Genomic DNA, 72,089 nt, shown 5'->3' on the forward strand with positions numbered 1-72,089 from the left:
TTATGTGTATGAGATAGGGAAACCCATCTTGAATAAATTTCATCCTAGAGAAGATGAAATATAAGAACTCCTATATGAAGGCACCCTTTAGACCTTATATAACTCTTGGGACATAGTGGCATATTGTGTCAAAAGCATTAGGAATGACATTGGCCCTGGGAAACTGGAAGTTCTGCAATATCATTTGTTTAGACTTGCCAACTGAATGGTTCAAGAGTTAGCATACGTATCACTTTCTCCCAGTCATCTGAAATATGAGTCATGCAAACTGAAAGCGGAAGGTGTATACGTGTGAACAAAGCAGAGGTGGATGTTTGTGGGGATCTGTTGTCAGATTTACTTCACTCTTGTTTTTTTGTCATGCCATATCTAGAACAAGTAAGTTTAATTCTTTAGAAAACCCATGTAGCTGCTACCTCAGTGACAACCCAGGCCTGGGACACAGCTGCCACTGAATGATAAAATTCCAGAGTGGTAACTGTTTGGAAGTCTCCTATGACTCAAACTTCCACCTTCAGTTTTGTTTAACTGAACAGGAGCAAAAAAACCTCAGCAGCTGTTTGTTTACCACAATAAATACGTAAAAATGGTGCTCAGGCTCAAGAAGCCTGGTTGTACAAGGGTTGCTTGCAGGATGCCCTACCATGGACAGGATAGTCAACAGCTAAAAGCACATGCTGAAATACACATAGCTTCCAAACCCAGAAAGCAATCCTGAAATTGGATCCACACAGCCAGGCTCCTGGAGCTCAAATGGCAAGCCTCCTCCTTCGGATCTGATTGCAAGCGCAGGGCCGCAGCCTGTAGTCAGATAACGTTTTACCACAGCCTCAACCAAATCTGAAACGTGGTCACAGTGAAGGAAAATCTAGGTTAAAAAAAACCCACAACTTATGTATACGCACATATATATATATAAATCCGTCCTGCTGTGAGCGTGACAGAATCAACAGTAACTCACACAGAATAACTTTGGGCCTCTAGAACTGGGGCTCTGTAATCGCTGAAGCACAGGAACAAACAGCGAAGGAGAGACGCAGCCAAGCTGCCTCCATTAACTGGGTACGCCACTTGCGCAGATTTCCCTTCCCCCTTAGGCTCTCACGAGCCACGCGGCGTAACCGCTTTCTTGAATACGGGTGCTGCACTGCGGCGGTGGTACTGTTCAACCAAACTTACTCCGTCCTCCTCCCACTTCTACGTTAAGGCCACCCCTTTCCTCGGTCGCGATTGGCGAGGCGGGCGGGGCCCTCGGCAGCGATTGGCGGTTGTTAGGCGGAGGTGGGGTAGGTTGCGTGAAGGGTAATAAAGTTAGTGGAGCGGCCTCACTGCGCGTTAGACGCGGCGGCGAGTCGGCTCTCTATGGAGGTGGCGGAGGGAAGCGTTGGGAGGTTGCTGCTCCTGCTGTGGTGACTCGGAGACTCGCCCTGTCTCGCGCGCTCCCCCCTTCCCCTCCCCAGCCCCGGTCCCCGGCTCCCTTCCCCCTTCCCCCCCCTTCTCTTGCCTTTTCCCTTGCCCTTGGTAGCCGCCGGGACCCGGGGAAGCTGACAAGGCCTTAGGGAAGGTGAGGAAACCGCGGCTGGTGGAGAGCGCTCTGGGGCTGCCGGGGGGCGGGTGGGGGTGGGGGGATTGGTACTGCTACAGCTGCTGCTTAAAATGGCGGCTCCCCGAAATGGCCGCCATTTTCTCGTCGGCTTCTTCTCGCTTCCGCACAAAATGGCGGCTCGGGTCGATGGCAGCCTCTGCCGCCTGGGCCCGGATGAGCGTGGCCGCTGAGCAAAGCGGGTAGACGGGATTGCTGGCCCCCGCCAGGCGGGGAATGGAAGCTGAGCAGCAGCGTTTGAGACTAGAGTCGCTTATGGGCGGGGAGGAAAGCCCGGTCGTTAGTGCCGGTTCGCAGCTGTGCCTCTCAGGACAGTGGATCAGCCGTGGGTCTCCAGCTACGAGCTGCAAGGGCGCGGGGGCCCCGGGGGCCCGAGAGGCTTGTCCTTGGGAGAGTCTGCTCGGGGCACGCGGCCGGCTGCGGTCCCTTCTTTGGGATCCGCATTGCCGGGGAGGGGGAACTGCTCGCCCTCCTAGGGCGGGTGGCGGGGTTTACTGTCTCTCCCCCCCCCCCCCCCCCCATATCTTTCTTTCTCCGTGCCTCGTGGAAGGGAGAGAGGACTGCAGAGAAGCTTTTTCTGTCGGCAGGAGCCTTGCCTCGCCCTTATTTCCTGTTGCGCCGTGGGCGGCGAGAGCAGCGAGGGCGCTGCGGCGGGGGAGCGGAGCCCGCTCGCCGCCGTCCGAGAGAACAAAGAGCCGGCTGGGCCCCTGGCGGCGGCTGAGCCTGGAAACGGGCGGCGCCCGGCGCGGAGGGAAGGGGGGGCCGCCGGGAGCCGGCGGCTCCATGCGGCGGGGGAGCGGCTGCGTCCGGCGGGGGGCGCCGCTGCGCTCCTCCCGCTCCTGCAGCCCTTTTGTTCGGCGGCGGCCATGTTGGGTGCCGCTCCTCGTGCCCGCGGCGCTGCTGCCGCCTCGGCGTGGGCTGGCGGCGGCGTGCGGGGAGCCGCCGGGGCGCCACCGAAATGGCGGCGGCCGCCGCTTAACGAGCAGCGCCGCGCCCGGCAGAGCGCGTCTCGGGCTGCCGCCGCCTTCCCGCAGCGCCATAATGTCTCGGAGCTCATCTGCGGAGCCTGAAGCGCCGGAGGCCTCCCCCCGTACCTCAGGCGTCTTTATCACTGTGGCTAGCTTTCTGCGATATTACTGCAACGAAATTTTTCTTTACTGTCGCTCAGGATAAAAGCGGTGGGGGAGGTTGTTCCCCCTCCCACCTTAATTTAGTACTGTAATCGTTTGTTTTTCATGCGCAGTACATCCTTTCTACTGTATTAAGCAGACACTTTGATTTGGTGCTCCTCACTTTAAAATGGGTGTTGCACTTAGTGTTGCCACAACTAAAGTAATTAGGCATATCAGTAAGGGGCCCATTTAGTTAGGTTGTGTAAGCATAAAAATACTCAGCCGTTAAAAAATGATGATGGAGCTGTTGCTGAATGCAACATTATACATGAATTCTTGGGGTGACATAGGAGAAAACTTGTTACGGCATGTCTTGGTCTTAGTCCATACATTTCTGCCCCCCTCCAGCTTTGTAGAACATGGCAGTGATGGTTAACTTGGCCTTCCTGTTGGTATCCTGAGTAATAATAAACAAATAAGAGTTTTCTTCTCTTCTACTGAGTTCAATGTTTGGCATATTCTCTTCTCCCACCCCCCCCAAGTATTTGGTTGTACTGGTGTATTTTTACTGATGGGAAATGCTTTAAGTTAAATACTATGGTTGCTAGTAAAACAACTGTAATATGAACGCTTGATTTGTCTTTCTAGGTTTTGTTTTTCCCCACCCCGTCAATTTAATTTTATTCTTTTGAAGATTCTTCGTTGTCAAGCCGCCAAAGTGGAGAGTGCGATTGCAGAAGGGGGTGCTTCTCGTTTCAGGTACTAGTGCTTTTGTGGTTTGACTAACATTTGGCAGCGGCAACTCTCTGAAGAAGCTTAAGTCTCCTTTTTCATATTGGGTTAAAGAGTAATTAGTCCAATATTGACATGTAATTGAAGATGCTGGGATTTTGAACTTAAGCAAAACTACCTGATTGTTTTAACAGTGCTTCTTCGGGCGGAGGAGGTGGTAGGGGTGCACCTCAGCACTATCCCAAGACTGCCAGCAACAGGTATTTAATCTTGCTCTCTGAACAGGCTTTTAAGGCAGAGAATGTATCATAACGAATGATAAGTTCAAGATAGGGTAGCCTTATTAAATATGTACGAAGAATGCTTACTGGGCTGGTGATAAATCTCGTAAGTTAACTTTGTCATTCAGTCTGTTTGAACCTGTTCGCATCATGTTATCAAGTGGACAGGGTTTTTGTTTCATTTGTTTTGCCTCTAAGGCGTAGAGAAAGGATTTTGATGTTTTGTTTTGTATGTGTGGTCAGCTTCTTTCCTTGAGCTGTTCAGTGAATATTTCACTATGCAGTAGATACTGCAGTGTTGTTAGGACTGATTAGGTGTGTGCTCACATCAAAAGTAGTAACAGAATTACTGTCTGAGTAAGGCAATACTGAAAGGTGAAGAAGGCTAGTTCTTGAAATTGCTTGTTTAAACAAACTGTTCTTCAAAACTTCACAGCGAGTTCCTGGGGAAAACCCCAGGGCAAAACGCTCAGAAATGGATTCCTTCACGAAGCACTAGACGAGATGACGACTCCGCAAATGACAAAGAACGACATGATGCAATCTTCAGGAAAGTAAGAGGGTAAGTTTTCTGAAGATTCACTTCCTTTATGAATATGAAAGGAAAACGTGAAAGTCTGGGAGCTCTTTGGGGATTTTTATCCTGATTTGAAATGAGACAGAAACCAGCGCGCTGGTAGTAGCAGACATTTGCTATGCACCATAAGAAGTCATTCTTTTGAGAGAACTAGTTTTCTGTGTGGTAACACTCTAAAATAAACACACACTCCAGTGTCTGGCTGAATGGAAAACTTGCCCTTTTTTTAATCTTCAGTTTGCTAAAGAAAAATTAGATCTTACCTAAAATTACTTGTGCAATGTTTGCAAGATCTGTAATAGTGTTCTTGTTTTTTTTTTCTTTTCCCCACATAATTTAGCATACTAAATAAGCTTACTCCTGAAAAGTTTGACAAGCTATGCCTTGAGCTCCTCAATGTGGGTGTAGAGTCTAAGCTCATCCTAAAAGGGGTCATACTGCTGGTAAGTTGGCTATGTGTGTGGGTTTTTTCCCCTCCTCTTTAATATAGTTTTCTTACATGGTAAGCATGGAGGTTGGCTGTTCTTGATCAGAGCACAGAAGTCATGTAGCTGATAGTGTTTGATAATCCAAACAAATAGAGGAATATCAATCCCTTTTATTGTGTAAGTGGGGTATATTGTTGGGGGGGGATAGACTGTAACTTATGTTTTAGACTTGGAATTACTAAGCATCATAAGAATTTCATTTTCTTTAACCTTGAGACACTGTGTTCCAGTCTTCCTCTACCCTCCCCATCCACCATTTATTTGCTGATCAAGCCTAATTGTCTTTAAAAAGCAACCACTGTGACCTCTTTGTGCACTGGTTATAATCATATCATTCTCATGTGTGTTTATTTTAATACAAGATCACATTGGTGAGACCTTGGGTGCTATGATGGTTAACTTAAACTGTCCTTTTCATTGGTTAAAGATCATAGAAGCTCTTTAATAGGTTTTTATCTTGCTTTAGCATTAAGAATCTTGTGTTACACATTACCTTTTAAAATCTATTATTTCTGTATTACAGTAATAGAAAAGCAGAAAATTTTTGGATGTTTTGGGTCAGATAGGATGGTGTTGTTTTCACTACATTTCTGGAAACATCTTTATTTAGATCGTAGACAAAGCCCTTGAAGAGCCCAAGTATAGCTCTCTGTATGCTCAACTATGTCTGCGACTGGCAGAAGATGCACCCAACTTTGATGGCCCATCAGCAGAGAGTCATCCAGGACAGAAGCAAAGCACAGTGAGCACTCTTTTTTTTTTTTTTTTTTTTCTCTCAACCTGAAATGATAAATTTTCTTAGCATGGATAGTTGTACTGACTTGCCTGTGTGTTCTTTTGTCTTTGTTCTCTTTTGTTTAGACATTCAGACGCCTCTTAATATCTAAACTTCAAGATGAATTTGAAAACCGAACCAGAAATGTTGATAGTAAGTTCTAAAACCACTTTAATGTAGAACTTGCTTCTCTCCCGTTTTCACAGTCATGTTTAATGGGCTTCTTTGTCTTCCAGTCTATGATAAGCACGATGGTCCCCTCCTCCCTGAGGAGGAGGAACAGAGAGCTATTGCCAAGATCAAGATGCTGGGGAACATCAAATTCATTGGAGAACTTGGCAAGCTTGATCTTATTCATGAATCTATCCTTCATAAGTGCATCAAAACAGTAAGTATTCAGATTGTGCTAAAAGGAAAATTATACTTCTGAAACTAGAAATTTCAAATATTTGAACCACAAAAATCTTCATGAAATGCTTGTCAGTTATACATACCATGCTGCTTCAAAGGAACAGTCTTTTGGTCTGATTAAAAAGTAAATTTTTTTTTTTTTCATTTAAAGCCATGGGAGTTGTCTCCAAGTGAAGGTGTAGTTTGGCCTAGACAAAAGTACTACAGGTACTTCAAAGTACAACAAACTTGCATGATAAACAGTACAATTTGTAGTTCCTCATTTCCAAGTCAGTTATGTTCAGTAAGACTACTGATGTAACATGTTTCTACAGAACTAACTCTTAAGTACAAAAGTCATTATAATAAATTGTAATTTGTATTATGTTAAAACATCTGATTCCCTCTTAATATTCCAGCTTTTGGAAAAGAAGAAGAGAGTCCAGCTCAAAGATATGGGGGAGGATTTGGAGTGCCTCTGTCAGATAATGAGGACAGTGGGACCTAGATTAGACCATGCAAAAGCCAAGGTATGTGTGTATCCGATGCAGTCATTAAACAGGTTTAAAATCGAAGGCTTTAGTTGCCTGAACTTTCTGCATTGTGTTCTGTTCTTAAACTGAAATCTGACTTTTTGAGAGCTAGAAGACTGTGCCAACTATTGTTCCTGCATCAAATCTTTGTAGCAGAAGGGGGGTCAGTCTTGGAAGCATTTTTAAAGCTCTTTCTAAAAATACAGATATGGTTATTACCTGGCACTCATAAAAGCAACATGCGCTGGTTTTCTAAATCCTACTTGAAGGAACATGTTGAAAAACTATTTCTTGTAGAGAATTAGGTGGTGTGATAGACACTTTTTTTTTTTTTTTTTTGCCTTGGCTTGCAAGCTTTGACTCTAAGCATCTGTAACAGTATCATGGTCCAAGTAGTGACAGGGAATAAAATCTGCACTTTTGACTGAGCTAAGGAAAGTGAATTCATCAAGATCTGCTAAGCTGGACTGCCATCAGAGATACGAGATGGCAGGAAAAAGCAGTCTGTTCTATTATGTGATCTCAAATGTTTCAGCTGTGATCACCTTTTCAGGTGCTACTCAAGATGTTAGAACTAGTTCTCATTTGTAGTGTCATTTTTTTTCCTCTCCCAGTCCTTAATGGATCAGTACTTTGCCCGTATGCGCTCCTTGATGTCAAGTAAGGAATTGCCAGCAAGGATTCGTTTCCTGCTGCAGGTATGAAGATAAAATTGTTTAACAGTATGTGTTTGGTTTTTTTTTCTTTGTGAATTTGTCTTAAATCCTTTCCTAATAATTTGTTCTGCTCAAAGGATACTGTGGAGTTGAGAGAACACAACTGGGTTCCTCGCAAAGCTTTTCTTGACAATGGACCAAAGACTATCAATCAAATCCGTCAAGATGCAGTAAAAGTAAGTGTTTCTTGTAAACTTTGTGCTTTGCTTCTGCTTAATCCTTGGAGGGAATCTTTAGTCTAGTGACTCCATGTCACAAGACTTCATTCTCTGTACGCATCATTACTTGTACATGTAATTAGTTCTCTTGCAGCAGTGTGTAGATTAGGCCACAGTAAATAGTTAAGAATTAATATCACTTAAAATTCAGGACAAAAATCTAACTTTTACACTGCAGGGACTATTACTTTGAATTGATCAAAACTAACTCCTGTTTTAAAGGATCTGGGAGTCTTTATTCCTGCTCCTATGTCTCAAGGGATGAGAAGCGACTTCTTTCTGGAGGGACCGTTTATGCCACCCAGGATGAAACTTGACAGGGACCCACTTGGAGGGCTTGCTGATATGTTTGGACAAATGCCAGGTACACTGAAACCATAAGGCTGATATGATGCCCTCAGCTGTACTGTATTGGACACCACAAGAACTAAAACTGGTTTCTGTTGTCTTAATATAGGTAGCGGAATTGGTACTGGTCCAGGGGTTATTCAGGATAGATTTTCACCCACCATGGGACGCCATCGTTCAAATCAACTTTTCAATGGCCATGGGGGTCACCTCATGCCTTCTGCTCAATCCCAGTTTGGAGACCTAGGCAAATCTTTTCTGAAAAGTCAGGTAAGGACAATGTTGTCAACAGAGTGACTCTCAGATATTTAGAAGCTCTTCTACAGATGCGTATGTTATGGATTGTAGTCTACTTGTGTTGGAAAAACTTCCTCAAAATTTGATTCTGATAAGAACTGATGCTCAGCTGATACAAAAATTCTAAACCAATTCTTAAAATGTGCAAGAGATGCAAGGAATTCACTTTGTGGGTTTTTTTTTTGTTTTTTTTTTTTTTTTTTTTTTACTGCAAGAAAAGGTGCATGTGGCTTTGGTGGGTCAGAATGGTGTGGTTTTTTTGTTCCTTTTTTTTTTTTTAATCTAAAAGGTAGCCTTGTCTTTAGGGATAGATGCTACTTTCCCACCACCCCTGCTCCTTCTTTCTCCCTTCTTGGCAAATAGAATCTTTGTTCCTCTGGTCCCTCTGGTACTACCTACCATATGATGTACACCACTCCATCATCTGCACTTCTTTCTCTATATCTCCCTTTCTGAAATAGGGGCAAAGCCAGCTCTACCATAACCAGAATCAGGGACTCTTATCCCAGCAACAAGGACAGTCGAAGGATATGCCACCTCGGTTTTCTAAGAAAGGACAGCTTAATGCAGATGAGGTACATTACATGCCTACATTACTTAAAGCCTATTCTAAATATTGCCCAATGATTATAGCAAGACGCGTTATTATGAGGACTAATGCTGGAACTCTTTCTCCTCCTCCTACTTCTCCTCCTTTGTCCCTTCCTCTTTCACCTTACCTCCTCCTTTTCCTTAGGGTATCCAGCGTCCTATGAGCAAGACTGAGATATGAGGGCAATTTCTTGGGGTGTCCCCTCCTTCCCCCCCACACTTCCCCAAGAACACTACTCTGACATCAGTTCCCATGCATCATATCGATAACAATACATTTAACTGAAGCTTCAGAGATTCCTAAACATTAGAAAGCCTGAAGTGCTGGACCAGGTTCAAAAACTCTTTTTTTTTTTTTTCCTACTGCCTAATAGACGCAGTTTCAAGTGCAGAGTAAACTACATTGTTTTGAGTAGGTGTTAGTAAACTTGTATCCTGATTTCTGAGCAATTGGTACATCTTTACCTTAGCAATAAATTTGTCAGCAAACATGCTAAATATAATCTTGGGTCTCTAACATACTGCATCTAAAATGAGCAATTCTGGATCTTGATACAGATGGAACTAAGAATCAATAACTTGGAGAAGGTTGCAATTCACTGAGTCTGGGGACATTTTGGTACACCTGTGGTTTAGTCTGGGCTTAAGTGTTAACATACTAGAATCTGAAAATACATGGCTTAGTAGCATCAGTTGATGTGAGTCCATGGCTGTGTAGTCTTTGCCAGAGTAATTAAAAACAGTTTGAGGTTTTTCTGACTGTCTGTTTACAGATTAGCCTGAGACCTGCTCAGTCTTTTCTAATGAATAAAAACCAAGTGCCAAAGCTTCAGCCCCAGATAACTATGATTCCTCCCAGTGCACAACCACCACGCACTCAGACACCACCTTTGGGACAGGTAAACATCAAAATTACTATATTATTGACTATACTTATTTTCTTTCATGTGTGCAAAATTTGGTCTGGTTCCTAGCACAGGAAGTGGGAGGGGTTTTTTTGGTGAAGCATACATTCTTTTCATAGATTCTGTGAGTGAATTTAACTGTACAAAGGCAGCTCAGTTCAAGTTTCTTTGAAACCTAATATTTTAGAGATGTATACTTCAAAGAAGAAATTTCTGGAACTATCTCTTTCAGCCTCCTCAACTTGGACTCAAAACCAATCCACCACTTATTCAAGAAAAGCCTGCAAAGACCACCAAAAAACCACCTCCTTCTAAAGAGGAGCTACTTAAGCAAACTGTAAGTTGTTACCATGTGTTCAGAAGCTTTGTATGTTTTTGAAAATGGGTATTTCAGTTGTCTTGGTCTCTTTGTTCCTTTTTCCAGGAAGCTGTTGTGACTGAGTATCTGAACAATGGAAATGCTAATGATGCTGTCAATACTGTGAGAGAAATGAGAGCTCCAAAACACTTCATTCCTGAGATGTTGAGCAAAGTAATCATTCAATCCCTAGATCGATCAGATGAAGACAAAGAAAAAGCTAGTACTCTGATCAGCTTACTCAAACAGGAGGGAATAGCCACAAGTGACAACTTTATGCAGGTACTACAGTCAAGTAGCCTTACAGTCCTTGTTGCTTGGCTGCTCATGATGCTTCCTCTGGATAAAGGCAGCCCTACTTGTAAAGCTTTGAGTTTACATTTTTGAGTGTTCCAAATCTTGTGGCTCTGAGGAGGTGGAAGCAATGTAGTAGGACTGTGAGGAGCACAGTAAGTGATTAGGGAAGAATTGTAAGCATGAGATTTTAGAAACTGTTGACAAATGACTTGGAACAAAAAAAACCTGTCAAATACTGATGGATTTGACAGTATCACTACACACAAGAAAAAAGTACTTCAGTATTCTAATCTGATGCATTTACTGTTTCTCAGGCATTCCTAAATGTGTTGGACCAGTGCCCCAAACTGGAGGTGGACATCCCATTGGTGAAATCCTATTTAGCACAGTTTGCAGCCCGTGCTATTATTTCGGAACTGGTGAGCATTTCCGAACTGGCTCAACCACTGGAAAGTGGCACCCATTTCCCTCTCTTCCTGCTTTGCCTTCAACAGTTAGCTAAGCTACAAGATCGTGAATGGCTAACAGAATTGTTCCAACAAAGCAAAGTGAATATGCAGAAGATGTTACCAGGTAAGAGTTACTGCATGGATTTTTATGGCAGGTCTTTTTTGTTTGTATGTGTATGTGTCAACTTCAGAGTAAAATAACATGTAAGGGCATTTTGATTTTTACAGTCAACCCTTAGTATTCTTTAATGGTGATAGGGTTTAAGTGCTGTTGAAGACATGGGCTGTTGATTGTGGGTTTTAGTTAACACCAACACTTAGGTGTATTTATGGTTTTATTTTTTTATTTATTCTTCAGAAATTGACCAGAACAAGGACCGCATGCTGGAGATCTTAGAAGGGAAGGGACTTAGCTTCTTATTCCCGCTTCTGAAACTGGAGAAGGAACTGCTAAAGCAAATAAAATTGGATCCATCCCCTCAAGCCATCTATAAGTGGATTAAAGACAACATTTCACCCAAACTTCATGTAGATAAAGGATTTGTGAATATATTGATGACCAGGTAGGAAATTTTGGTGTGGTTCAGGCACAAGTTACTTTTGTCAAGCTACCAATAATATTTTATCCTCTTTAAAGGCTGAAGTGTCACTTTGTGCAGAATAAGATTGTGTAAACTAAAACTGGGATGAAAGTTGTTTTAGGTGGTCTTTACCAGTACAGTGGCTGTTAAACTTGGAAAGACTCACTCCTCGCTATTGACTCGGTGGGAAGTCTTGCTTTTGAAACAGGAGGAGAAGTGAACTGAGGGAACATACTCTCCTTTCTAAAACACTTGAGAGCTTTAACAGAACATAGAATATGACTTGGTTTACAAGATGTTTACTCCCTTTTTCCCCCTCTAGTTTCTTGCAGTATATTTCTAGTGAAGTAAACCCACCTAGTGACGAATCAGATTCTTCATCTGCTCCTTCTAAAGAGCAGCTAGAGCAGGAAAAACAACTGCTTCTGTCCTTCAAGCCGGTAATGCAGAAGTTCCTCCATGACCATGTTGATCTGCAAGTGAGTGCTTTATACGCACTCCAGGTGCACTGCTACAACAACAACTTTCCGAAAGGTATGGATATAGTACTTTCAGTGGTGGGGTTTTTTGGCTTCAGTAAAAGGGAATACTCAAAGATAACAAATGTAGTACTTTTTTTTTTTTTTTTTTTGCATGTTAAGGAGATAGATGCTTATAATATGTTATCTAAAGTACATGTGACGAATGTAGTTAGCTGTCCTAACTGGAATGTGTTTAAAGATGGTGTTCTCTTTATTTATATTTTTAGGCAGACACAGGCACACTTACTTTTTTTTTTTTAATATATATGGAACTTGGATGTAGCTTACCTGAATAAATGAAGCTTGCTTGCTTTTAACAGCCTGAAAGCTATACAGACAAAAAGTTTCATACAGTCATGGAAACTGTTCAGAAGGTTGTAAAGCTAATGTGACATTTAAATTGAATACTTCCATAGGCATGTTACTACGCTTCTTTGTCCATTTCTATGACATGGAGATCATTGAAGAAGAAGCCTTTTTGGCATGGAAAGAAGATATTACTCAAGAGTTTCCAGGGAAAGGCAAAGCTTTATTCCAGGTAAATGTGCTTACATTCAAATAGAAATCAAGTCCCTTGTGATCTCTGCTGTGCTGAAGTGTTTGACAGCACTTTAGAATGGTGTTTAAAGACTTGACTTTATTGAGTATTTTGTTAGAAAGGAGCAAGGCAAGTTGGTTTTCTTCTGCATTGGGAGTCATTGCTAGAGACTGCATTAGTACAAAGTATGGCTGAAATACTGCTTTTAAACTAAGCTTGCAGGATAAGGGGGCAAGTATTCTGAAAAATGAGTAGTTTCTTTGCCCTAAACTGGTTTTATGTAATTGCAGGTAAACCAATGGCTAACCTGGCTGGAAACTGCTGAAGAAGAAGAATCTGAAGAAGAAGCTGACTAAAGAACCAGCCAAAGCCTTAAATTGTGCAGACATACTGTTGCTATGATGTAACTGCATTTGACCTAACCACTGCGAAAATTCATTCCGCTGTAATGTTTCACAATATTTAAAGCAGACGTATGTCAGTAGGATATCCTCTGCAAAAGGTTTTTGTAGTATGTCTTAATAGTCTACAATAAAAATATTTTAGAGTATCTTTAATGTTTAGATAACAGTGTATTAGCAGCATGCAATAATTACATCATAAGTTCTTGAGCAGAAGCAGTCTATTGCAAGGATTGTCTTTGCTGCCAGTTATCATAGGCTGTTTTTAAGTTAGAAAACTGAATAGCAACACTGAATACTGTAGAAATGCACTTTGCTCAGTGTAATACTTGAGTTGCAATATTTGATTATCCATTTGGTTGTTACAGAGAATCCTTAACTGTAATCGATGGTTGTTGCCGTAATAGTATATTGCCTGTATTTCTACCTCTAGTAATGGGCTTTATGTGCTAGGTTTTAATATCTTTGAGCCTGGGCAAGTGCACAAGTCTTTTTAAAAGAAACAGTTTACTTGCACAAAAACTGATCAGCTTGGAAAGATGGTTTAATGCCCTTTAGAAGAGGTTTTTGTGGGTGTGAAACATGAAATGGTGAGAAATTTGAATTGGTCCCTCTATTATAGTATTGAAATTAAGTCTACTTAATTTATCAAGACATGTTCATGCCCTGATTTTATATACTTGTATCTTATCAATAAACATTGTGATACTTGACTTGTTTCTGAATGTCTCCCAGTAGAAGTGCTGACAACTAGTATACTTGCTGAAAGAAACATCAGCAGGAGTTGACTTAGACTGGGACCAGTTTAAGATTCTTTTTATATCAAATTTGTCCAGCATGCAAATAAATCCTAAGTAAGGTCACAGACAAGGTTAGGCACTGCAGACTTGCTGCAACAGGAAGAAAAAATTGGTAGAGCAATTCTATTGGAGGAAATAGTAGGAAGGAGGTTGCATGTTCTGGCGTAAATTTTTCTTATTAATTGGTGTGCAGTTGCTTTGTAACTTTCTAAGGCTTTAAACTTTCCCCAGGTCAGATGCATGCTTTTTCTTAATCAACGGGCACTGGTCATTAGCTGCCTGTTTCTCAGATAATCAATTTGGCAAAAGCTGAACAGTATAATGAAGTTACATTGTATAGCCTTGAAATGTATTAAATACTCAAAATACCTTAGTTCCTAGAACCTTGTCCCTAATGAAGTGGTTTTTTGTGTCCCCCCCCCCCCCCCCCCCCCCGTGGTCTTCATGCTTTAACTGTTAAGAGCTGTGGTGTATTTATAACAGTAAAATAGCTTCTTTTATGGAAACTTCTTTGCCAGAACTGGAAATTCTCTCTACTAGGTAGAGTAGGAGAAACCACTTCAAATCAGGGAAGGGCTTCCTTTGAGGAGAGGAGTAGTTTGCATTTATGTGCCTTAAAGTGCTGTGACAGGGGGCCAAGAGCAAGAGTGGGTCTAGCCTCTTCCACTGGTAATTTACAAGGAAAGGAGACTTCCTAAGCTGCAGTTTAAAAGTTGAGGGAGAGCCTAAGGTGAATTTGCTTCAGTGAGTCTCTTCAGATATGTCAGTAGTTGGCTAAGTACAAGGTATTTGTTCTGCAGCTGTACATTGTGTAGCCCCAGCAAATGAAGGTACTGTGCTGCTGTAAACCAAGTAACTTCTGCAGAAGATGTCCACTTCTTAAATTGCTAAGTTATTCTTGAGTACTTACTCCTTGCACAAGAAAAACTAGACTAAGTTGTTATGCACTACTTCATTTCAGTTATCTGGCATATCTAGCAGTAAATAGGACAGTAGAGGGACTTTTTTCTTTCTGATTGTAGCTTTCTTGGGAAGGAAAGGACCAGGTTCAGTAGAGCAGCTCAGGGTATGGATGTGGATGCCAGGATCTAATGCTGCTGAGGTGCTAGCAATCTCTGTCTAACAGTGAAGCTCAGCCTGATGCTGAGAAGCCTCCAAGAACTTTTAGTGGCACATCATTCCCACCCCCCCCTCCAAAAATCCTTGTCAGCTTTCACAAAATGAAGATTGCTCTGTGCTGCCTTTCCTGTCTGTTGAGGAATACAGTTGACACATGTATATCCTAGATCAGCAGAGGCTATGGTAGTTCAGCCTTGCTTTCACCTTCATTCTCAAGATACTTCTCAAGTAGATGACTGCTCTACTTGCTAATGCTCAGCAGACAAATACCAAAGAGTGTAGCTTCTGAAGATTCTCCCTTCTTCCCCCAGTTACTTACAAATTCTGCTGTTCTTTATTTGTGTGTGGAGGGAGGAGTAAGATTTACTGTCACAAGACTTAGCACTGATTTTTTTCTGTAACAGGGTTGCAGTCAACTAAATGAGTTAGTTGTTACTTTGAATCTGTTCAGTGGTGCATGCTATTAAAATGCTGTTACACCTACTTCAGGTGTAGGTTGCTGGATGCACAATGCCCCTTAAGTGCTGCAAAGCTAATCATAGGGAAGAACTCCAATTCATGAAAGTACATTTACTAATATAAACTCCAACTAAGCACAGCAGAGGTGAGAGTAAAAGGCAATAGTAGAATAAGAGGTGCAAGTGGAACAATATTGTAGCCAAAACTATTGGAGAATAGAACGGGAACCTGCTACTGACTTCTACTTGGCCTTTGGAGAAGGCTAAGCTGGCAGCCTGGCTTCTGTATGCTTAGCTGCCATCTGTAGAAGGTCTGAGTAGTGTGATGAAGCTTGTATTCTTGCCCAGTCTTAACTGTAATTACTAGAAGCTTATATAACCAAATGTGTGCATGAAGGCTTTGCTTCTTGGCTTGTTTGTAACTGTCACTGAGTTTAGAGCAGACAAAATACACTTCTGTTAGGAAGAGTGAAATTGTTAAACAAGGAACCATGCATACTAAAATGCTTGTGTGTTTGAATATGTGGAATAGGGAATAGACAGTAGAAAATAACATTAAATTGTGAATCTGCTCTCCATCATGAGAGGTTACTTGTAAAGTTTATATGCAGGTGGTATGAACAGATCTGGTCTCTTGAAACTGGTATAATGGCTCTTTTAGAAACAAAACAAAACACCTGAGGTGTATACTTCAAAATTATACTGCCACAGGAAAAAGAGCTCCTTAATTTGTTCTTTCGTTACTTGTTAAATTTTTAGTACATTCCTTTGCCTAGGTCAGTGCAGCCAATCAGGAAAAGAGCGTAAGGGTTGTTTGCTTTAACTTCTGTGTGGCTTTTAACTATAACTTTCATTATGTTTTAACTGTAAGTAGAACCATTTTAAATGGAGTGAAATTATTGTCCCAATTCAACCAATGCAAATCTGATCAATGATAATGATTTTTTAGTATTAAAAACTTTGTTAAATGTTAGGTATAACGCTACAATCTCATGAGGATTGGAGGAAAAATATATTAAACAGTTTCAAAGATGTTACAGTCATCAAGTTTACTGTATGTAACGTTGAACTGTGGTGTTTCTGCCATTCATTGGAAGTCCATTTCAGCATGTCAGAGTTTCATACTGCATTTTTTAGCAAAGTGGTGAGAAGTCCACTTAAAGCAGTCATTCCATATCATATTTAAAGATTCCCAAAAGAAGAAAAGTTACTTGTTGGTTAGTGAAAGTGCACAGTCACTGTATGTGCAATCTCTACCTTTTCAAGAGCTATTAAGAGTATCATAGCTAGACTACTGTTTACATGAGTGTTTAAAAAAAATGCCTTGGAGTTTATTTCACTGAATGCCATCTCCTTCAGGTTGCAGTCAGTCCCTGGCAATTACTTAAGTTAAACTTAGATATTTGAGGCAGGCAGTCTGATGAAAGCTTTCAAGAGTCAAAACATCTTTATCTACTTTACAACTTTGTATAGGTATTGTTTTTCTTGAAAATTGCAGGAAGAAGCCCTTGTGGGGGGGTGGAGGGTGAATTTATTGGAACAGAATTCCTAAGGGGGAGAATGACTAGCTGACCTGCCTTTGGCAAGTGGAAGCCTCTACCTGAATACGGTTTGGATTCAGAGGTTTTTCCACAAAGCAGCGAATAAATCAGAATGACTATCTAGTTCCTGTAGGTTCTTAGGATACACCTGAAATATGAGTCAGTCATCATAGCTTCTGATAATGGTTGGGTTTGGGAAAGATGGCAGTAGGATAAAGGCTCTGTGCCCTCCTGATTGGGAGGGCTGGGGGAATAGGCATGCGATGTATGCCAGCTTATGTTGAGACATAAAGAAGTTAAAATTGTGTCTCAGGCTCAGATATTTTTGGAGCACTCTCACCCACAACCTGAATAGGCATGCAAATGACGGCTCAGGATGTCCACATTAATTTTGAAGAGTTGCTTAAGGTTGCATTGAATACAAACAAGTGTAGAAACCAGTAACTTTATACAACTACAACTTCAACTAACAGAGGAAGGAAATCAGAATCTGAGATGGTGGTAGTAGAATATGTCAAAATATCAAAGTACATCATGTATTAAGTACTTTTGTAAAACTTTTTTCTCTCCTCACATATTTATATAAACTCCCATATCTTGTACCGCTGCTCCTTTCTCCATTGCTCCAGCAGCATCGGCCAGAAACCAGAAGTGTTAAGCAGTCTCTTGCCTCTGTTGACAGATACTGCCTCCTGTATTTCAGTGGGCAAAGTCTGCTCATAGGCACTTAGCCAGAACTTGAATTTAGTACAGTTATTCTATCCTATATCCTGAAAAACAAAAGACAGACAGCTGCATGCAGCTGGTATTTAAGCTGTTAATTGTAACAGGAAGGAAAGAAAAATTGTATAGCATAGCCATAGTTGCAGATGTTAGGTTTTAATAGAACTAATACTAATAATTTAAAGGAGAATATATCAGTATGGCTTCAAGGTTTCTGAAGTTTTTCTGCATCTGTTTCCAGAACAGCAACAACAAAACAACATCAAAAGAAAGCTTGCCCTTGCTTCAGAATGAGCTGTATGGAAAAACTTCGGCTGTCCAGTACAAGCTGTAGTCTCTCTCCCTAGATTGCCATTCATTATGTTTTATTACTTGTATTATCTCAATATTACAAAACTTTCAAAGGACTAAGAATGTATAATGAAACCAGGCCTTTAGATTTGAGGTTCAGAGATAGAGTGAGCACCATGAGGTAGGAGGAGTTCCTTACAAATAGGAAGGTCTGTCCTGAACAGCTTGGAAGGATTGATTGTAAGAGATGGATGGTGTGGCTTGTACTTTGGAGCAGTTTAAGTGATACAGGCTCATCTGAATTAATTTTACACAGCAAGTGCACATCCATTTTCTTCAACAGATCCCAGGGACAAGTGAAATGTTATTTTTAATTAGTTGACTAAGCAGCCATGACAACAGCATTACACCTGGCATAAATACATGGTTGGAATGAGGAAAGCAACTATTTGACAGTGATTTTATCTTAAAATATTTTGAAGTTTATAACAAGATAAATCTTACTTAACTCTTGTTTATGTTAGCAGTTGTTTATGTCAGCAGTTGTTTATGTTAGCAGTGAAAGTGCTAAAGTATTTGAAGTGTGAAGTATTCTCACAATTTTATTGCTAAGAAGCTATCCAAAGCACTAAATTGGTGAAGGGAAAAGGGATCTTTAACTGTTTGGACTAAGTAGGTGGAAGATGAACGTTATAGAACTTGTTCTGATTTAAAATAGGAATTCATTGCTTTTTGATAGGTCAAAGTGAAACTCAAGAAATAAAGGGAAGACTATCGAGAACATTATAGAGTTAAAATCTGAAATACAGGTGAACATTCGATTTGCATTTCCATTGTGATTTTCCCTAACCTTTTAAGGAATAGTCCCATACTCTTGCATTTAATAGAAATATTTCAAAATTTATCATTTTAGATGGTAATGTTACAGATTTTAACTAGATTTAAATAAATTTTAAAATATAAATTTAAAATAATACTAAATTTTACTAGAAGTTGAGTTCACAGCTGTAAAGGCTGGTGCCCACTGTTAGCCAGGGCTAATTATTTACTAGGTGAAATATGCTTACAACTGTGGACACTAGTTTTTTCTGTTACCAGAATCGAATGGAACACAACTTTTCAACATTTTGACAGATTTTTAACAAAGTACAGGCACGGTATTACATATCCTTGATAGGCAGTTCTGGTGAGAGGAATTCCACTGAAAGGGTAATGAGCAGATTAGTTGTCTCACGTTCCCATCTTCGTCACTTTACTAAGGTCTCTGAAACTTTTTTTTTTTAATTCAGTCACTCATCTTGCCAGATAATACAGTACAAAATCAATTTGACTGGCTACTAAATGATCTCCCTACTCAGTCACTTGACTGATTCCATGGCCACTTATGTTCTTGCTGACTAGCTTAGAGACCTACCTGGCCAGGAAGAGTGCTAGTTTGTGGCAGCAGTTCCCTAACCACAGTTATTCTCACACATAGTATTAGTGGTCAACGCACTTTCTCAATCTGATTCATCTGAAGATTAGGTTATGAAACTAGCATTTTTGTGACTTAAGCCTTTCCTACAATTGCTGAGCTGAGCACTCCTGAAGAACGGTGAGAATCTAGCTTTTAATTCCTTCAGCTCACTACTACTCAATTTCACCTGGGCTCCAAGAACCTGAAACTTGGAATCAAAGATACTCCATGGACTTTGAGCTATGGAGCTGGCAGTGAGGCACAGCTAAAACTTCTGCAGCATTACACATGTTGACTTAAATTCAGTAAGAGAACAGCAACAGAATCAAGGCAGTTGCACCCTACACTCACTTTGTCTTTGAGGCATTTTGTCTACAAGCAGTTCAACACCTTCCATCTGAAGGTTTATACACTAACACTAACCTGTCAGGACTCTCTGCTACTTTCTGCTGCAGAAAAATGAAAAAACACAGGCCTGTTTTCCTTCCCAAAGTACATATAAAATGAAAGTCAAGTCAGCCCTCTGAAAGTGGTTGTTTCTTGGTTTGAAGTTTGGGGTTCTGGAGGGGTGTGTGTTGCAAAATCTATTCTTTAAAATTGTGAATATATATGGAAGGATAATGGTACTTCACTTTACAATACTGTTTCTCAGGTGTTACTGATCTTTACCTGTAACATCCAGTCTCTGCCAATATCCTTGCCCTTCAGATAATGTTCTTTATCTCAGTCAACCATACAACATTATGTCATCTCAGGGACCCACAACAATTGTGCACAGTATGGTCAGATAGTTGGGAACATGTTATTGATCACTTAAAATTGCACTAATGTGTGGGAGAAATGTTAACCCCAAATTCTAATACATCTTTGGCTAGGGAATTTACTTTCCAAGGAAATTATCTTTGCAGATTGCTGTGTGTGCATTGCCCTTATGACTCAGTAATAATCTGACATCCTACAAATACAAGTCTGGAGAACTAATCTGCAGTTGCTTCTTTAGAAAAGAGTTGATCTCCACAGCAAAGAAATAAACAAAGGACCAAGCACGCTCAGCAGGCCACCCTTGCATTCGTTCTAAGGCAGATGCACAAAGCAGGGGAAGGTACTTAGCGGCTGATTTTTTTATTTTATTTACACACACACACACACACACACACACACGTTCCTTCTTATTTTATCTAGCATAACAGGAGCTGTGCTCAGGGGTACAGCTGACATTTTGACCTTCTTAAAACAGGTATGGCAATGAGCCAATCCATTTCATACAAAGAAAACTATTTTAAGGTAGAACACTAACCAGAGTTTTCTGGAGGAAGTGCCAAACATGACAAAAATTGAGCACTATGGTAGATGAACAACACTTTATTTTTCACTTCCAGTTTCTTAAAAGTTAGTAAAAGCTTAATCAGAGGTATGCCTGATTTTAAGAGGACATAGGTATGGTGATTATTCATTAGATCAGTACACAAGAATTTACTTCCCAGCTGCAATGAGAATTTCCAGTGACCTGCCATAGTTTTCCATCTACAGAACATATGTATTGACACTACCACCTCATTTCACTTTCGAGACTATGAATTATTTACATATGATAAAGGACCATAAAATAAAATGGGAGAAAATACTTTAATAGTATAAACCCTATCAAAGTCTGTTTGTTATTCTATCAGAGATCCTTACTAAGTTCTTACCAATGCAAATTTCATAGGAATCATCATGAAGGACTGAAAAAAAAATCAGAATTACTGGAAATAGCTCAGCATGCAAATGATTTAATATTCTACACCTTCTCCCAGAAGACTTCGCATAGTTAATCCTGTTTATAAGAGTAAGCTTCACTGATACAAGCTCTACCTTTCCCCCTCATATTTATAAACAGACTATCTCACATTCAAACGGTCAAACAGCAGTATAAATTCAGGTAAGTCCTGTTATCTCTGATCTCATATGAGCTCACATGAGCTTTGGATTTGATCTTTAGGTATGGAAACATTCAAGATAATAAAAGAGACAGAGTTGAACCCTGGTAATGCACCTATTATCTGTGCAATAGAATACATAACCAGCAGTGGAAACAAATTCATCTTTGAATGCAGACTATTTTATAACGTTGTATGTGCTTTAGAGTGGCTAAATCATATATATATGTCAACCTGACACATCACTGATGTCAGTAAATACACTGATAGTGCAAGAGTCTCCCACTCACTGCAGCACTCTGAATTTGGGGGCAGGAGTTACACTATACTGTCAAGAACTTACCACAAAACTTCTAAGAGTTCCAGCTTGATTTCTCAGAGTGTTCATTTGCTGGTCACTTTCACAGATACACAAGAAGTAATTCTCAAATTTAAGTTGAGGCTCTGAGAAAAGCTTGTGGTTGACATTTGCTGAAATACTGGAGCTAAAAAACAATTTGGGAAAAAAATAAAAAGTTTCATAAAATCCAAAATACAAAAGGAAGTAGGAGATGAGTATCATCTGTATGCAAGCCTATTCTTGGAAATCTTCCTATTCATTTTAGAGAGAGTGTGATCAAGGCTAACATAAGCTTCTTGATCCTACTTGTTATCTGCAGAGGGAGGGAAGGCAGAGAGCACTGAAGCTCATCATTGAAAACTAATTCAAATGAATCACAAAGTTAATGTCTCAAACAGGTTCCTCAGAGGGTGATTCATTCCATGTACCTTAGGTAATTACCGTAGGATAGTGAGACTCTCCTGGAGATGCCTGTCCTTCTCCATGGGTTGTATAAGGCATCTAGACTACTAATGTTTAGATGTCTGAAGATAAATGAAATACATCTAATTCACCTGGGCTATATAACACTGAAATAAAATTTGCCATAACTTTGCATAAGCACATCTGCCATGTCCCCTGCTGTTTGGAAATGGGGGTCTCAGGCCTGACCCAAACCCTTTGTGTGAATTCTCTGAAGTGATTCAAAGCACTACAGGTGCCACTACTAGAGGAACCGGAGCCTTACATGTCCTACTTACCTCTTTAAAGACCAGAAAAGTACCATATTTTTTTCTATGCATTAGAAAAGCTAACTACAGCACAATAATTCACTTAAAGTAAGTTACTGTCAAAGACTTACAAGCTGCTAATTTACACTTACCTAAAAAAAAAAAAAAATCCTGGGATGTTTCCACAAACAAAATAAAAGCATGTGATTATTTGGCATCCTCAGTGATTGTGCAACTAAAACCACAGCCTATGCTGAAGCTTTCCAGAAGATACTGATTAATTGCCTACAGAAGGTATTCTGTAAGAGCAAACCAGCTTTGCAGCAGTTTACTTAGGACAGGAACAAAATTAAATTAATCCTGGCCCAAAACCAGGTCTTCAACCTGGAGATCAATAATTAGATGGAGTATTAGCAGTAAAGGTTTAATTCTGTAATAAGCTGACAATTCTGTCTCTAATTTGTTTGCAAGTGATACCATTGGCCAGGACTTCAACCTTATTAATAGTAAAATTGTGTGTTTATATTATTCTCTTTTTAAATTAAATAACTTAAGAACAGGACTAGAGCGCTTTCGCTAGCCTACCTATTGAAGGAGGAGAAAGTGGCTAGAAAGATATACACCAGCTGTAACGTGTTTGGGACAGTATAAGCTACAATTAAACAAGAATGGTTGTCATTTTATAATCAAGATATAATCCATGCTCCAAGGATCTTGTAGTTCAGACAAAAAAGGTCTATTTAGGCTGAATCACAGGAGACTATAGTCTCCTATAGCGAGTTAACAGTGGAATGGGTAAGGGGCTAAGAATCTGAATGAGGAACACTGATTCAAACTGTATTCTTCTGTTTTTGTTGATCAAGTGAATTCCTTGCCACATCTGTGACTACACATGCTTTCCATCCATCCAATTAAAGAGAAAATGATTACAGCCAATACAATTAAGTTTAGCAAAATAATACTATGCTGTACTGCATTATTATTAGAAACAACAATCATAATAATTATAACAGCAATAATGAATATTTAGTTTTAAGGTAACAGCTAGAGATCCAAATAAGTTTGGGTTCCATTATTTTAGGTACTGTACAACTCCAGTTGTACTCCAGCTATGCTGGCCCAAAGCTGCTTAATGTCTACTCAGGTCACACAAATAGTGAAAGGGGTAAAAAGAGCAAGTGATCGTTCTGCAGCCTGTCAGTGAGAACCTACTAGGTGAACTGGAGGTGTCCTGACTGACAATCTGTAGCCCCCCCACCCATTGTCTGCTGTGTTTTCTCACAAGGGGATGACCGTGTGGACTGGCACTCACAGACAGAAGTACTGCAGCTTTTCAGTACGCTTACTTTGAATTTCTCTCCTCTGTATTCCCGTATTTGGTATTCCCTCAGATACTGTCTCCAATCCAAATCATCTTTCTTCACAACTTCCAATTTCCAAATTCATTTATTGTAAGTTAGGTATTACTATCCACAAAGTAGATCATCGCAGTACTAAATAATAAGGGCAGAGAACCTGCACAAAACAAAGCGCAATTAGTAATTTAAATCTGTGCTGGAGAAAAAGACCTTGATACAACAAACACCTTAAATGCAACTCTGGGTAAAAAAAATAGACAAGGCTATAATAAATGCGGCCCTGTCAAGGAAAACTAAACAATCTCAGTTTAGAGAAATATAACAAACATATTGTACATACAATAAACTTGTATTTTCAAAATGGATTTTTCTTAAGGAAGCACTCTACAGATTCCAGACTCCAAACAACAGCTTCTGAGGTGGGACTGACACCATAGGACAAGCCCATTATACCAAACGTGAAAAGAATGAGAACTTGATCCTCTTGAAGAAAAGCCAGTTTCTCTCCCTCCTTTCCATCCCCAATCTTTCCAGTTAAGCTCAATCTTTAAGTATCAGTCTTCCCTTGCTTTAAACAGCAAAAAAATTAATAAGAAAGCGACTTATTCCCAGAAAGAGACTCTACCTTATGAAAAGAGTTGGTGTAATTTTAGCTGTAGTGCTCCAAGCATAGGTCTTTCCTTGTCCAACGCACTCCGTGGCTGCACGTTCCAATATATGCCTGCACCTTGCTTCTGTGTTGATAGACTGCTGTTATTTTCAGAGTTAAATAGATATTTAGAAAGAGAATGAAGCAATTTATACACAGCAGTGCATAAAGAGCTTGTAATTTAGCAGTGACAGCTACTCCTTCCCATGAGCTGGAAAACAGCTCCAGAAAAACTTCAGAGGGTAGATTAAAAATGTACAAAAGTTCAGCCCCTTTATTTATTTATTTTTAATTACACTTGAAGTGCTTGTTCTGTGAAGGGCCTAGTCTAATCTACCACTTGCTAACAGTAAAGTATACACAGATCCTCTTTCACTGTATCATACAGAAACTACGCTGACACATTTGAGGAGACCAAAATGCAATGTCACAACAGAGCTCAAAAGAAAGCACTCTTCATATGATCATGCAAGTCATTAGTGGAAGCACTACAGAAACTAGGAGAACACTTGCCTTTCTCCTATAGCAATGCAGTATTACACTTCTAATTCCAAGCATTTTATTCTGGAATAAATTACTGCTATAAATAAAGGGAAGTAATAGCTACACACCAACTGCCTGCTTCAGAAGGGCAAGAATGCAGCCAAGAGAGGATGAGAGCAATGTTATTCCCCACTGAACTTTCAAAAACAAGCATTAGAAAATATGAATTAAGCTAAAACACAGCTTGGTCTCCAATTACAGAAAGCATGTGACTTTTTATATAACCTCAGTTCTCCCATTAACCCCCTCTCAAACCAAAGGGAAGTAAGAACAAAAGCTGTCTCTCCTTTTTTTCTTCTTGCTGATTACAGGGGTGGTTTAGGTTTGCAGCTTACATACCACACATTTGAAGCACATTTTCAAGCCATAACCTCTCCTGGCTGTGGAAAAGTGAAAAAACATTCTTCTTCCTCAGATAACATGTAGAGAAACCCCTTTTACTTCACAGTGAGTAAGCACACTTCTCTCCAGCTGGAAGTGAAGACCCTCTCTGTCAAAGACTACTTTTTCTAGAGACCTAACTCCTACCTACAGAAAAATATTTTGCTATATACAGTGCCAAACCAAGACCTGCAGAATTACACTCATACTTTCATAAGGAAGATACCATCTGTAACATGATAGTAAAAGCTACGACAGAAATAAGTTTTTAAGATCCCATATAAGGGCTTGCTGGGTTCTGTAAGTGCTATACATTTTACCTTTCTTTCCTATTGTCAAAAGCTGATAACTCTCACATGCCTGCCAGTGTTACTAATGCTCCATTTGTTGCACCTCGCTGGTGTTAGTTTTCTTTAGCTGCATTCACTTCCTTGCACTTGCTACTTCACAGCTTCAAAAGTGAAGCAGAAGTTTGACATCAAGATTACATACCTAATCTATCCACTGCTGCCTTCGGATTCTAACAGAGACGAGTACCCACCTCATGACACGCTTTCTTGGTAAAAGCATCATTTCCTACAATGGCCATAGATGTTCCTCAAGCACATGTTTTCAAAGCTACTTCAGTTCCGGTCTTACCATGTGGCAGATCTTCTACCTAAATGCCTGTATGCCATCAACAACAGGACAACTGACTATTCAGGTTTGCTTTAATACATACTGCTCTGTTCTTCTACTCTTGATGTTACCAAGCATGCAAGTTTTAGGTAAGACCACATACACGCACTTGATACCAAACTGAGCCAGGAAAAAGATCTCAGCTGTTTTACATTCTACTTTGTCTGCTATGGTTACCAACAACCCATAAACATATGACAAAATGTACACGAGAGCAGCTAAAGCTCACAACAAACCAGAAATAGCAGCATGGGAAACATCTTTCAGTTAGTATCAGAGGCAGTATCTAGACCTTTTAAAAACAAAAGAGCGTGGTTTTGGCTATATAGTCTATTAAACAACAGTAGCAATACGCCAGCCAGGTCTCCATAATCTCTGAGCAAATGCTTAGCTTATATTGGACTTGATCTCTAATGAATGAAGCCAGAAAAATCAAAATTCTTTCGTACTGGTGCAAAAGACTAAAATTGTCTTTTCCTGAAGTTGTGAAAAACTAAAGAGAATTCAGATTCCTGTTAGAGTCTGCAATATAATACAGCAATTGCTTTTGTTCATGAATGCAGAATATGAAAGGACTTAATTCCAACAGATGTGTGCCAAGCTAAAAATCAAGTTAGAATTACTTGCTCAAAACACATCCCTCTGTCAAGTTCAACATTTTCAGGTTTTCTGCTTATATCTTTTAAGGGGTAAAATAAATCACTCAAAGCAAATGAACAGTAATAGTTTATTGCGACACTGGCAGCCTTATCAAGTAATATTGAGTTCTCTACATTTTTCACCTGCCAATTTAAATATTTTATCTACATCTGTATTGTTACTTTACAAATTTCTTTAATATCTGCATCTTCTCACCTGATTTACCACAAGAACAGAGGAAAAAGAACACAGTCTTGAAAACATAAGGAGTTCCATCATGGTAAATCTATTAATAGAAAAAAACCCAAAAAACAAAAAACAACTCCCTACTGATCTTTATTCAGAATCATATAAATACCCAAAGCTCTTTGTACCATTTGGTAATACATTTTGAAGATCTATCTATGCTTTTTTTTGCATGTATAAACACAGAACACACAATTTTAGCCACACTAGAACCATCTAAACAAAGATATAATGTTCCATAGTTTTTACATGCATTCTATCCTCAGTATGCTGATTATAGTAGAGGGTTTCTGTTCTTCATCTATAGCAGTTTCAATTTAAGACTACACCATAAACCAACTTAGAAACATCCATTAGTTACTAATAGAAAGAATCACAGGAAGGTTTCACAACAGTTTACTAAAACAATTTTTTTTAAATCACAGTTTTCAAATATAAAAATTGGAATTTCCCTATAACTGAAATATATTTACATGAACATTTTAAAAAGATGGTCTGTAATTTAGATCTAATCACTGTCATCTGAGCCACCTTCGGACCCATCATTGTTGGATCCTTCCGGCTCAGATTCATTGCCGGATCCCCTGCCAGAACCCTCATTGTCAGATGCTCTCTCAGAATCTCTGTCCGAGTCAGCACTGCGAGAAGCTGGGCGAGATTCGTTTTCTGAACCACCAGAACGGCTTCTCCCCGACTGCACAGACTCATTGTCAGACTGCTCCGAATCCGATCGCCTCCTTTTTCTGCCTGACCTGTCACTGTCAGAATCTTCATCGGATGGGTGGACACTGGACCTCCTCGGGCTACCTGCTTCACTACCAGATTTGTTTCTGTTATCAGAATCGCTGTCAGAAACAATGCGTTTACTGTGTTGCTGTTCCCCGTCTTCTGAATCACTGTTGCTAATCCTGGCATGTCTGTAGGTGGGGAAATAAAAGAAAGAAAGAAAGAAAGAAAAAAAGAAGCATCCTATATTAAAAGATTACATCCCTTACTTAAAGATAAAATGAGATGCCAGGACCTGAGTAATGCTAGCATTATCAAAATGATAATGCTAATCAGAATGATTTGGCATGACAATATGGACTATCAGGTAAAAGAAAAGACTGAATACAGGATTAAGAGCATAAACTTAGTACGATATCTTTGAAACATATCAGGGAGAAGCTTCAGTCCAAACAACACCATAAGGATGCAAAAATGACTCCTTATGACCAAAACTCCAGAAGTTCATGCTTTGTTTCCACGGCACAGTCTTTCAAACTATAGCAAGTGCTCAATTTTTAACAGTAATTTAAATATTTAGAGAAGAATTCATCCAGTCTAAGTTGAGAAAGTCACAGCAGATGTAAATTTAAGAAGATTTTCATCAAGTAAATACTTAATATTGCATCAGCATGATGCAGCTGTTTAATATACTTAAAATCATTTTTTTCAGACTGGGCACCAAGATCACATATGCTTCCAGAATTATGAAAAGGAAGAGGATTTCAAACATATGGAAGACAACACAGTAGTTTTTCTTGCATGTGTGCACTGACACTTTAGTATGTAAAGAGCTGAAAAAAGGTTCATACCCATCATCAGCAATCTTGAGTTTATCCTCATCAGAAGAATCATCACTAGATGAAATTATGGCTTTTGATTTGATCTTTCCTTTCATTGAAGGAGGCAGACGCTCTGGTTTGGGCTGCAAAGGGAGGAAAAAAAAGAAAAAACAAAAATCACAAAGGGTTGCTTGTTCATGTGGCTGGTTAAGGTATACAGGCCAAAGGTAGAGACAGATGCAGAAAACTAGGCATGCTTCTAACAGTTGCTGTTAATTTGATGAAAATTTAACATTTACTATTACTTATTCTGGATGGCTTCAGAAACATCCTTTTCATCCTTAAAGCAGCTATAGCAACAGGGGAGGACAAAAATAAGCCCAAAGGCAGTTTGCTAAAAGAAGCTTTGTTGTAATTTTCAACATTAATAAATATCTCTTGAATAGCGTAATGCTGAAGTCCAAATACACATTTAGAAAATCATCAAGCCATTATTCAGCGTTTAACTTACAGCCTTCTTCTTCTCTGCTTTGAGAGGACGTCGTTTTTTAGGTCTTGGACCATTTTCATGTTCTTCATCATCACTCCCTTCATCCGCTTTCTGGGGTCTTAAACAGAGTTGTATTTTATAGCATGTAAAGCTTATCGTTGCAAAAAACATTTATCATTATCTCAAGAAATGTCTAGTTGATCAAGTGTTATTCATACTCTTCTTGCGTAGGGACTATTTAATTTTCATTTACACGTACACATTAACACTTATGCATGTGACCTCTTATCAACTGGTCATTTTTTAAGCTCTTACGAAAGACTGCACAAGAAAAAAAACCTTAAAAGCCATAATATTTCTCTGGAAAGGCTAACATATCAGTTACCTCCTCCTCTTCTTCTTCTTTCTCTCTCCCTCCTCTTCTTCCCCATCTTGTTCACTACCACTGCCCCTCCTCTTCTTTTTCTTTCTAGACATGGGTAGATCTTCATCACTGTCATCGTTGACAAACTCATCGAATTCCCCTGCTCCTTTTTTGGAACGCTGTAAGGAATTAAAGTCCCACAATATAGCCTATTAATCATATTTCAGTAAAAGCCATCAGAAAACAAGTCCAAATAGATTTATCTCAACACATTTTGTATGATGTGAAAACACAGACCACTGCGTGCCAACTTTCCCATAATCTCTAGACTGATATCAAGACACCAACTCTAAATTTGAACATAAAAAAAATAATCTCCTTATTTGAAAAACTTTTTTGAATAAAACAGATTGAGGTAATGCCATCTTATCTGGAATCTTTAAGGGTTAGCTTCCAATTTTTACGTTTGAGTATTACATCTGTGCGATTTCACAAAGTGGAGCTGAGGGGCTTGAAATTAATAGCTTATGTTACTCCCAGAGATAATACCCAAAATGGGAAAGTGAAGGCAGGGAGAAGGAATGAAAAATAATAACGGTAATTTGTTCTACCCTTCCTCCACCACCACCACGTTTTTTCTCCTTTGATCCTTCTACTTCACCAGTGAACATCAGAATATTCTTGGTCTTCTCCACATATTGAGCTCTTTGTTCCAGAAGTTTCTTCTGTTCTTCTTTTTCTCTTAGGCGCTTCTCTTCCTGAAGCGAAGAGAAAACTAATCATTAATATTGTATTCATAGTGTCTCTAGGATTATAATTCCAAGCGTGTAAATTATTTGTTGACAAAAAACTGGAAAATCAACTTTTGGAAGTTTATGTTACAGCAGAACGCCCACATAGCACAGGAGTTTTCTACCAGCCTACGCCGAAGAAGGCAAAAGACCTGAAGAACTGTTTGAGTTGCACCAAGTGCTTCTTCCTCCAGCCTGCCAGTACAGAAGTCTGGTGACAGATCTTCTGGGGGCACCAATTTTATCTCATAAAAAATAAAAAAAAAAAATAAGGCTAGTTGGAAAAAAGAATGAATACTACCTGTTAGCTATAACATTTACTGACAGGACTTCTTATATCCAAGAAATATGGCTACTAGATATTTTATCAGTAACACCAGGTACCATCACAGAACAATAGGGGCACACATATATCTCATTAAAACCGATGAACATAGAATGTAACAGAGTAAAACCTGTTCTTTAAGTAGTTTTTGGCGAAGCAGCTCCTTTTCTTGCTCTTGCTTGGCACGCAGTTCTCTCTCTTCTTCATCCTGCTTGCGTGCCCGAGCCACATGATACTGGGCTTGGCTCAGTAAGTCAGAGCACTGCCTACAAGATTCAATGTTTTCAAGTAAAGGAAGATGGCAGGCACATACTACAAGGAGAACCAGTTTTATAAAAGGCATGCATCCCAACACTACATGTTCGTATAAATAAAATGCGTATTGAGTGAAAATCTAGGAACTAGATAAGGAAACTTGTTTAAACAGGCCTGCATATGAACATATTACCCTGAGCAAAAGTCAAAGCTGGCTGGACTCTGCATAACATAATTTTTTCACGTTTCAGATGATTGACCCCCTCTAGTCCCCTATGAGCTACCTCAACTAGCAGCACAAGCAAATCTGTTCTTAGATTTTATCTTTAAAGCCAAAACAGCAAGAGCTAGAAAAGCTCTTTAAATAAACTTTGTCTCGCTCTCTTTAGCAAAAAACTTGCTATTAAAGCACCTACAGTTTTGCTGACTCCAGCTGACGGCAGACATTGTACTTTGAGTTTCAGACTAGACAAAAATATTAGAAAGCAAAGACATGAAAAGAATGAAATGGTAACAGGGAGTAACCCCACACTTGGATTTCTATTCTTTTAAGAAATGGACAGCTGAAGCTTTAGAGTCCAGTTTTATTCTAGAAAAAAACAAAAATATTCCACTTGATATCCAAATGATTAATTTTTTTTACCTGGCTTCCGTAGCAGCAAGTGCCAAATCAAATCTCATTTTATCACCTACTTTACTTAAGTAACTGAAGTACCTGGTGGGAAAAACAACAAACAAAAACCAAGCAGAAATAGCATTACCCATGTATCTGTTATAATTTTGTCTTAAAATAAAGCAGTTATATCCGAGTTAAAACAAACAGTCCTCCAAAACTCAACAAAGAACCTCACTCTAGAAGTGAGCAATAACCCAGGAAAATTCTAAAAAGACTTCAGAGATTTCATCCTCATTTATCTCAATATAAAAGAATATCATAATTATACAAGTCAGTTTTATCATGTCATAAGCAGTTTAACAGAGTTAGAATTAAGCACCAGAAGAACCAACAGTGCATACAACAAACTACTGGCTAGGCACATGTTTGGTCAAACACTTAAATTCCATATAATTTAAGTTAGTTTAAATAAAACAAATTATTTTTCTAATTAAGTAGGTTTTTGCATAAGTACTGCTGTACTAAGTAATTCTTGTTTCCTAGAAAACAAAAACATTAGATCACTTCCATACACCGTAATCCTCATAACCAGGAGTCAGAGCTCAAAAACAGAGGTCTAGCAAAACAACTGTAGAAAATGTTTTCTCCATCTCCTAATAAACTTATCAGGATCCAGGAAACACTAGTTGCCAAATTCAGATTCTTCTCCTAGCATTGCTTAGTTTAATCCTCAAAGCCTCTGCTGACAACAGGCAGGAATTTTACTCCTTGATGCACTGGTTCGTGGCAATAAGTAGACTGCTAACCCCATTAGATTTATTCTTTCCACATTCCCTCACAGAAAGGTTTTTAATAGAAATGTTTTCTGAACTCAAACTCTTGAGCATCTAAAGAAAACAACTCCTCCCTCAGCTTTTAGTTTACAGAAAGTTAAATACGTAAAATACCTATCCAAAAGTTAAATATGACAGATATGTGAATTCTCAGTAAACAGGTACCAAATAAAAGTTTTCATGCAACTTTCTCAAGGTAAGTAACAAGCTTCTAACTGAAACTGTAAGTTAAAATTTATTTTTGAATGTATAATCTGCATTACATACAGCACTAGATTTGGGAAGTGCTCACTTGTATGAAAGGCTTTTTTGGTTGGGGAAAAAAAATGAAACACCTTTGCACCGAGGATATGTTTTGGTCAATACTACAATGAATTATTATGGGTATCAAAGAAAATGAAGAGCTGATCTCAGGCCATATAATTCCCACCACTATAAACATTTGAAAGACAACATCTATCCTGGAAATAAGAGCAGAGCTTGGAACGCATAAGCAAGCACCAACTACATCAACGTTACCTAGGAATAGGATAAGACTTGAAAGCGCTATAGCAAGGATAACTTTCTGCTCAAAGATTGTAACAGTTTGATTAGATGAAACTATGCTGTTTTCTTTCCATAAAAGACAATTTTTAATTTTTTTAGAGAACTAACAGATCTTGAAAAAGCTTAGAAACAGCTTCTGTTCGAAAGTTATGAGAGTGCTTAGGCTTTGCTTGCCTACTAGAGGGCACAACTGGTTTTCAAGAATTATTAGTCATCAACCAGGCTTGTATACAAAATAAGCAGATTTGATTTTGAGATCTAGGTTTAAATTCTGTAGATTGTTTTGGAAGAAAACTTCACAAAAATGAACATTTTAGATTAGGAGAGTATTTACAACATTTTCTCCAACATTTTCTCCAACTATGATCTTCCAGGAGGTAATACATCTTGGTCATAATACTACAGAACCCTTTAGGAAATACATGTGGGCCACTTGGCCAAATAAAACTGGCTCTGGGGAAAGGTCTGAATATTTTGTGAGGCCCAATCTTTGTTATACCATTAGGAATTCTAGTACTAAACACACTGTTTCATAGGAGACAATCACTCTCCTAATCAGAATCTGTGACTTATACTGCACAAATTTACTGTAAGGAAACACAAAAGATGTAATGATTAGAAATAAGACAGCTTTACCTGTGAGCTAACTCCAGTTCTTTCACAGCATTAAGCACCTCCTTCAGATTGCTTTTTTCATCTTTCAGGACAGAGGTAGCTAGTCTTTGCAGCACTAAAGCCACATTAAACATAAGGACTGTATCACTTGGTGCTACATGTCTGGCCTGTTAATGAAAAACACATTTTAAAGATACACTACAATGTCCCGCACAGGTATACTGAGGTGACCCACAGACAGTAAGCACCACTGTTTCAATTACAGCCTATCGTATAGAAAGAGACACACAAACATGCATCAATTTACAGTAATTTTATTCTGTAGTACATGATGTTATAGATTCCTACCTTTAACAAAGTTTGTTTGCATTCCTGTAATTTGCCACATTTGAAGAGGGCCCGGGCCAAATACAACAATACTTCTGTATTTTGATGCTTATAGAACTTTCTGAGGCAGTTTTCATACTGAAATGGAGAAATCAAATTAAGAAGTGACAATGAATTTTTTTTTTTTTTTATAGCTAACCCAAGCAAATTCTTCTATTCCTGGAAACCATTTCTGCTAATGTGCTTTTTGTTTTTTTTAAATAGGTGCATCATTCTACATGGATGCCTCAGTACTTCTTTTCACTGATCAGAAAGTCATTTCTGCTTTCCCATTGCAAGTACCTGATTTTTTCGGAAAACTGGCTCCAGAAGGCTCTCTAGGCCTTTAAATAAAGTACAAGAGGATACTTTGCAAGTGCCATCTATAACAAAAAACACCAGGCAAGACTCATTTTAAGAGCACACACAATTCTCTGCAGTATGAAATTTGGTGCAACTAGTTACAAAAAAAATACACACATTTAAAGTAACTCAGTGTCAAATTAGTTCTGTCCACCAAGCTGAATAACTTGGCATGGCAAGGGATAACTAGCTGTTCTAAAGTGAGCAAGAACACTTGTTTCTATAGGTTTAACGGGCCTAGAATTTAAGCTTCACACAGTTATGATGCTTATACTTTTCAGTAACAATCTCCTTTTGTTTGCCATACTCTTTTCTCCAGAAATCTTTCATTCTTTCCAAACCTCCAAAATAAGAAGAAATGCAAAGCAATTTTTAATTTCATCTCAAATACAGGAACTGTACCGTAATGCCTGTCACTACTCTTAGATTATAAGTGGCACCGTATTATAAGTGTCCAATTTTCCCTCACCTTTAAAGATTTCATATTTAGGACAATTCTCTTTCAGATTTGTGTGCTTTATTATAGAGAACTCACTAGAGTAATAATTGTCACTGCAGTAAGCTAGGTGATTAAATTCATTTAATCTCTCCTTTGAGTCCAATATATTGTATTTCAGATTGTGGCTTATACTGACTGCATAGCAGAACCCAGAGAACAAGAACACCCCTCAGATGAATAAACCCTTTTCTACTAACAGCTTTACTGAGATATATTACCAAAGGAGTACAATATTTTCCTGACAAATCACAGGTGAAAATGACACCCAGTTTCCCATGGTAATTCACTGTTCGTGCATTGCTTACACAACTGCTAAAAATAGATTTTCATTAGGCTTTTTGTCAATAAAAATATGTAAAGCATTAAAGAAGATGCCAGACTCCATTCATACACAACAGAATGACTCAAATAGTGCTATCAAAGCCTATTAACAGTTGTTCAGTGGAGGACAGCAGATACTGAGGTTTTGATCATATATGCAGGCCCACTATCTTTTCCTCATAATCATCTCAAAAAGATGGCTCTGAATTACATATTTTTGAGCCTCCATGTGGATTAAATTTTACTAAAACAAGTTTGTTCTGAGCTTCCCTCCTGTCAAACATATATAATTTTTTCCCCGCTTACTTGTATGCTTTTGATCAACTAATTGGGTCAATTGAGATAGACCAAGTTATTAACTGACTCAAACTTAGAAGCTAGCATGCTTGAGTCAGTTGAACTGGAAGAACTCTAGGATACCCCTTCCAACATAAATCATCCTGCGATGTTAACTGTGCTGAGAGAAATCATGATAAAGTCAGCTCCCCAGATAGCTCTGATTATGTGAGATTATTAATGCAATCATTTGCACAACCAAAAATAGGAAATGCTATTAAAAAATCCCAGCAGCAAATCACATTTACTTACTTCACTTAACACCTGAATGTAAATGACATACAGTAAACTACACCAACTGAAAGCTCTCTGACTAAAAATGCCTTCCAAGACCAAAATTCTCATCTACTTAGGTGTTAACTCTGCTACAGAAAAAAAGCATACAAGCTGGTAGGTGCTTTGTTACTCCTTATCTGGATTTGATAGTTTGTTTCTAAAGCCAGACTTGACAGCTAATACTATACTAGAAACAGACCTGTAACTTGTAAAGTATTACTCAAGAATCTTAGCAGCTGACAATGACAGCACAGAAACATACAGAACTCATCTAACTCAATGTATTACATAGTTCAATTTAGAGAGGTTACCATCTGCACAGCACTGATGTACTGTTTCTGTTCTACATAGATATGTGCCAAATTCAGCCACACATCACTGATATCTGCCGTTGCCTCTCTCACTTGGGCAAAAACATCACGAGCTTCACGGAAATATCCTTTATGCGCCAAGACAGCTCCTGAGGGGAAAGTAATATGTACAGTGTAAACTTCCAGGTTCGTGTACTATGCACTCCTACCAAAGAAAACAGAATACTGCCTGAATCAAGTGACCCATTAACAGCTGAGCAACATAGCTGTTATACGAAAGCTATTGTTTTATCCACTTCACTAAATAGTGTGCAGGTCCTGCAAAAAACAATACTGTATACACTAAAGGATGAAACATGAGAATATCATCACCTCTGACATTAGGAAAATTAGAGTCTAATATTCACCTATGCCATTGGCAGCATACAAATTCTTTGGATCATTTCTGAGTACTTGCTTGTAGATTGCTAATGCACGGTCTTGATGACGCTTTTCCTGTGGAAAGAAATAGAACAACTGATCATTTCTGTAATCGGGTAATTACAAGATCTACTCAATATTTTTATGAACTATAACATGCCAAATAGGCAACGTGAAAACTGTATTGAGTAAATGACATCATACCATAAAGCCACACACACTGCAGAGAGATGCACATTACCTTTTCTCTATCCCTTGTGGGTTGATGCAGAGTCTGCAACCAGACATTGCCAAGAGCCAGCATGGAGTAAGTATCGTTTTGTGTGGAAGGTTGTTTCAATATTCTTTCAAATTTCTTCTGTCCTGGACCCCACTCTTGTTTAGCCAAATGAAGATTACCAATTAGAGACCAAGCATCTGGATGGTCCTGAACAGAAATTCACTGTAAGTTAAAAAGCACAGTTTTCCCTTGCAAGGTTACTTTTTCAAGTATGATTATTTTTTAATTAAATTCCATTTGAAGTACAAAGAAAAAAAATCAAAGCAGATTACAGTACTATTCTCTTCACTGTTGATGTGAATAAACAAAATAAACCGCAACACAAGGTTAATAAAACTGAAAGTTTCAAGTGTTTTAACTTAAGACACTTAAAGGGTTACAAACCTGATTTATCTGAAGTGCTTCTTTGAACCAATCAGAAGCCTCATAAAAATTTCCTTTATCTCTAGCCATAGCTCCCAAGCGCAAGTAGCCTTGAAGGAGAAAAAAATAAAATAAATCAGGAAACAGTTAAAAATCATCTCAAACAAGAAAAAAATTGGCCATGCATTAATTTCAAAAGCAATTTCTTGATCTGCTCAGGACAGCAAGCATTAAGACACCTTTCATATTCTATTCACAATGAGACACACTATGTAAAGAGGAAGTTCCATCCACAGTGATGATTTACAAATTCCAATTTTATTCTAAAATAATTTAAATGCTTTTAACTGGCTTCTTAAGTTACAGACAACTGAGAAACCTCAGAGAAAGAAGGATACATCAGTTACATAAGTTTGCTCCCTCCACCTTAAATAGCTCTCCCTCCTCTGCAAGCCTTAGGAAGGCTATCAGTTTGCTTGAGCAAGTGGCCATGGTAGACGAGCAGGGCAAAGGCTATAAATTAGGTTGGGGCATGCTCTGTGTGCTGCAGCTTGCTGAGCAAAGGCTACCTGCTCTCCTTTGCAGCAAGTATCACAGGTCAGCTGCTTAGGGGCAAGAGGAAGAACAGAGTGAGGAAGAATCCCCCCACAACAAAAACAAACAAAACAAAAGAAAACCACCCTCAACAGTTGCTCTTCCCTGGAACAAGGCCAAGGTCTAAGATAAAGCCATTCTCCCAAAGTGTCTCTTTTTCTACTGATGCGGCCAGGTAAAGTTACAGAGGTTGGGCATATCAAGCGGTTGGCCTCGACTGCACCTGAATTGCAAGGCGATAAGGCTTTGATGAGGGGTGGAGGGCAAGGGAGAAAAGGCATACAAATATAGACAAGATAGTTTTGCTGGAGTTTGGAGTACAGTATGAGTTACCAATACTTGGGAGGCTTAAGGTTGGAATATAAGAGAAAATGGAAGGTGGGCAAAGAGGTCCCAAGACTACTACAAAAAGAGGTGAAGACAGAGATAAGGAGACCAGAAAACAGTCTAAATAGGAAGATTTTTGGTATTTTAAGGAGGACTATTGAACTAAAATACCAAACACTTCTTACAATCAACGTAATTAGGATGTTCTCTTAAAATGTTTTTATACAGCTTTTCCGCTTCATGAAATTCACACATCGCCTCATATAGTCTGGCAAGGTTATAGGACGTTGTTACAGAGATAGCATTGTAATAATGCTCATCATGTTCAGCTTCTGCTTTTGCACGATCCAGTGATGCCAAAAAATATTTCTAAAGTATAAAAAGAAAAAAGGAATAAAGCACTCCAGAATATTCTTAAAGGAAAACTTCTGGGTGATCAAGAAACTCAATTCAGACTTCGAATAATTACATACCTTGGCTTCTCCTAGGTTTCCGAGTCTGAAGTGCAGAGCACCCACATTATTCAGAATCTCGGGTGGGACATCAGCCTGCACTTTCTCTTGCAGAATGCGTGTGGCTGTTCCATAGGCTGACAGTGCACCCTTTACAAAGGAAAAGAATGTGGATGAAAGAAAGTAAGAGAAAGAATTCTACGTACTCTGACTAAATGCAAACATACAATTCACCCACTGTATATTAATGATACCTGTATATCAGTCTGTTCTAGAATTTGCGCTAGTTCAATCCATGCTTCTACATCGTCTGGATATTGTTCTGTGACTTTCTTCAAATGACCCTGAGAAACAGCAGAAAATAATTAGATCTCTTTGTGGACGCATGAATTATTAAAACAAACCTCAAAGGAAACAGCTATGGTTTTGGTTTTAACCTCTACGCTAGAAAGATTTACCATATTGTCTTCTGCAAAAGAAAATATCCTGAATATCTGCACGACTGACTAAAGCTTGATCACAAAAATTGTATTAGTTGCTCTTCCCTCAGCACCATATTTTCTGTAGAATGCAACACAGGCTTAACATTTTAGAGAAGCAGAAAATACTACACACTAATGTGAAAAGTTGGAATAGCGGTATCCAAAATTTGTTGCATTTATCTACCTAACATTAAAGCCTTTCATAAAAAAAAGAAAAACAACAAAAAAAACCAAAGAAAACCCACTGTCCTTCCAGATTTAAGCTAAGATGACAAGCGTCTTCAGGAAATCACTAGTTCACTTGTCATTCTCACAGAATTTGTACATATATGGGAAGAATTCTTCCCTTTTCATAGTACCAAACATAAATGTGAGGCTGGAGCTCCTTTAACTTCCTGAGATTCTTTTATCTAGAGCCTAGCAACAGCCCTAGAACTGACCAGAAGTTGCAGCTCTCCACAGTTAAGAGCATCTCTGATAACGACCAATATCAAATAATCTCAATACACAAGCAACTCTGTATTTACAGTAAAGGTACCCCGAGTTATGCATCTTATAGTACAGATAGATTTCAAGGAGCAAGTTCTATTCTTTGTACTGTAAAAATAAGATGCTGGCAGAATTAACACTCACCTTCGCAATATCCCGTTTCTCCTGGTCTTCTGAGGCTGCATAAAGAGATCCAAGGATTTTCATAGTCTCATAATTGTTAGGATAGGCTTTCAAAACTTTTTCAAAGCATTGTGATGCGTTCTCTTTGTCCCCTCGATAAATGTACATTTGACCCAATCCAAAAAATGGAAGTACAAAGGAGGATGAGGCAAACTGAGTGGCCTGATAATAATATTGGAAAGCTTGATCATAATCTTCCTAATTAAAAAGAAATATAGAAAAGGTGGTGTTTAATTTTTTCACACTTAAGAGCTGTAAGCACTTTTATAACACAGAATTTTAAAGTGTGTTTTCAAAGGGGGCTTTTAAAAAAAACTCTTACCTGCACATGAAAAGACCTAGCCAGCTGGTAACAACTCTCTGCCTGCATTGCTTCAACTTCTGTATTATGGAAAGCATGAAGAGCCAAGTGTTGGACTTTACCATAATCCTGAATAACAAAAAGTACATGAACTTTGAATGACTTCACCTCATTTACGGCCAAGAATACTATTTAAACACTGACAGCTGATGAATATAAGAAAGCTTTTAGCTATAGCATGGACTAAATTAATACCAACAAATATAGTACTACTCGTTACTATTCTTTTCTCTGTACCACATTTTGAACATCCTGAGGCAAGAGAGAGAAACCCCTCAGGACTCTAGGAGGAGCTTGAATTAAAAAGTAAGTGTCTTTTCTTGCCTTTATATAAGGTTTATAAGCTATACAAACAGTTCCATGTTATACACCATTTAGCCTGACAAAATGAGACTGGATCTAACAGCAGAAGCCTTGCTGTTCAAAGGCTGTCAAATATTTGACATAAAATTCCAGACCTCTTACCTTCTTGAAGAAGAAGTGATTAGCCAAGTGATTCAGCACCATTGGATTACTGGGATCAATTGTGTAAGCCCTAGAAAGGAGTTGGACACCATTCTTGATGGAATCAGCCTAGATGAAAGATTGACAGGGATCAGCAACATCTTAACAGCTGTATTAATTAATATCTTCAAAGCTATTCTTCAGTCCAGGCAGCTGCAGGAACTCTGACAAAGTCCTTGCTAGGGTCACAGAAGAAAGTAAATTCAGCAACAAGACTTTTTGCCCTGCATGATCCATACAGATGGAAAATGGGAGATGAAGACACCACACAGGGTTGCAGAAAAGCAGACCAGGACTTTCCAGAAAAAAATAAATACTTTGCCTTGGTCTCCTTGGATATTTATCACATTATTGATCATAATTAAAAAGGAAGGCTATCAAGGGTGCAGAGTGCCCTTCTACTATTCAGTATCACTAGCTCCTGGTTTGGCTTAGGCTTCCTCCTTTTATATGATTCACTCAGAGAAGCGAAAATATTCTCATGTTCAAATTCTAACTAAGAACTTCAGACATTTAATTAAGAACTAGTAGAACTCAAGTTCTAACTAAAAAAAAAAAAACAGTAGGTTTGCTGTGTTTACATAGGGAAATTATTACATCAATTACAACAACAATTATTCTCTTCTGAACAACTTCTAGTTTGAAGGAAGCTTTCCATGGGTACAAACCTGACTCAATCACAATTTCAAACCTGTAACTGATACAATAATTGCTATTTGGGAGATGCATGAGATTTTTATCACAAGTAAATCATCTTAAATCTGTATTTATTTCCCAACACTGCCACCAAAAATGATATCTAGTAATACGTAACATTTGTACTTTACTTTACATTAACAGCAGAAAGCTATCTCACTGAAAGGATCAGGTTTTAGGATGTTGAGACACAAGAGACAAGACAGTCTTTCAGGCAGCTAAAAACACGATTTCAGTTTAAAAAGGCACCATTCTTCCAAAGCTATCACAATACTGAATCATTCTTATCATTAGCTTAACAACCAAAGGCAAGAGATGCTGGTTGAGCTCATCCCTTGAATTTAGTTGAAAGTCAAAAAAAACTTCAGAAAAAATGTAAGATACCATGTTTCATTAGTTTCTTCCTCATGGAATTATTTATTAAGACCTAATTTCAGAATATTTTTTGTTGACTCTGCAGTTTTAGTAAAGAAAACTCACACTGCATTTGTCCAAATAATTCATGCAAGTCTAAAAAGTTTTTTTTTTTACCCCATGATTTTGTAAATTGTAAGTAGTTTTTAAAGAGACCTTTTATTAGTAGAGAATGTCTAGAAAGTTGTGTGTTCTCTAGAAAGCAATGCTGGGATCACATGCAACATTTTAGCAACACAGTTATGTAAGAAAGGTCCCGTCCCTTCCCCCCCCCCCGGACCTTTAAAGGTCCTCCCCACCCCGTTAACTTCTCCAGCTAGCTCAGGTCTTATGATCCCAACTAAGCTATACCACACTATATAGTGATACATCTAGGAGGCAGGATCACTACTTTATCTTAATTTCATTAACCCAGTTAAAACCAGTAAACCAAAGAATAGGCAAAAACAAAGTGGCACACATGTCAACGTAGCTTGAATACAACTTTCAGACAAGTACTGAAGTTATGTTCTGTAAAGCCCTAAAAGCTCAGGACTAATCTCCCTAGACGACTTCTTTTATCCTGCCCTTGCTGCTAGTGTGATGCTCTTTCCAAGTATTCCTGAAGCTCTGGAATAGACCTACCATTGCAAGTGAGGTCTCCAAGCATTTGAGGACCTTCAGAGCACCCCAAGTCCAAACTGATACAGCTAGCCTTTAAAGAGTCACAAAAGACTAAACAAGGCTGGCTATTATACACTGCTCATCAGAGTAAAATTTTGAAATCAGCATTTTTTAAGTGATTGGAAATGCATTCACACATCTGAGCAAGGGTTTTTATTATTTTAATTAAAATAGTTAACCTAGCATTAGTTTTCTGCACTTAATACCTCAATAAGCAAGAAAGTTGAAGGTTTTTAACAGCAATGGGGAAAATTATTCACTGTGTGCTGCTCACATCTTAAGTACATATCTGTAATACCATTCAATAATGACACTGATTGAAACAATTTAATTACCCCTTTTAAAAACTGGAGTACTCTTCAAAGCATTAAAAATTTGCCTTTTAAGATAAAAAGAAAGTGAAGTGAGTATGGCTTCTAGCTAAGTCAGACCCACCTCTTTATTATTGAGTTCCAGAACAGCCAGTCCAACCAAAGCCCCTACGCATTTTGAATTTAGCTCCAGAGCCCTGCTGAACGCCAAGCGAGCTTTTTCCAACTTGTTCAGTTTCACGAAGCAGTGGCCCATACCTAATCGAACCTCAGCTAGAGAACAAGATGACATCATTCAGAATCCCAAATTTTTCAACTTTATGACTGTTTTACATTCTGGACATTAACTAATGTGGAGACAGTGTCTTTAATACTTCTTCAAAGCCTGTAAAGCCATGTAACAATTTGCTGTTTTTAAAAGCAGCCTCACACACCTGGCAGCAAATCTAACCTTAATAGTTTAGTAAAACCTTATTTCTTCCTGCTCTCCAGAACATTGGTGTGTATCTCTGAAGGACTCTGATACTAAACAAACAGATTATCATCTTTATGGAAACATATTCAAAAATAGAGAAAGGCATTAAAAAAACTGTTATGAAAGATCTGAACATTTATCAGGCAGGTAAGTTCAGCTGAGACGAGTAAGCCTTCAGAAAACATAGGCATATAAACAAGTCAGCTAGACATTTCTCCTTAAGCAATTAACTGATTCCATTTATCTTCCTCTAATTTCCATGATCCTCAACAGATGAGCTAATCCAAAGAATTCACATCATATTGCTCTTTCATGCTGCCTGCAGACTAGGAATACAGAGACATTTTTATACATCAATTTCGTGTGTGCATAGGTAGCAGGTGAGGGTGAATGAAAGTGGTTTTTTTTGTTTTTTTTTTCTTTTTAAATAAAGCTTACATTTCTAAGTTCAGTTCGGCAGCAGTGATCCTTATGCTAAACCAACCTACAGAATTAGAGTATGCATTAACTTTGTAATAAATTATTTTTCAGATGGATTATGGCAAAGTATACCACAACCCTCCAGAGACTTTAGAGTATTTATGGTCCTTATAGAAGCATCCTGAAGTACTGCTATTATTTTTTAATAATGTGCCTAGCATCTACAGCTATTATTGATAGCTTTCTCAGATTTTGGCATTGAAAAAAAAGTATACAACACAATGAAAACTCACATCATGCAATATAGGTAGAATTTTACATCTTGATTCTTTAAACATATTCCTTTGTTTCGTTCTCAGTGTTACTATGATGTGACATAGTTTTTTTTAACCCTTATTCCAAAACCTCACAGATAACTTCTGCAACATTCTCAAACAATATTTTTTATTCCTATTCAATTTTAATTTCTCTTGCATACAGCTTCTAATTCACTATTATCTCTTTAAAATGTTATAATGAGAAAAAATGTAAAGCATTTTCTCAAACACAACCTCCTCCACCAATGAAAAGCTACTGCAAGTCGTATTTCTGAACCCTTCTGGGAGTTTATTTTGTGACAGACGTAGATCACAAAAAAATCCCTCACGTATTTGAATTACGAAAACCAACTCTAGGCCTGAGTAAATCTGCAAAAACCCCTCCACTAGCAAACACTTTCCATCTTACCTGGGCATCCTGGATTAGTGCGCAATGCCTTCTTGTAGTAGGCAAGGGCTCCTCTGTAATCTTTCTTGTTGAAAGAAATGCATGCTTTACCTGTTATAACACACAAATTATAAATAAATCAGAAATATACATAAATCAGTTATAAATTAGAAGCTGATGAGCATTATTTCATGGATGTGTGCTACACTGTCTTTCAAAAGTTACAATGAAAAAAAAAAAGTGAAAATTCAGACAGCTCCAAATATTTTGGTATCTTTGATGATGCCAAGTATATCAAGCAAATCAAACACAGGAATACATTAAATTTACATTTTCCCAGTTTTCTGAATAGAATTAATTCTTTTTGTCCTGGTCCACAGGCAAGATATTTGCTAAGACTAGCTTCATTAGTGAGCACAGAGAAACAGTGGTGTTACGGACTTCTGACTCTTCACTACTCAAAATATCCTCACCTTAGATAGAGTACATTGCTTCACTGGTATCATCAGGGCAAGGCAAATAGTTAGGCTGAGTTTAAGTCCGCAGATGTCAGAAGATGCTGGCTAGGACTCTTCCTCCTAACCCCCCTCCCTACATATACTTCCTGAATCTAAAGTAATCTCCAAGCAATGTTACGCATTTCTGGTCAAAAAACTACACTTCTTTATTGCCTTGTTCAGCTCTCTACTTACATATGCACCCCGTTTTACAAATATAATCCATTCCCAGATTCAACTGGAGAGACCAGTTTTTTTTAAGCAAATACCCATAAATTCATACCGAGAAGGGCTGGAATATTATTTGGAGATTGGTTGAGCACAAAATGAAACTGTGCATCAGCTTGATCCATCTTATCACCTTCTAGCAGACAGAAACAGGCTCTTCCCAACAAGTGATTCTAGATGAAGGAAAAAGAATATTTCCACTACATTTATCTTCATAAAATATGAAGATTAGACCATAGGAAACATTAACTGGCTGTGTTGTAATGCTTTCTCTGATAAATGTGCTTCTCTTGCAGCAGGAATCGAAAATAAGAAGTGATTTCTAAAATTCACATGCTATCTAGCAAAAGAGTAACAACAACTCCCCCATTGCCCCCCCCCCCCCACACACACACACACTCACACACTAACCAAAAAATATCACTGACATATTCGTATCAGGTGCTCCAAGCTAGAGATAATTAATTATTCCTGGTGGCAAGGCACGCATTTCAGATACTCACAAGATTTACTTACATGTACTACACTATCAGACTTTGAAGTCTGAACAGTTTCTGTCTTCCCTTTAGTGATACAATACTTGCTTTCTTTAGAAGCAAGTTTTGAATTTACAAGAGAACATATGTTGAAATTAAACTTAAAAAAAAAACCCAGTAAATAATTTACAGGGATGAATATTTATATATATTTTGTTTTTACCTGATCATACATGATAATTTTGTCAGCCATAGTATACAACAAGGTAGCTTGTGTAATGAGCTCCTTCTTGTTATCTTTGTTCTTCTCCTTCCTAGCCTGCTGTACATAGTATGCAGCCAGGGTATCCAGACATGTCATTTGATCTTTTTCATGGTCTCTATAGTCCAAGTTACCATCTATGCGTGCAGCTTCCAAGAGCTTGACAAAGTCTTCTGTTTTTCCTTGTTTGTAGTATTCCAGCTATAAAATACTCAGTTTTAACAGACAATATAATTCCAGAGAGTATCTAAAATAGCAAGTTGATATTTTAAGTGTAAAACAGCTTCTCTTTTCAAAAAGAACGTAAGTACAGGGATAACCAGACAAAGGGATTCTGATATCTGCAAATAATTTTCTATCATAATCCCAATTTGTTATTTCTAAAAGTAATCTGCTACTGTTACCCCAAAAACAGTAGCCTCTGATTATTCAGTTAATGCTAAATGGGATCAAAGCAGCTGCCTATTAGAGCAGCAACTCTGAATTTATGCAATGTTTTGGTCTCATACAGATAAGGTAAATGATAAGCAATCTTATGGATGACTACAATCCCATAAATTTCTGGTACAGAAAGAGTAGCATACCTACATGCCTAATTACTCCAATGTGACTACACCCCTTTTACTGACAACTGTGTACGTTCAATACAGAATCCAACTTCATGTTAATTACAGTAAATAAGTTCTCTTGCCAAAAATACAGGAAAAAATGGGATACCAAATTTAAAATTATTCTAAACAACAATATGTATCAGACAGGAATATTATATATTCAGAACTGAAAACACACCTAGCATTCCAGGCTAAGCTATCTATGAAAATAAACTACAAAAAAAGGGTGTCTCTGCCGAAAAGCAACATAGTTAGGTCTTAAGCTACTTAAAAAAAAAAATAAAATCAGTAAAAGAAAATGGTAATATTACATAAAGATAAATCAAGATTTGGCAAGTCTGAATTTGATATACCAGCTGTATTTCAGAAAGTTCTAAAAAAGTGTAAGGTACTTTGCTACATAGGACAAGAAATTTGGGAACTCCTCATTTCTTTCAGCATTTCCAAAGAACTGTTCAGATCATCCTTCAAAGCTGGTTATTTTTGTTCTACAAACATTACTTGAGCTACCACCATCCCTTACTAATGACTGAATATCACTGTTTATTTTATATGCACGAAGTCTTACAACTATTTACGAGCAAAGACACAACTGGTTTTCCTCTCTTAACTTCACTACCTTTTTACACATTTCACCTTACCTTTCACAGTGCAGATACTGCCCTTCTTTGATTATGTACTTCATAAAAAAAAAAAAAGCACAACTAAAGAACTATACATTTAAAAAAAACAGAATGAGCCTTAAGCAGCACTGCAAAAGATGAAATTAAATCTCAATGTGCATATGGCAAATGAAAAATATCTGACCTAGAATCAGTGACCTAATAGCCTAATAAAGTTCCAGCTCAGAATTCAGTTATTTCTGGTCATAAAAGTAAGGTAGGAGAAATGATTATTTGAATATACTAACCGCTAAGGCGATCCATATGTGCAGTTGAGTATGTTCCTGTTTCAGTATACTTATAACTTCATCCCCCTCAGGTAACTGATCGAAGTCAAGCTCAATAACCTAGAACCAAACAACACATATTTGTTTTTGTGAAGCATTAACGATGTCATTTACCATTGAGCTCAAAGCATGTTGGACATTTCAGAGCACAAAACATACATAATCCTTTGTGTTTAAACATGGTTGTTGACAAAGAAAAAAGAGATGATGACTTAATTTATTCTGCACCAGACAAAGCAGACAGTCTCTCGCAAATCTCATAAACAAAAGATAACCCCATGTTTAGGGCACCAGTCTGGGGGAATAAACAGAGATGCCATTTCAACTTCTTTCACCGAAGACTTTCAGCTCAAAATTTATGCAGCTGAGCTCATAACCAATTAACCAACTTGACTGCACACCTGTTGCTTCAAGAGCTGCTGAATCTCTAAAACATTTCTTAAAGGTAACACAGAGATTTAGGGTACAATCAGACTCTTCAAATAATCAGGTATCTGGGAATCAATATCTAAGACTGATCTTAGAGCCTTTAAGTTATTTGTCAAATCACCTTTGTGCCCAAGAGAATTAACAGGTTATTGAAGTGACAAACATTCTTAAGAGTGGACTGATTTTCTGAATGTTAATCACCATAGTCATCAGGAGCAAATAGTGTCAACAACTTTCACCATGAAATCATTATTTTTCAAGTACTATACAGGTCAATCTACTCTTCTGATACGCAAAATGTGGAAAAAAAGAACAGATATTTCCAACCCTCCCAACTGGGATGGTTGGGGATATAACTTAACTGCCTGTTAGTTCACTTGCTACTCAATCATCCTGCCTTTGATATTGGTCACCTATGTTACTAGTCAATTTTAAAGCCAGGAAGCAGTGCACCTGTACCCAGACAGGTCTCTTGGTTACCAGTGCACAGACTTTTACTCCAAAGATCGGGTTAGAGCAATCTAGGACTTAAGTTTTGATTATGAAAAACTTTTCAGAGCACACTAGGGGAAATGTTTCTGTCACTATAGTTATTTTTAGCTTGAATTTGTCTTGCACAGTAGATCCTGTTTGACAGATAACGGTGTTTTTAAATCTAGCAAACCCCAATCTAAAAATTAAAATAGTTACTCATGAGAAATAGACACTGCCAACACAGGTAAATAAATACGAAAGTTTAAAGAGGCAGGAGAAGAAAACTGTATTTATTTTCACAGCAATTTTTAGTGATTAATCCAGAACTTCAGAATCCAAGTACTACTACCCATAACTTGAAGAACAGTAACAATTTCAATTACTCATGTTGAAACCTAGGAAAGAAGTTTCTGTCACAGAAAAAAAGCCATCCCACATGCAACCTACAGAAAGCAAAACATACCAGTATCTTTAAGATTTAAAACATGTAAGAGCAGTTGTACTGAAACTTCTTTGTGAAGTATAGGCAAGTAGCTAATACACAGGATCACACAAAGTATTCTCCCACCTACAGATAAGCACTGTGTTTCAACACTTTACTTAGTAAACATTTTGAGCCACTATCTGTTGTGCAGTGATCTAACTTCAAACTTACTGTGTGAATTCCCAAATGCTTCTCTTAAATCTATTTCATCCTAGTGTGTGCCAGGTACCTCTTAAATTAGTAAGAAAAGTTACACTGCTAAAACCACACTGAAATCAACTTTAGCGTGTAAATCAAGTTCCCACCAGCGTCAACACGGTGATGTAGGAACATGCGCAGTTTAAGAATCGGCACAGTCAGGGAAAAAAAAAAACATAGAGCCTAAGCAAGGAATTTAGTCGGACAAGGCCAAGGTACAAAGACACAAACTGAAGTGCAGCCACGGATCCCAGCAGCGACTTCACTCCTGAGAAAGGCAGACGTTTGGAGCACGTAACTGCGGGAGAGGGAAGCACCGAGGGACCCCGGACGGGCTGGCTGCTGCTCCAAGCGGCCCCCCTTGCCCAGCAAGCCACAGGGCAAGGACGAGGAAGTTCGTCTTGAGGCAGGCAGAGACCCCGCACCGAGAGGCGCCGGGAACAGTCAGGCTGCTTTTCTCTCCACACAGCGAGACGCCACTGACCGCGGCAGCTCGCACCGCCCGACGAAGGGATACAGCCGCGCCCCCCCCCCCAGCCCCGGCCCACACCACACAGCGCGCCCCCCTCACCCCCACCCCGCGACCAGGCCGCGCCACCGCCTCCCGGCCCCCACTCGCCTCGTCGGTATCCCGGAGCGGGATCTCGATAGACCCGCGCGACATGATGGCGATGGCGACGGCGCTGCTCGCCGAGCTGCCGCCTGCCGCGAGCACGAAACGGCCGCCGCGCGCGCGCCCACTTCCCCCCGCACGCGCCGCCTGACCCGGACGTGCTCGGCGAACGCGGCGCCGCGGGGAGGGGGTGGGCGGAGCCCGCCGCGGTGCCGCGAGCCAATCCCAAGGAAGCGCGAGCCCGAGGGCCGCCCCCGGGGGCGGGCGTCGAGGCCAGGCGCCTCGCGGCCCTGTTGCCGGGGCAACGCCAGCGCCGCGGGCGCCCCCTCAGGGAGCGGCGGCGGGAGGCGCGCACCCGCCCCCTCCCCCCCCGGCAGGGCGGGAGCTGCTCGTGCCTCCGCCATTCAAACACCAACGGCGCCCTCAGGGCAGAGCGAGGGGCGCGGGGGCAGCGGTGTGCGCGTGTTAGCCCCACCAGCATGTGTCTCAGCTGTGGCAATATATATATACATACATATACAAAAAATACCACAAAATAACAGATAATATTTCTTCATACACACACGCACAGAAGAGGCCTGCACTTGCTTGTTCTCTGGTCCTGAGACCACGGCTCCCTCAGGCCCTGCCTCTCCACTCAAGACCCTGATTTCCAACTGAACATATGTGGGTTTTTTTTTCCCCCCTATCTTTGTGGAAAAGCCATCCATAAACGTGAACATACATTATTTAACCAGCTCTGCATGGTGTAATAAGACATATTTACAGCTAATGAGTAACAGTTTGGCCAGCTATTTATTTTCAAATTTGCCTTTTTTTTAATTGCTGAAACTGTGATCCTTCTTTGATGAAATTTCTGAATCCTGAACCTGGCCCCGAACCTGGAACTTGTTTTGTGTGGGACATGCCCCTTCAGAGAACTGCACAGAGGTGCTTGAGTAGAGAAGTTGCAGAATTGCATTCTTAGATTTTCTTCCTTCAGTTATAACTGTAGATGTATTTATATAGTTGCATAAAACATGGCACACAAGGTCAATCTCAGTTGTTTCTGAGCTGCGCCAAGGACAAAAATAAGACTAAAAGCTCCACCGGCATATTTTGACTAAAAAGATCAAAAAATCTGTGACATATTGCTTACACAGCTTATTGGACCCTAAAGTGTTGTAATCCCAAAAAGACTAAATATATTTTGCATACTTTTTGCTTATAGAAATAATAATTGAATATGGATGGCACAGCTAGTTTGAAAGAAATATTTTATAGGGCCAGGCCTTAAAAACATGAAACTGAATTTAAACAAGAAAAACATCATTCTTGCTTGCCAAATGTGAATCTGTTAGAAACATTATTTAGGTAAGTTGTTTACAATTTTAGTATTATATTACTACTCAGCAAGTTCTCTATTGAATTGTGTATTTTTTGAAGCAGGAAGACTCCTCTCCATATGCATGATAACAAAAAGTCACTTCCAGTTACATAGAGCCTGTTTTATATATAAATATTGTAGTATTGAAAAAGCATATATTCAAGGGCTTAGGAACATTCCAGAAAATGTGACTTGTTTTCTCTCACTGTCTTTTGGTTTTATTTCATTAAAACTAATAATGAAAACTGAAATTATTACTTTAAAACTTAGATTGTAAAAAAATTAAAAATGCACACTGATAGAAATAGGCTAGAGCAAACAACTTGTTTTTGATGCTTTATGTAAACAGTAAAAATAACATTTAAAAGCTTCCTTTTGTCATGCAATTTCTTCTTCACTGGAAGAAGCTGTGCAGGCACCTCTCTTTTTAAGCCTTTCTCAGGAATGAAAATTCAGCTTAACTAAGCTACTTAAATAAAAAAGGCCTCTATCTGCCAGAGCACTACTCTACGCAAAGGAACTACTCCTTATATTTGAGGTGTGCACATTTAAGTAAATAGGCCTCTACTTAAAACAGGTGAGTAGTCAGGGCAAGGTATTTTTAGTAGCAAAGTTTCTTGGATTTTGGTTGTTAAATAAAAAAATTAAGACTAACAATAGAGATAGTTTTAGAAGTCTTCAAAGTACAAATTAATTACATTCTAATGGAGTGAACCATCACTCCAGTAGTCACCCAGTGACCTTTCCATTCAGAACTATGGAAAAAAGAAAGTGCTATTACATAGTGTTTGGTAAAGCTTAGTGTTGTGTCAGGGAGCAGCAAGGGCCAACTGCACCCTAAGGGCTGGGGAAGCCGAGGGGAACCCCACTGTCAGGACCCAGCCCCACAGTACCCAAGCAAGGCAAGCAGGGCACACCTGGAGATGGTGGCCAGCTCTGACCAGAAGTCCAGGTCCTCAGTGATGAGGCAGGTCCAAGGTCAAGCCAGAGATACAAGTCAGTGAGGCAGAGCTGGGATCAGGTCTGGTGACAGCCAACAGGATCAGACACAACCCAGCAGTCTGCAGACAGGCCCCTGGTGACAAGGAAGGTCTGAGGTGCAGCCAGGAGACCAGAGCAGTAGGACCCATGGCAAGGCAGTGAGCCAGAGAGCAGCACTCTTACACCACAGCTCAGAGAAGTGAATGCCTCAGGCTGAGCTTAAATAGGATCCTGGGCTCATGCGCAAGGGCTTGTGGGTGGGGGCCCCAGGTGGTGCTGATCAGGGCCATTAAAGCTGATTATTGAACTCAGGGGCCTAATACTGTGCGTGCATCTCGAAGATGCAATATACAGATTAAGTAAAATGCTGTTTGTTTGAGAAAAAGTAAATACTGAAGTCAATAGATATTTTGCAAAGCTTACTGGAATGCTAGTTAACTGCTCTAGAGATTATTGAGTTGGCTGCGTACCTGAAACTTGCTGCAGTAAGGAGTTAAGAGCTTTTATTTTGCTGGTGTTGAAGGTGTATAGCAGTGAAAATAGACTGTATTAAATGTGTGCTAAACAGTGTAATGTCTGTCCTTTTTCTTTAGGACTAGTTCTTGCTTTTTTAATAAAATATGAAGTTTAACAAGAGGAAACTATAGGAATAGATGATTGTTCCTGTTTTACACTAATGCTTTAACTAAAGATGTCTTATCTTTACTGGCTAAGAAACATTTTGTGTAGTTACTAAAAAAATGTGCTTTTCTATGTTGTTGGGGTGGTTGATAAACAATGAATTATTGAATGATAAATTTAATTTGAATAGGTACCTAATTTAATTTGAATAGGTACCTAATATACAAAGATATATTTAGCAAAGACTTTTTCTTTTTTCTTTTTTTTTCTTTTCTTTTTGGTGAAGGCTTTTTCAGGAGTTATCCAGTAGAATCACCAATTTAAAGTGTGTGTCAGAAACTAATAGGATGAGCAGGGACTATACAAAAGACTGTAGCGATATCAGATAAAATTGCAGTTTTGAAATTTAAACAAAAGAAAGCATTACTGATAGCAAGTGTAGATTATTTACTAGGAAGTATTAGTGTCTTAAAAAGCTTACCAAATTTATACTTAAAGAACTTACTTTTTTCTGATTTATTCGTGATGAATTTCAGGAATTTGGGCATTCTAAATTCTACCTGTTTTATAATATTTCTTTCAAAAAAAATTTTGCATGTCAGTAGAGCAAGAGGTGCTTTATTTATTTATTTAAAAGTGGTGGGGATAGAGAGACTTCACTGATGTTTTTTGCCAAAGCTTTCTTCCAGGAGGGTTCCTCAGGTTTGATGTAATGTTATTTGAACTGAATTTTCTAAACAGAGATCAACATGACCTAAAGGTTAAACAGAGCAATTAGTAGCTAATCCAAAATGCAATGATGAGATCTGTCATCTCCATCATCTTACAGTGATGTAAAAATACCTACTTATTTATTATAAATTTGGGGGGGGGGGGTGTTGTTTGTTTGTTTGCTTGCTTTGGCCAGGGGCAGGGAAGGAGGTAGAAAACTTAGAGAAATTTACTTAGCAATTCTAGTGGGTTAATTTGAAAAGCCTTTTTGCCAGGTAAAACTCTGGCTTCAAGGGAATGCTATTGTGTGCTGATAGTTGAAGTTAAGAAGAGACTTAAGAATAGGTACAGAAAGCAATGTTGTCTGCTGCTATAATTGCACTCTTGAAAAGTTGTGATGATATTAGAGGGACAATGTCTAACCCTAAAATATCTTCTTGTTTTGTGTTACTGTTAAAACACTCCCTGAATTCTGTGCATGCTCTCAAAAAAACCTAAGATTTTTAACAGAAAGTTTTAGGAAGAGAAAACAAATTATACAAGCAAGTACTTGAGTGTATAAGTCAGTTCCAAAAATAACAGTGAACACTTGTGCTGAAATTCTCAGAAAGGCTGAAGCCTGAGAATCAGCCCTAAGATGAAGAAAGCTTTCGGGAATATGTCAACAAATCTTTCTCTGTTTCCTGGGGTTGGTTGTTTTTAATGTCCATTTCATTAACATGACTTACAATGTAAACGAGCTATTGACTTTTATACAGAGAATTTAAATAGGAAAAAAAAAATCATTTTCTTGTCCCGAGCATCTGTACTTTCTTCTCTGATGACTTACTTTTTTTTTTTTTTTTTTTCTACATCTCCTTTCCTTTTCTCCTCTACACAGCCCTTCTCACTGTTGGTTTTAAGCACTTAAAATGAAAATGTTTACACAGAGCAATGCCCTTACTTTTTGTGGGCAGAGCACACTCATGAAAAATGAGATCTTAAAGATCTGTTCAATATCCTGTAACTGCAAATAACCCCCATAAAAGCCATAAAGGCTTTTTTTTTTTTTTTTTTTTTTTTTTAAGTTAAAGCACTTATATCAGTCTCTTTTGCAGCATGCAGAACTCTTCTGAAAATATAACCTGTTTCTACTGAGCTCAAAAGCACCAAGAGTAAAACCCCAAGTCTGTATGAAGGGGGAAAAAGTGGAATGTCATGGATAGTACAGAAACTCGGTATGATTTATTTTCTTAATTCATTTTCGGGGCGGGGGGAATTCTTGCAACTATTGTCAGTGTTGCAAAGTCAAAGATCTGTCCTATGTTTGGAGTTGTCAAGTTTAAGGCACTACAGGCAGTGACAAGACTTTACTGTTTTAAAATGCTCTGCAGTTGCTGCCTGTGTAGAAGTTCTTAGTATCTAACTGTTTAGATGTTAATAGGGGATCCAAGTTTGAAAGTTTGGTCCATTATTGATTTAGTTTGAAACCCGTTCTTTTAATATTTTTCTGAGTAAACATATAAAGCTTTTTAAAAGCTGGTTTCAGTCTTTTAATGATCAATTTTATAATGAGAAATGCCAAACTAAAGAAATGTTTCATGACAAGAAAACTTGTAGAATGGAGACTTAAACTTTTCCTTTTATAGGCCATTTATCAATATCTACATTGTTCCAAATTTTTGCTGAATCTAGGAAGCAGGAGACTATATAATTGAGGAATAAATTAAGGTGTATTTTACAAGGTAAGATGCAAGCAATTTCTAAAACATGTTGAGAAAACAGAAGGAGGGACATGCTTGTGGTGGGGGTAGAGGAGACAATAATAATAAACTTTAAGAAACTTAGTTATTCAGTCTTTTCTTCTATTAACAAACTTAAATATCCATGGATGTTTCCTTTTATCAATAAAGGATAAAAAAATAAAGGACATTAGCTACAGATTGAATACTGGTTAGTTCAAATCACAGAATTAATTGTCAAAGATACGGAGATTTTATTAAGGTCTACTTTCTGTACTTGCATTTTATTATTTTCATATAACCTTTTTCCCCTTGCTTTGTAACATGTTTTGTTAACATCTCTTGCTCGGTTTTTGAGTTGAAGCCGTTAATTCTTGCTGGACACACTAATAATTATAGGCCATGGGCAAAAATAATAGTTAAGGTTTTGAAGTTTTTTCTTGTTTTCTCCTGTCTCAGGATGGAAACTATTATTCTACCGGAATTAATTGCTAGCTGTGCAGTAGGTGTATTTTCTGTAATGTAATTCATCCCAAAAGGAAAAGGTGGACTTGAAGTTGATGCCAATGATTATAGATAATGTCCCAATATGCGTATTAATTGAAAAAACAAAACAAAAGCTTTCCATTATCATTTTACATTATGGATGAGAAATCAGAGTCAAATTACTTTAAAGCTCCAGTGTAACAGCACAATGTGTGGCTAGCACTGAACTATTCACTTCAAGAAATCTCAATTCTGTATTTCTTTCTGCACTTCATGTGTTTATTTCTACACTTTTTTCAGAAGGCCAGGAACATTTTGTTCAGTTATTTGAGAAGTAATGTGGATAGATGCCATCCTTGAAGACTGTTTTCATACCTCCTATCAACATGTAGCTTAAGTTTACAATTAACTTGATGCATGCAAGTAGAGCCATTGATTTGTATCTCAACTAGGCATGTGTATAACAATCTTTTTGAAATAAGGCCTCAGATTGGAAGGTAACCAATACCTGTTATCTGCCAGAAGCAAGCTTATTTTAAGATGTAAGGGAGTATTTAGCACTAGCTTGCTAGAAAATTTAGAACTTATTTCCATATGTTGTTCTGAGGATGCTTTCTTGCTCAAATTCTAATGCTATATGGCAAGTGGATAACACTGCCGTGTAAGCAGCAATGAGTATCTATTTAATAGTAACTTAAAACAAGTACAATGAACTACAACTTCCCATAGGTAGGTCACAGCATTGGGGGGCAGGGGGGTAAACAGTTTTGTTTGGGAAAATAACGCATGGTTGTATGATGTCAGGCATTACTTACCCTCTTTTCAAGACGTGCTTTTAAATTAGCCTGTTCTGATACATGAGGGTCATAATACAGATACTGGACTTAATGATCACAATGTGTGTTTTTAAAGGAGTCTAGGCTACAGCTCACAAGAGTAGCAAGCTACCAGAGTAGAAAGACTATATTGCAAACTGCCAGAAAATTCTTGTTTTGAATATTAATAGGACAGTATCTATCATTCCCAAAATGAGTAAGACCTGACTGGTGTCAAGAGTGAAACTGGCCTCTCTGAATGCTGCGTATGGAGTTCTGCCTGAAGTTGAGATGTGATTTTTCTTGCCAAAGGGCACTACTGTCCCAAAGTCCTCTGCCACTGGAGTTGCCCTCCATGATGCAGTATGTTTATAAATAAAAGTATGTGTTTCTATCTGCAAGCTCAGCCTGGGATGTAAAGTCAAGCTCTGTTCTTTCCCGCTTGCACATCATCACCATTAATAGAGCTGCTGCTGGAACTTGGTCAAGAATTCTGTTGATTCAGGAGCCAGGAAAGAAACTCCCAGAACTATGTTGCCTCTGTAAGGATGAGTAAAAGTTTATTTTTATCAGTCAAGTGACTATGAATGCCTACAGATCAGATCATTTAAATTAAGGAATATGCCACTTTCACTAGATATTATTTCTGATCATTATCTTGCTGGGTGTGAGATGGCTTCTGTTTGCATCTTGGCAGATTGCTTTGCAATGTCAAGGCATATGTGGGCATTCATAGTGTGCTGGAAACAGAACTTGTAAGAGAAACACTTTTAATTAGTTTAAATATTCTCAAACATATATGGTTTCTGTCAATCAAATATAACACAACTTTAGTACTGAACTAGACTTCTCATGTAGGCAAAATTGGTAGATACGGTACATTTGACAGCTGCGTGACTCAAGTCTGAAAGACCAGGTGTGCCTCCTAGATTCTCATTTTCTGGAAGACAGGTATATTTTTTTAATATTAAAGGAGAGTGCTTTTTTAACAGTAGCAAGGGCTGTTGCATTTTCTAGTGTAATCTTAAAGACTTCTTTCTTCACTTATCTGTGCCACTTGGTGCAAAGCCTACATATATGGAGTATCATTCTTGTATTTGGGTGTTTGCTTAATTTGTCTTAAAATCTGTAATGATGAAATTAACTTTCTTTGCTGTTAAGGATTTCCTGAAAGTTTACCTGAAATTCCCTTGCTGAAACTTAATTCCGTTGTGTCCTATTCATGAGTACATAGAAAACCTGTCTTACTGTCTTTCTCTAAGGTCATCTGTACTTCACACTGTGGGCATGTAGATGGAGCAGTCTGTCTGGTCCTTTGTAAACCGATGATGCGTCATTAAAGGATTTTAAACACTATAACTGGAGTGCTGAAAATCCTGAATCCTTTGAATTTACGTACATGTAAATGATAATGTCAACTTCTGCAAACATTTCTTCTAATATATGTTAATCTTAACAAAAAAAAAACCCAAACTTTTATTGTCCTTCAAGAAAGGTCAGTCATGGTGACTTGTAATACAATATTTTTATGATTCAGTTTAGTATGGTCTTTTAATGGCCATGGAGATAGTGTAGGTATACAGAAGAGAGGGAAAGAAAAGCAAACTGGAGCACAAATTTAGCAACAATGTGTCTGCAATCTTCTGCAAAACATTTCAAGGATTGGTCACTGGTAAGCACTGGAGAAAAGAAACTTTTAAGCAAAATGATTAAGTAGACCTAAAAATTTGAATGGAAGTCTTTGATTTCCCTCTGCAAAGTTTTATAACGGATGTAATAAAGCTCAAGTCTCATACAACTGAGAAACTTCCAAAATAGCCAGTCATGATCCTGACAAATGAATCATTTGGAGAAGCTGGCTTCCTGTTTTTTCAAATACATCTTAACTGTGTCTTAAAAGCACTTTTGTTATTGCCCTGCTATGCAGAACCTGCCAAGGGTTACTGAGAATAAATTGCACAAAAATCCTTTCTTTCATAAAGATTGTAAGTTTACCAAAATTTTTTTTCTGTCACTATCACAGTTTTGTACATGTAGAACTATAGTTGAGGCAGCTGGAGATGCATGGCTACTCAATTCTTTCGATTACTCTGATTTTCCAGGTTTGGGAGATTCCATCTTATCCTTTTTAATCTCCTCTGTGACCTGCATGGACCTGTTATTATAGCAAGGAAGGCTGAGATTTCTCTTTGGAGCTTTTATAGACTCTAGATAGGGTTGTTCCAGAGCTTCAAAGGCTCTGCTAAAGTTTCCTAAGCTCTTACCGCATGAGGTAGAAGAGACCTACTTTGAGCCCAAATATGTACTCTCTCCAAACTTATCTTGTCCTTTGCCATAAACCTAGAGATTCAGCCTAATATACTGATGAGAACATAAGAGAACAAGAACATTTTTCAGTTAAAGTTAATTTTCCTTCATTTGCAGGAAGAGTGTGCAGCCTCACAATTTTTCTGTGCCAGTAGTCAAGCAGTGTGAATATCAGCAGAGGGCAGTATTGAGGTATAAATAGGAAGTACTTCAAAAAAAAAGTTGGCATATGTTTTCAGTTTTCCTTTTTAAAGCTGCAGAATAATTTAGGATGAAAGGGATCTCTGGAGGTCACTTGTTCTGACCCCCTGCTCAGAGAGGGCCAAATTCGAAGTTAGATCCAACTAGCATGGTAATGTTTCTGAATTTTCAGTTATTCTATAACAGCTTGGGATCACGTTAATTTCCCCTCCAAACCACTGTTACATCCAGTTGTGAAACTGGATAGAAAGAATGCCCTATGCTGAAGTGTAGGTTCATAGTTATTTTAACTGATTAATAATAGGAAAATTATTTAGACATTTTTGTTTACAAAGTCAGAATATATATATATATATATTTTTAACAAGCTCTATTTTGTGTTCTTGTGAACTTTAATAATGAGACTAATTTTTTTCAGGTGCTTTCCTACATGTATCTTGTCTGTTACTTCTGCAAGGCAGGATTGATCAGCATGGTTATATCTATGCAATTTCTATTGAAATAATGTTTTGCCATTGTGGATTTTTTAATATGGGTTCTATAGAATAGAATGATCTTCTGTTTCCTATTCAATATAGTGATTTTTCTGATCCCTTGTTGGAGACTTCAAATAGACAGCAACAATGAGAATTTAAAAAAAAATGAATATTGCTTTCCCATTAAGAATGTTTTTCAAGATGTATTGAATTTGTGAACATAATCATTAAAATTTGATGTTTCTCCAAATCGCTAAGTTTTATTAAGGACAATTTGGTAGACTATTGAATTTTGTAGGATGCAGCATTTTTCTTCAGCTTATGCAGTTCTGCAGTGCTTTTTCAGGAGTATACTTGAGACAAAAGTGCAGGCATCTGAGCTGTGGAACAACTGCCTATTATAAAATACCAAATGTAATGCTATGCTAGGGAGTTTACTGATAGTCATGTCACATAGAGATTTCTGACATTTATTTAAACAATTATACAGATTGTTAGTTCATTTAGACTTAAAGACAAATGTTTTGCTAATACCTTCAGTCTGAGAAGCAATGCTCTTGCATCTCATAGCAATGTCTAGTTTTATGTCTTTTTCTGACAAACGAAGAGTTACAGTGTGTATTGGAAGGGGAGCTTGTTCCCCCCAGCACACACACACACTTCTCTTGGCTCTAGAAAAGTGAATAATAAGAAAATTATGTCACTCTTAAGAGTAACACTAATGTTTCTTTGCATACCCCTACTGAGGAAACTGGAACATGCTCATAAGGAGATTGCTTGGCATCTCAAAAACACTGGTTCCTCTTTTAACAGAACTGATCAGGTTTGAAAGCTGTTCAGCTAAAATTCTCAAGTCTCGCCTTGGTCTTCCCAAATTTTGGGTCAGGAACCATCATCAAACTGCCGAATCTGTTGTGAGCTACCAAGCATGTACTATCAAATTTTTAAATTTAAATAGGTTTTAAAGATGATACAATTACATGTACCCCAGCAGACTGCTGAATGTTGCCTGAATGATCTGCACCATAGTTTGGGAGCTGCTGGTGTAGGATACTGTGTGAATGTTCCTGATCTCACTGTAGTTGGTGAGTCATAGCTGCAGATCTGTCAGAACTGAGGATAGGGTCTGTCCTGTTGTGACTGCTGCTGTTAATGAGTGTGCACTGGAACAGCTGGCTGCATACAGCACAGCTGAACGGGGACCTGTGAAGCAGAATGGTACTAACATAATTAGTTCCATATTAGCAATAAAGAATTGCAGTGTTGGCTATATGTGAAAACATTACTTCCATATGGAAATAATATTAAGTTAGAACTTCTGATATATATTCTTCATAGAATGCTAGAACTTGGGGTGAATGGATAGATTACTGGGAAGAAACACTATGTAGCTTGCTTTGTTAATTGGAAGTATCATATTAAGGGATTTTTAAGAGGGTTTGGAGTTAGGATCAGCTAAGCTAGTATGGAAGCCTGTGTAAGACTGCAAATGAGCCAGAACGTAAACATTGTTTTTAATAACCCTGGGAGAGGTGGTGTGTTTAATCACAGAGGATCTCCTATTCCTGTGACTTGTAGGGGATTTACCAAAGTATTAGGTTATCTGCTGTGCTAAAGTTAATTTTTGGGTTGGGAGGAATGGGTAATAGTTATTGTAGACTAGAGAGGCCCCACTTTAACAGAATAATACTGTTTGCAATGCTTTTCAGCCTGCTGTAGGAAAGGTTTCAAGAGGTGAAAACTAGATTACCTTTTATAAGCAAAGAATGAACTCTTCTGGGTGTTTTCACACTGGTATTGAGTACCTGTTGGTCTGTAATCCGATTTCAAAATTCTTATGAGATTAATAACCTCTTTATTATGAGGAATTAACTTATACTGGGGTTAAGAGATGAATCCTCTGGCTTTGTAATACTCACTACATTACGCATGTGTTATTTTTTTTAACATAAGCTTTGCTGAATTGAGAGGCCCAACAATATGCTTGGTTTTTGTTACTTAAAGTGATAAATGTCATCTAGCAGTTTTGAATTTTCATTTTTAAATTTGGTAAATAAATCAGAATAGCAAGGCAGCGTTCATTTGTAGGGTGCTGAGAAATAAACATGTAGTTCATGTCAGGCATAAATGCTGTTTTTGTGATGGAGCTTTTGAAAAACAGATCTTCTTAGATGCCTAACTACTTCTTTAGCATACGCAGCGGAGTTTAGTCAAATCCGCGGTTTAGATTGCTGGCAGTGATCCAAACAAATTAGTTTAAACTAGCTCAGGCAAATGGGCCACATGAGCCACATTCATTCTGAGCGTTGCTGTGTATACATTCCCACAACAGAAAATACGATTTCGTGTGGAATTCAGTAAAAACTGGAAAGTGCTGCTGGGGCCTTGGGTGAATGCAGACTAGGCCAGTACTGCTCTGCTATCAGCACCCAGCATACCTTGGGTATGGTGTGTCTTTTGGCTGTGATCAGAACTTTGGCAGGGTTTATATGATGTTTTATAAATGTAGCTATGCTGCTTCAAGGCCTGCACAGCTTGCGTGGGCCCAGCTTGTATATCTGCACTGTTTTTCCCCACTACCTTCTGTTCCTGGAGCTGCACAGGACTGCTCTTTGTGCCACTGTTACAGTATCTCCTTACTGTAAAAGCTGGAGGCAAATCCAGACAAGTAGATGATATACTTCAGTCACTGACAAGGAACTGTCTCACCTGATGAATGGGAATATTTATTATGTAAGAACAATATAAAATGAGAACATGGACTCAAATTACTCTGTTTAAAAATATATTTTTTTAAAAATTCTGAGATAAATTCCTTAATTTTCAAGTGCTGAAAATCCATTTTTTGTCAATTAAACCTTTATGGTTTAGAAATGCAGATGCTTTCTATTTGCTTTTAATAATAAATATTTTTATATCAAATATGCAGATCAGCAATACCAGCTGTAATCATGCAGGAAGTCAATAAATATCTGTAAGGCATTTGGGTACTGTGACAACTGAGCATGATGGAAGAGGACGGGACGAATGAAAGAAGTAAAGTACTCCTGTAGTCGATTTTAAATGGCATATGATCTGGAAGACTTGAGGCCATGCAAGGTATAAAAAAGGGAAAAAGTTCTGAACAACTGCTTATGACATAAATACCGTCTAGTCTGAGTACTGACAGGGACCACTGAGTCCTGACTGAGACTGTAATACCTGTATTTTAAGCAACACAAACTCACAAGTTTGCTGTCCCAACAGTCTTAATGTGGGCAGGGGCACTACTGTAAGCTTGCATCTCTCATGCAGTAAACATAGCTCAAAAGGGAGATTAGGGACAAAGACGAGGGATTGACTGAACCTTAATAATGTGGAAGTTATGAATGGCCTTTGTTTAAATTGTCACTCTAACTCACAAGGTACAGTGGTGAATATCATAGTAAACAATAGCACATTTAGCTCTCTTGCTGACAATCCTTCTTGCAGTGAATGTTTGGAGTACTTGGCGGAAAGGAATGCAAGGTCAGGCATTGTAGCATCCAATAGCAGGAAAGGGCTGAGATACTTATGTGGAATTACGTGGGAAATGAGCTGAATTATACCTGTTAGACTGCAAACGGAGCGTATCTCTAGTGCTTTCAGAGGTAGGTACTAAATCTACAAAAAATAAGCTATTATTTTAGTTATGACCTAGTGAGATCAAAGTTATTCTAACTGACTAGAGACAAGCACGTAACATACTACAGTACCTCTGTGTAACATCCTATTTTTTGGTGTTCCCTCCACCCCAAATCAGGACCCTAACATGTTGCCCTCATGACTGTCAAGCAGTATTGTACTTGCTTAGTCAGATTCCACTGGTGTGCTCATATGAAGAATTATTGAATATTATTGCCTGGTTTTACGTGACAAGCTTTACTTCAGCTTCAAAGCAGAGACAGTTGTGTGATGTTCTTTCTGTTATCTTAATACTGTACAGTTTAGTTGCAACAAGAGTTGCATGTTGCATCCTCATGGAACGTGAGGATGACCAGTTGTACTCTGGCTTAGTTTATATTGTTATATTCTGTTACTATACTAATGGGATGAGTGAACGGAATAGGATATTGTTTATTTTTTTACTTTCCTCTGTAGGGCTGTGGTTTGTGACACTTCTGTGTGAAATAATCCGTATGTTTCTCTAGCAGTTTTCAAGGAAGACTTGAGCTCTTTATGCAGAAAAAGATGACATCCAAGGTGTTGCTTTTGTTTTGACAACTTGAATTTTGTTCCAAAACACTTGTTTTAAAGCAGATCGGTGGGATTTACCTTCAAGGATGTTTAAGTGCTTTTTGCGTTGTTCAACAGCATGGAGTGAATTTAAAAGGTTCATAATAAATTTGGGGAAAGGAAGGATTTAAAAAAAAGGGGGGGGGGAAATGTTCTTATAAACATTTGTATGTGCATGTATAAACATATATTTCTTGAGTTCCTGGAATTGGAAGCAATAATATCTAGTAAGTTTTCCCAAATCTGTATAATTAATTATCTAAAATAAACTTTCTAAAAGGAAACGGACTACATCAGCTGTATTTCTTAAGAAAAGCTTTTGTGTAGGTGATCTACCTCTGATATATCTGGAAACAAATGGAAAAATCCCTGCCAGTTTTATTTTGGGAAGACTGTCACTGGTAATGACAGATTATATGTAGATCCTTTTACTAGTGAAATATGGGTAGAGCAACCACATAAAGCGGAAGGAAGGAAGTCTTTTGCCCTTTTTTCCCACTCTTTGGCATTTGCCAATCTAACTATAATCTTGTGTAACTTTTTTTTTTTGAAGAAATAAGATATTTTCCTGACTGTATTTCCAGAAGTGAGCAGGTATTTGGTTCTGTACAGTGCCTACACTAATGGGATTATCTTGATTAGGGTTTGTAAATGCTGCTATATTCTATATGAATAAAGTTCTTAACGAATAACTCAACTCACAAATACTTAATGACATTTTTTGCAACACTGCAAGTAGGAATGGAGGTTTAGCACTGAACAGATGGTACATAACTGAGAAGTAATCCAGTTATTATTTAAGTAATCTATTTTTAAAGTCGTATTCTCTTTCTTATTCCTGAGCTATGGTAAAATTCTGTAGTAGAATTTCTGCATAGTTCGTGAGCAACTGGAACAGTGGGCAATGATCGCCTTGTTCTCTGGCAGTAAGCTTTTGATAGCTGAATCAATTGGGAAGTTTTGGGGGCATTTTCTCATGTCTACGTTTGAAGACTCAGAGGACACCAATTCGAAGAAGAATGCTGTATCTTGATTTGGCAGTTCAAGATCTTAAGCCTTCAAAGGCCAATTCTAACCCTGTTTACTTATGCAGAAGTAAGAAGGGATCACCCTCAGCTGACATGGGAGGCCTTAAGCTTGCTAACTATTAAATACGTATTTTCTGCTATTGCACTTAATAGATTCTATACAGTATGTGCTTACAGATGCATTACAGTCTGAGAGAAGAGCTTGCATGGGAATTAAATGCTCGATGAATGGACTGTAGAGTGATTTAGCACACATCTTAAGGCACTAAAGGGATACGTGAACTAAGCTGGACACCATGTGAGCAGAATATCTGTGTTGGCTAACTATCTGCAAAGATAAGGTTTTTATTAGCATATTCACAAGATTCGTATAAACTTTGATTTCCTTCCTATGTTATATACAGCTGAAAACAAACAATATATTTGTATGAAAAATACAAACCTACTACTACTGAGCAGATGGAGAAGGAAAAAAAAAATTTGGAAATGGATGAAATTCTGTGCTGAATGTTGAAATACCTGTTGCATCTCACTGTTATGCTTACTAAAAGCTAACTAGTTTGTTAAACCTGTTTTCTAAATGCAAAACTTCTTCCATGGAGGTGGCTTTAAGCCAATGCCATGTTGGAAGGTAGGAAGTGACTGGCAGCAGCTTCTACAGGCAAGAATCTGGAGCCAGCACTGCGGAATATACAGAGTAGTGGCATCTGTTATTGCCTGTCTGGAGCGTGTTTACTCCCTCATATCAACTCTGAGGAATGAGACAGGCTGTGATTTAAGAAATTATACTTCTTAAAGTGTCTTTGTTTCCCAGATGCAAAAAGCTTGGAAGAAGGGGGAAATGGAGCAGTAGTGTAGATGGACTTTTCTGAAGAGGGAGGGGAGAGTGAGTCTGGTTCCCTGTGGGCAGACAAAAGAGAGGAAATCTTAGATCATACACGTGAGAGTGATAGAGGTGGGGAGGAAAACTCTCCTGGAGAAGGTGAACAGTGTGTGTGTGTGTGTGTGTGTGTGTGTGTGGTTGGAGGGTGAAGGGGGGGAGTGAAATCTGGTGATGATTGTTCTGGGAAATTGGTTCCCTTTGGCGTTGCTTAATAGTGGCCAAATGTGTTTGGGAAGCTGATTTTCAGAATCTTAGACCTAGAAATTTAGGTCTGTCCTAAGACTGGATCTGCTACACCCATTTTATTCTTTCAAGTGCTGATGAAAAGGAAACTGCCTGAAAATAAGTGTAGATGTGATAAATGTTTGTGGCATACTGTGCCTTGCCTCGTGTCATATCTTGAAAAAACAGTGAAGGATTTGACAGAGTTTGGCTTTTGGTTGTTGGGGAGTGTGTGTGTGTGGGGAGGGGGGGTGTTTGTTTTGTTTTTTGTCTGGAATGGATCTTGGACACTGAGTTTTCAAGCCAGGTAGGAAGCACTCCACGTAGCAATAGCCTCTCTTCTTTCTTCCGAGTCTGTTGTTTTCACTCATGTGAATGTTAAGTACTAATGAGTAAATAGCTTCTAATGTGTGTACTGCCTCATGATTTTTAAAATACCATGGGACATGCTTGCTGACCTTTGTGCAAAATGTTGTGACAATGTGACAAATGTTTTATTATGTAAAGTTTCTGGCTAAGGCTCTAGCAAAATGAAACGTGCTAGGGATACTGTATGCCTGGTCAATTTTAAGCACTTTGTGAGTATTTAATTCTTTGCCAAATAACACAATTTAAATAAAAATTTATGCCTCCCATTTTGGGGGTGCCCTTTCATTGGCTTACGCAAGTGGATTGATGGGTTGTTTTGTTTGTGTTTTGTTTGTTTTTGGCTGTTAGCTGTGGCTCCTTGTGTCCTTGCAGTAAAATGGACAAGAAGTGCTTAGCTTAGCGCAAGCACAGAATTTTATTAAACTTAGAGCTGGCCAGATATTTGCTTCTTGGTAAAAGCCTATGTGACTGCATCATCCTTAACAATCTGGAAAATTTAATAATACTGACCAAAATTTAGGAGGGGAAATGTGCAGGTAGCTTTGTGCAGGGCTACCTGCTACCCACCCAAGTCTTCTAAACTTTCCTTCTCTTTTATATGTCATCTTGAATGTGCAGAAGGCACTGGTATGTTGAATGAGTTTCCTCCCAAGCTGTTACTCTCCAGTGAATTACCAGCTCTTGCACATCTAGGCACTGTATGACTTGTGCAAGTGTAGAAAGGTGGAGCAGTTCTTGGTGAAAGTCTGGCAGAGGGGCTTGCGTTGCTCTCGACTCATGAACTTGTGACTGGTGGAGGCTGCAGAAAGCACTATGAAAACAACTGTGTGGGGACCTGTGAATACCAGTTAAGTGTAAACGAGCATCTCTAAGACTGTTGGCCCCTTCTTCTTGTAACTTCCTTTTCAAGGAACCATTCCAAGTTTCTGTTCCTTCATCCTGTGTCCACAGAAACCTGTGTAATTATTTTTCTTCTTCTCTTCTGTCTTGTGTGTTTATCCTTTGCATGTGTCCTTTTAGTCATGTGCAGCAATGCCCGTAGGCTCCAGGTTTGGGAGAGATGAGCTGATCTTTCAAACTTCCAAATGCCTGTGAAGAAAGTGAAACAACAGTTAATAACTGAGAGGGTTTTTTTTGTTTTTTGTTTTTTAATGTTTAAGAATTTGTCTGTGTATAACTAGAAGAGAAAGGCAGAAATGATAGTTAAATAGGGTTTTGGAAATCAGGTACTGTTAACAGCAAAGAGGTGGGGGTATTTTGCTTGTTTGTTTCTCTTGTTTATCGTTGTTTTTTCTCCAGGACCGAATAACCTCCTGTATTTTCTTGCTGTTCAGCAGACTATTTCCTTCTATTCGTAACTACAGTATGATGAGTGCTTTTTTATATAGCAATACAATCGTGTTAGAAAATGTAACAAAAACTTGAAGTGATGACAATACTAATTAGTATTACAGCCAGTTTATTTGTAGCTGATAAACTTTTTAGGCACTTTTGTTCTGATTGTCCTATCACACATGCTCATTAACGTCATCTATGTGTGCTGGTGTATTTCTAAAGGAGGTAAGCAGTTTGATAGAAAGTAGCCATCTTGAGCAGATAGTGGGGAAAACCTAATCTGTTCTTATTCTCTCTCTCTCTTTTTTTAAATTTTTTTAAGAGAGGATAAAATAAGTCATAACTAAGGCAGGGGAAGAATAAGATAAATAAAAGCTGCCCTCAATAGCTAATACTAATTGCAAAAAGTACCACTCCAGTCTTATGATCAGGCTATTGAGTGTAATGTATTTAATAGCAACATTCCTTTGTAAACTTGTGAGAATGAGTGTCCAAATATTTAATAAGGAATGCAGGCATTCCTTCTTGCAACAAGCATTTTGTCAGGCCGTGTTTTTCAGTGAACTGTGAAGAGGGCTGTGAACAGGACAGTGATTTTGATTTAGTTAGTCACTTGAGGCTTTATCTAGCTCCTCTTGAAGTCAATGGCAAAATTCCTGCTAACTTTACAGAGGCTGATTGGACCTCAGATATGTGCCTTTTCTCTGTAACACAGGAGTAAAGCTTGCTTTCCTCTCCTCTGCGAAGTATGAAATGAGTTCTAAGCACCATTATTATTTTTTCCTTCTTCTTGTGCTTCAGCTGCCACAAACCTATATCCAGTAGTTATATCCATCTGTCTCCATATATATATTCCTTGCATGAATTTGCATTGATTTTTTTGTTGTTCTTTTGTTTAGCTGTAGGTTTCTATCATAATATGTAGGCACATATTTTAAAATTTCAGCTTCCCTCAACATAAATTTCTTACCCCATAACTTTGTAGGACATGCAAGTTCAAGTGTTTAGTAGGGAAAATAGTTATTCACTTTTGAGGGGAAATGTCAAAAGCAAAAATTTTATTATGATATACTCATCCTTTTCTGGCTTTTCTGTTCCAGCATATGAGATAACTTTGGTTAAAGACATTTGTTAGAACAGCTATATATAAATGAAGATTTCTGCTGTTTGAATTTTGACAGAATTGGCTTTTAGTTCTCATCAGTTTTGCTACTATTTAAGGTAGAAGGAAGCTATGCAAGTTTGTTTTTCAGTCATTTTCAGGAAGAAATGCCTGTTTAGATTTTGTTGTTGTTGCTTTTTTAAACGAATTCAAACAACTTCAATAAATAATGGAGGGAGGAGAAACAGGCAGAGTGCTAAATTTTGATCACACCTTATCTATCTTCTGTAGTGAAGTTGCTTATTTAATTAACAGTAGCACACACAGATCCTAACATCAATGTGCCTGACGCTTTACAAATAATACTGTCCTTGTCCTGAAGAGCTTGCAGTCCCAACTTTGTTATTGACATAGGAAGAGGGAGCATGGGTTGAGACAAATTGACTTTTATAATTTTAGCAAGCAAATAAAACGAGAGCTATTTTAAATATTTAAAAGTATGAAAATGTATTATCAAAGCGACATAGTACTTTCTTGCTTCCATCTCCAGCAGACTCTTTATCCATGGCTCAGGACATTGTACAAATACCTAGAGTTCACACAACTAAGGATTTTAGTATTGTTGGGTTAAATTAACTACTCTGTACTCCTCAAAAAAGAGAAAATCAGAAGCATAAAATAAAGGATATTTCATTTTATACATTTTGGTCAAAAGAACATAAAGATCTACACATAGCAGAGCCTATTTTAATTATGGATAAACAGAGAGAAGCTGCTCTAACAGTTTTGAGAATGCTTTGTAACAATAGATTGGAACTGGATGCAGCCTTTCCACAAATGGTGCAAATGCTTCAAGCAGCTCAGCTGTGGCTTTCTGGTACTGGAAAACTTACAAAGTTGTTCATAATGGCCAGTGGAAGTCAGACCCTTTTCAAAATAAAAATAAGAAAGAGAGCAGCTGTCATCAGATGAAATAACTTTTACAAACATGAGTTAAACATTCTAACTATTATGTATGTGGGTTTTGAGATTTGAAATGACAGGAAAGGATTTTTACCATTTCTTCTCCTAGCAAGTATGGGCATGCATTAATTCCTCATGTATGTGTCAATGACCCATAACAAGCTTTTGTTTTACAGCAGTATCCTAGTTTGCAATACAGTTTACCTGTTGAATCACTCCTGTATTTCAGAGGAAATTGTACTGCATAAGACCATTTTTAGTTGTTAGTAAAAATTTATCTCAGGTTTTTGTAGGCTAAAGAGGAGCATAATGGAAATCCTGAAATCAGCATGAATATCCAGTAAATCTTTAAGACCTCAGCTGTGCATAAATGTCTTCCACAAAAGCATTGGCAGATAAATACATAATTAGGTAAGATTTTAGCTATAATAAATGAAGCATCTAGTGGAATGGACAGTATTTATTTCACTGATCTTATTGAATCCATAATAACTGCAGCAACAACCAACATCATGAATAAATTCAAAAATGATTTATGTGCTGAAATGTTTCAAGCAGAATACTCATCAAACTTAAATAATTTCACATCTTTATAAACACTTTTTTATACATCCTTGCAAATAAATAAAAAGATGCTTTCATTGTAAATCCCTCCCCCCCCCATGCACCTTAATCTAAGTATGCTATTGGTTCTTCTTAATTGTATAATGACATGTGAAGCTTATATTAGTATGAATGCTGTTCTTTTTCAGCTGCAAATGTTTGTGTCAATTTCCCCTTGGAGATGGTTCCTTCAGAAATAAGCATGTGAAAGGGGTGTTACTGATATTGCATACTGTTAATAACAGTTGTATCTGCCCCCCCGCCCCCCTCCAAAGCTGTTTTTAAAGAAATTAAAGATTGTAAAATTAGGGCCTCAGTTAGGAAGTGATTTAGAAAGCTTTTTGTGCTTAAAGCCTTTTAAGCAGAAGTGAACTAGTACAGCTGCAGACTTGTGTTTGTGTATATGTTGTATAGTCTCTGTTGATGCCCTGATTGCAATAAACAGTTACAATTAAGGGACACTTTTCTATGGTCATACTGTCACCCACTGTCCAACATATATTTGTTCTTAATGTTTTTAGATTAGGTAGTATTATTCCTATTTAAAATAAAGGAGTGTCTAATTCTAAAAGTCTTCAAAAATCTCAGCTGCTGTCTCATGTGACACTTGCCGAGCCTATATCCATGCTGTTCATGAGTCCCCCCCCCCCCCCTGCTCCTAGCTGTGTCTGACCTTGGGACCCTCCCTAACCAGTTGTATTTTTAATGCTTGTAGGAAATAAAAGAAATAATCACATGTGACTTTATAGTTTGGGGTTTGTTTACCTTTCTTGCATTATGCCAAAAGAGAAGTACTATTAACCATGTTTTAGTCTTCCAAAGCATCTCAGATAGATTCCCCCCCCCCGCCCCCCCCAATGCCTGAGCATGAAAAGCAGCTGTCTTCACAGCTTTTAAAAGCAAATCTTTACTGAGGGATCTGGCACAAAAAATAAGTACTTAAATGGTTGCTTGGATTCCTTTTAGATCATCATCCTCTGAAACATGAATAAACTTGAAGTAAAATGAGTAGACTGTGGTAGCACTTAACAGATTTTAAAAAATAGGACTGATGGGTTTCATAGTTTTAGCCTCGGCAGATATATTTTGGAGAAATTATGCTTGCAGTTGTTAGAAAAAACTTTTTTCATCAAGTCTTTCAGTTCCACTTGAGTTAAAGGCAGTCGAAGTTGAAAGTAATCTGCTTTTGGTTTCATGCTCTAAGCAAATAGCATGTTCATTAGCAAACTTGTATTTTTGGTAGAATTTTCAAAGCACTCGCTGTGGTAAAACCATTCCCATTTTGAAAGAAGAGATGTTATTAACTGAATCTGCTGGGAGAGGCATGAAGGTGTAGGAAAGTGAATTTCATGTAACCATTTCTTATTATTTTGCGAAAGTCTCTTGTAGGTAAAATCCTTTTGCAATTCATGTAAACAACTTTTTATAGTCTGTCTCTGATTATCTTGCCAAAGCAAAGTAATACAGTGCAATTTAGCAAATATTTCAGACTTCTGAGATAATCATTTCACCTTATGCTTAGGTGTTCAGTTTCTCCGTATCCTACGATGGAACTTCCATGTGTATAGTGACTTTCATAGTAAATATACCAAATCCATTTGCTGCCTGTGTATCTGGGAGAAATAAATATATTCGCATGTAAAATGATTTGACTATTGCAAGAGTACTAAGAAATTTTTACTTCAGTAGTCACTCACTGCTTATAGCAAAGTTTTAGCCCACTGGGGATAGATTGCTAGGTGTCAAAACAATTTTTCACATTTACTGAGAGCACATCACAGATCTGAGGCTCTTAACAGTGAGCTCTAGATTTTAAACTGCAAAACCATGTATTTATTTAAAGGCTGAAAATCATATAGTTAAGGAAAGTATAAAGTCATGTATTCTGAGGAAAATGGTTAGAAAGCTGAGAAAGCGAGATAAAATCATGAAGAATTATTTAAAGCAAGTAACGGAAGAATGTTTGGGATGACACACGGTATTAGGAACCCTGACGTTCAACTGTTTTTCTAACTGATTTTGAGCTAGAGAGATGACCATATTCAGCTGTTATCACTCTTGCTAAGGAGAGGTACATCTTTTTAGAGGACATCTGAAATAAGAGTTAATTGGTGCAATGGCATTGTAGTGGTCCCCTTCCTTAGGTATTTTATCCATTGTATTTATTCGGGATTGTTTTTATTGAAGGAATTTATGATGTGGCATGGGTTAATGCAGATCAAAAGGCCAGGCCAGGAGGTTGGGATATTTGGTATTGCTGACCTTATGCTGCTTTTTTGTTTTCTGGCTCCCGACCCACAAGGAACATAATGCCTATAAAGTCATTATCTATGGTTAGAAAGGTCTGAAAACTGAATGAGAAGTTTGAAAAGTGTGTGGGGCAACTTTCAAGGTTTGCAAAACAGTTACAACATGTCAGCTGTTGGTAGTAATTATGTACATGCTCAGTTGCAGCTAAACAGGAGTTAAAACAAATAATTTAATTCACTACTGCATGAGGTAAAAATGAATTGCTTAAAGCTCAGTTATGTATAGGTGATGCTTGCTTGCTCATTAAATTATGATAAGATTCATGTATAATCATTTCTGCTTGGAACTGGGGCTTTAAGAGATGCTTAAAATATCATGAGACTCATAATGAAACTGATTTGACTAAGTATATAATCTGAATAATATCTTCATATGAATATGAATGGGTTCTCATAGAATATGGAAGGCTGAATTTTGAACCAATTCTGACATGTGTTTTTCATTCACCTGATGTAATGGATGTTTGATTTCCTTTTTTAGTTGCTCGCTTCCTCAAAGTATTTTATTGCTCTGTCCTAAAAATCACATGAAATTAGTTTATCCATTGCTGCCTTTTATA

At 38.3% G+C, this 72,089-nt stretch overlaps 2 protein-coding genes and 1 non-coding gene across 3 annotated transcripts; 2 read left to right on the forward strand and 1 right to left on the reverse strand.

Moving 5' to 3' along the window:
- The first annotated feature begins 261 nt into the window (after positions 1-261).
- EIF4G2 (eukaryotic translation initiation factor 4 gamma 2) lies at positions 262-13,424 on the forward strand. The gene is made up of 23 exons (XM_026104514.2): positions 262-378; positions 1,526-1,564; positions 3,410-3,474; positions 3,642-3,707; positions 4,165-4,290; positions 4,646-4,748; positions 5,404-5,535; positions 5,655-5,721; positions 5,805-5,956; positions 6,378-6,488; positions 7,106-7,189; positions 7,285-7,383; positions 7,648-7,789; positions 7,883-8,043; positions 8,532-8,645; positions 9,435-9,560; positions 9,799-9,903; positions 9,991-10,206; positions 10,536-10,794; positions 11,029-11,233; positions 11,574-11,785; positions 12,189-12,310; positions 12,601-13,424. The coding sequence occupies exons 1-23, from the start codon at positions 262-264 to the stop codon at positions 12,664-12,666; spliced, it is 2,889 nt and encodes a 962-aa protein (XP_025960299.2). The 3' UTR covers positions 12,667-13,424.
- On the forward strand, positions 8,687-8,848 carry LOC112985726 (small nucleolar RNA SNORD97). The gene has a single exon (XR_003259817.2). It is a non-coding gene; the product is annotated as a small nucleolar RNA SNORD97 (small nucleolar RNA).
- A 12,966-nt stretch (positions 13,425-26,390) lies between the features above and the next one.
- On the reverse strand, positions 26,391-48,965 carry CTR9 (CTR9 homolog, Paf1/RNA polymerase II complex component). The gene is made up of 25 exons (XM_026104501.2): positions 48,783-48,965; positions 46,540-46,638; positions 44,980-45,219; positions 44,336-44,453; positions 43,577-43,666; positions 42,080-42,228; positions 39,833-39,940; positions 39,329-39,436; positions 38,968-39,204; positions 38,107-38,196; positions 37,874-38,002; positions 37,586-37,769; positions 36,501-36,589; positions 36,078-36,263; positions 35,824-35,911; positions 35,417-35,565; positions 33,293-33,409; positions 32,966-33,111; positions 30,978-31,049; positions 30,210-30,345; positions 29,575-29,721; positions 28,985-29,142; positions 28,621-28,717; positions 28,140-28,252; positions 26,391-27,479 (listed from the first exon to the last, which is right to left on the reverse strand). The coding sequence occupies exons 1-25, from the start codon at positions 48,825-48,827 to the stop codon at positions 27,071-27,073; spliced, it is 3,504 nt and encodes a 1,167-aa protein (XP_025960286.1). The 5' UTR covers positions 48,828-48,965; the 3' UTR covers positions 26,391-27,070.
- Between the last annotated feature and the right edge of the window lie 23,124 nt (positions 48,966-72,089).

The sequence above is a fragment of the Dromaius novaehollandiae genome, chromosome 5 (genome assembly GCF_036370855.1).
Source record: "Dromaius novaehollandiae isolate bDroNov1 chromosome 5, bDroNov1.hap1, whole genome shotgun sequence".
In the NCBI taxonomy this organism is placed as follows: Eukaryota; Metazoa; Chordata; class Aves; order Casuariiformes; family Dromaiidae; genus Dromaius; species Dromaius novaehollandiae.

Bases quoted from the DNA above. Each gene is read 5' to 3' on its own strand.
- CTR9 (XM_026104501.2), bottom strand. From the start codon at position 48,827: ATGTCGCGCGGGTCTATCGAGATCCCGCTCCGGGATACCGACGAG. The intron at 46,639-48,782 runs GCGAGTGGGGGC...GTTTGGTTCTAG, and splicing joins CGCTCCGGGATACCGACGAG to GTTATTGAGCTTGACTTCGA. The intron at 44,454-44,979 runs GTAAAAACAAAA...TCCTTCATCTAG, and splicing joins AAATTATCATGTATGATCAG to AATCACTTGTTGGGAAGAGC.
- EIF4G2 (XM_026104514.2), top strand. From the start codon at position 262: ATGCAAACTGAAAGCGGAAGGTGTATACGTGTGAACAAAGCAGAGGTG. The intron at 8,646-9,434 runs GTACATTACATG...GTCTGTTTACAG, and splicing joins GACAGCTTAATGCAGATGAG to ATTAGCCTGAGACCTGCTCA. The intron at 10,795-11,028 runs GTAAGAGTTACT...TTTATTCTTCAG, and splicing joins TATGCAGAAGATGTTACCAG to AAATTGACCAGAACAAGGAC.